General features: G+C 44.4%; 1 long non-coding RNA gene across 1 annotated transcript; it reads right to left on the reverse strand.

The window, feature by feature from the left end:
- Positions 1-19,435: 19,435 nt before the first annotated feature.
- LOC147971120 (uncharacterized) lies at positions 19,436-24,443 on the reverse strand. Its single transcript, XR_015604549.1, has 2 exons — positions 23,489-24,443; positions 19,436-22,709 (listed from the first exon to the last, which is right to left on the reverse strand). It is a non-coding gene; the product is annotated as an uncharacterized LOC147971120 (long non-coding RNA).
- Positions 24,444-72,089: the final 47,646 nt, after the last annotated feature.

Below are 72,089 nucleotides of genomic sequence, written 5' to 3' on the forward strand. Positions count from 1 at the left end.
TGTCTTTGGTCAAATGTTGGGTTTGCCTGGCTCCTATGTTTTGGTACCTTACGTTCCGCTCTATCGGCTAAGGTAGCGCTAGGAGAACTACTGCGATTGTGCCCTGGTTCTGCCGGGCTTAGCACCTCACTAGAGAAAGCTAAAACTGACTGTCATGATAAGGCGAGAGACTGGTCGCTGTTCAGCGAGGTTTTCGAGTCCCTAAAGACTTATGCCGCTTAGAGCGAGGGGTCGGCCCTGTCCGGCTTAAAGACGTGTATCGCGCCCCGAATTCGGCCTTCCGAATACCCGGGGCTTCGCCGAAATTTAAAATTACAGAATTCTATGGCTAAGTGAGAGTGATAAAGCATTATTAGTCTGGTTGCCTTGTTCGCTATGCTGAGCACCTCCCTCGAAGGACCCAAACATGGGAACAAGAGTGCTCAGGTTTATCTCGAACACCCCAGCACTCGTGGCATGGGGGGCAGAAGCCGAGGACTAGCCATCTCTCAGATTGGATAAACAGGCAAACAGAAGGCAATATTTTAAATTCAAACAAGCGTTGCATAGCGCCTATGAAACAAGTTTTCATAAATACAGGATAAAACGAGCAAGTCTCACTCAAACATTACATCTTTTGAACACTCGTCCGCTATAAGACGGGCACCCGGCAGAACACCCTCGTAGTACATCTCGGGGTGGCGGTCCTCCTTGCCCTCCGGTGGCCCTTCCTTGATCAACTTCAAGGTGTCAAGCTTGACCCACTGCAATGTCACACGGGTGAAAGCCTGGCGTGCACCTTCAAAGCAGACGGATCGCTTGACGACCTCCAGCCACGGGCAGGCATCCACAAGCTGCCTCACCAGGCTGAAGAAGCTGTTCCGAAGGGCGTCGCCAGGCCACAGCCGGACTATAAAGCCCTTCATGGCCTGTTCGGCCGCCTTATGTAGCTCGACCATCTGCTTCAGCTAGTCGCTCATGGGCACCGGGTGTTCGGCCTTAGTATACTAAGACCAGAATAGCTTCTCCATGGAGCTTCCATCCTCGGCCTGGTAAAATTGTGCGGCATCGAACACGCTGCGGGCAAATCTATGAATGCTCCTGGAGAGCTCCGGATTCGGGTAAGTACTCGGTAATTTACTTTTACATGCTTGCTTTGCATATAGAAAGCCTTACCCGCCGCTATCTTCTTCATTGCGTCGATCTCCTGGAGGGCCTTTTGGGCTTCGGCCTTGGCACTGTTTGCACTCTCGAGGGTCATGGCAAGCTCAGACTCTCGCGTCTTTGAGTCAAGCTCCAACGCCTCGTGCTTCGCCACGAGAGCCTGGAGCTCTTGCTGCACCTCGCCCACCCGAGCCTCGTGCTTCCCTCGCTCAGTGCGATCCTTGGCCGCTTTATCTTCGGCCTCGGACAGCGCTTGCTTTAGGGTCACCACTTCGGTCGCGGCCCCTGGCAAATTCATGATTTTCGCGCGGTGGGCGGGGAGAGTTTGGCGCATGGTCGGTTTCTCCGAGTGCAGTCCCACGTGTCAGTGAAGAGGCAAGCCGAAGCGCGTTCCGTTTGCGTGAGCCGTGTGCAGGACCGAACGTGTGTGGGGTGCAATGCGACCGCAACAGGAGTGCTTTGAGTGTATCGCATTTTTTGCTTTTAAACTAGGTGCTTCGCCCCCTCAAAAACATATGTTGCTTCGCGTGATCCATCGATACTACTAGTAGTAATCCGGTAATCCCGACTAAAACGGCACGGCCGGGTCTTTTCCCGCGCGATATGCTGGGAGGTTGGCTTAGTTGGGTTTTTTAGGACGAGTAATGCTATACCTATGTAATCCCGGTTACGTAATTAACGTAATGTGAAACGTGTGAGCTGTTGATTGTAGATTGGGGGGAGGGAGGGGCCCACCACCATGAAAATTAGGGGAGGAGAGAGAGAGGCAATTTACGTTAACCCTTTCGTAGGTTCCCGTAGATGTAGAAAGATGTGTCCAATCCTGCAATATAGGCCGTCTGATCTATATCTAACGGATAGGAAGGAAACTATGACAATTTACCCGCACTCCTCTCCACATTTGCAGATAAGGCTTTCCCTCGTTCATCCTTTTCTCCCACAAGATCTTGATCTTCCGTGCAACGCACGGGCATCTTGCTAGTACTCCTACAATATGTATATTATTGTGAAAGTTCATATACACCGGCCGAGATTAATGCAAACACGGCAGATTTTCATTACATTTCGAACTTTTATAGGACAAAAATTAAAAGAAACCCGACCCTAAACCTATTCTACGGTGGAGACCAACGTCCTCCATCTGTGATCTCCATGTACGGGGGCAGGGTTCAAGACCCGTGAAGTGAAGGTGTGGTCTCCGGTGAGGAAAAGTAGAACACAGGAGACGGACCGGCCAGTTGGCACATCATGCCCTGCCGCCTCCCATGCCCTACTCATCCTCGGAGGAGTCCCCGACCTCGGCGGTGCCGGACGTTGGACGGCGGCAAGTAGGATGCGTGGTTGATGGTGCTCCCGTCGTCGGCCGCCAGCGTGGCCACCGCTTGTGCGGCGACTTGAGCGAGGGCGGCGACCTCGAGCTCCATTCCCGAAGACAAGCTCTCCCGCAGAGCGTTCGCGCTTGCGGTCATGGCGGATGTGGTTCCAGGTAGGAGGACGATGCGCTATGGTGTGGAGGTTAGCTGGGTGTTGCCGCTTTAAGTAGCGCATTCCAGTGAGGCCAAGCGTTCGGGTGCGTCATTAAGTCGCCGGAGTTGGTTCCGCAGGCACCGAGCCTCTTAATGACGACATACGAACGGACGACATGAATGCGGGCAGTTGGCGCCGGCTGGGAACGCACCGCGCGACGGTGCGAGGGACGAGGGTTTTGGTGTGCCAGGGTAGTCAGCTGCGGTCGTGGCAACGTTGGAGATGCCCTTTGCTCACATGCGATCCCCGCATGTCATTGGAAAAGCAAGACGACCCGGCATGGTCTCAGGTCTAGAGGATGCAGTTGGCTGCGCTACACCACTTCGCGGACGCGTTACGGCGCCCCGTGCATCCTCGACGAGCCAGGTGTTGGGGTGTGTTTGGATTGTGGCCAAAGTGCACCTTGCCAAAATTTTGGTCATGACCAAAAGATTGGTCTTTGTTTGGATGGTTGCCATTTTTTTGGCATGCCAATGAACTCTAGCCAACTCTAGTTCATGTTTCTTGCCAATGTCAGCCAAATCATGGGCAACCAATACCTCAACCAAAATTTTGGTCATGACCCAAAGATTGGTCTTTGTTTGGATGGTTGCCATTTCTTTGGCATGCCAATGAACTCTAGCCAACTCAAGTTCATTTTTCTTGCCAATGTCGGCCAAATCATGGGCAACCAATACCTCAACCAAAATTTTGGCTACCCAATGCTTTGATAGGGCAACCTTGGGCACAAACCAAACATACCGTTGGTCGTGCCACAGCACTAACGCCACCCTCGTCAAACTGAAACCGACCGTGTCTAGCGACGATATGAGCGTGTCACTCACCGCGGTCGCCGTGTCCAGAGGCGGTGCTAGAGCTGCGCCCCATTGTTGGCCACAACGACCCACATGAACGGTTGTCGGTGGCGAGGAGGTCGTGGGCCAGCTCCTCCATTGAACTAGTCTGCGCTACATCGTCCCAACGGGTGTGCCCCCCATGTCTGTTTCCCTGTTTTCCCGGCCATATTTGAGCGTCAGTGCTCCGACGCATTAGGCCTTTCACTATGTAGGCCAAGCAAGACAACTTATTGTTTATTTGAGCCGTTCAAGTATAATCATGTGGCGTTTGCTTATTTCTCATTCCTCTCCAACCCTCTTCTCCATTGATCATGTCGCCCTCCAGTCGAGTCCATCCTCCCGCATGCCTCATTTGAACATCCCGCCGAGTATCATTCGCATGTACCCACCCTAGTCCTCTTTCAATAGATCTCCAGACCCCGAGATGAAATCGAGAGGGAACGAGTGGGGGCACGTGATACCTAAGGCAGATTCAAAATTTTGAACCGGTGATCATAGCATCCACAAATCATATATAAAGGGTATTCAATGTTCGTTTCGTTTTTGAATGTACAATATACTCCCTCCTATCCTTTCTAGTTTACATATAAGTTTTATGTGTAGTCAAAGTATATCTACTTTGATCAAAAAGGTATCAACATTCAACAACGCCAATCAATATTGTTAGATTCGTACGTACTCCTAGGTTTGTACTCGAGATGGTTTCCAATTTGACTATTGATAAGATTAATAGTACATGAGATGTATAATGTGAAAATTATATCATTGGAAACTCCTTTCACATACGAATTTGACTGTATGCTTTGAGTAAGTTGCATGTCATATATTATTACTCTAACATTTGGTCAAAGTTAGCCTCAAAAAATGCATTAGACCCTATATGCTTTGTGTAAGTTGCATGTCATATATTATTACTCTAACATTTGTGTAAGTTGCATGTCATATATTATTACTCTAACATTTGGTCAAAGTGGTATAGTGGAAGTGGATCCTCTGACGTAGGTATCCCTGCCTTACCCTCCCTTTCGGTCACTTACTGGTGGACCCCATGCTTGCTACGCCCCGCATGTCAGTTACTCAATGGGTTCGGCCACGTCAGGGGATCCTCATCCGTAGTATACTCCCTCTGTTTTTATTTACTCTGCATAAAATGGAGGGAGTGGTAGTATAATAAATGACGCGGGTAGGGGAGGGGGAGGGACGTCGGTTTGCTCTCAACTGCGGTCCCACAAGCAAGCGAAAACGCAAGACGAAGCGCGTTCCATTTGGTGAGTGACGTGGAGGGTCCAGCGTGCCGGGCTGCAATGCGAACGCGACAAGAGCGATGTACAGTCAAAACCGATTGACCGGTCGTCACCGGAACCACTATTCACACCAGAACCTTCGCTGCTCGGCCTACGCCAGCCACTACCCTAAAACCACACCAAATCTCCAGCCCATTCCCCCACCTTTCGATCCCCTAACCCGCATCAAGCGTCCCCTAGTTTGCCGGAAAGCCATGGTGTGCCGCAAGATCACTTACTACAAGATGCTGACGCCGGAGCGCCGCACAAAAATTGCGGCGGCGGTCGGCGCCACAGACCTCCGTTCCCAAGCTCGCTTTGCGGCGGGCCAATCCCCGAGTTCTCTGGAGCCAAGCTACAAGGAGGAGGAAGCCGATCCAATGTTCATGGCGGAGGTCGCGGCGCAGAAGGCCCCCGATGGGTATGAGGCGATGGACGTCGACTTCGTGACGGTGTCCGAGTCCCCCATGGTGCAGGCGGACTAGCGGTTCAACATGGCGATACTAAAGGAGGACCAGGAGGCAGAGGCTCAACTCGATGCAGAGCGCACGCATGCCGCTGCCATCAAGGCTCTCCTGCAGGCGGAACCGGACGTCGTGGATGTGAACCGGGCGGCGGAGGCTCAACTTGAGGCAGAGCGCGCGGATGCCGCTGCCATCGAGGCCCTCCTGCATGCGGAACCGGATGTCCTGGACTTGAACCGGGCGGCAGAGGCTCGACTCGACGCAGAGCGCGCGGATGCCGCTCTCATCGACGCCCTCCTGCAGGCGGAACCGGATGTCCTGGACTTGAACCGAGCGGCGGAGGCTCGACTCGACGCGGAGCGCGCGGATGCCGCTGCCATCGAGGCCCTCCTGCAGTCGGAACCGGACATCCTCGACTTGAACCGGGCTGTGCTCTTGTCCATGCAGAGCGCCCGCACGCTCCGCTTGAACGAGTAGCTGGAGGCCGAGGACAACCACGGTGTGGAGACACACGACGGCAGCGACGGCTGGTTCGCGCTGGCAGCCAAAGACGACGATGTCGTCTCTTTCCGCGAGCAGTGATAGTTTTTCTTTATGTTGTTGTTTTTATGGATCTTTTGCTGTGTAAAAACATATATTTGTTATGCAAGTCGCCTGACTTGGGTCAGTCTACCATTTCAGGCGGTTGGATGAATATCCTACGTCTCCTAACCCTTCTTTCCTTCTTCCTCACCTCTTCTTCTTCCCCAACAGACCACCGCACGGGCCGTACGGATACTCCCCAACATGCGGTTGGATAAACATACTCTATGAACGAAAATTATGTGACAGCAATAGGATGGCTGAGTTTGGTGTGTTCACATGCGACAGCACGTGTCAGTGAGGGTGCGTTCCCTTGGTTGGGTTTGCGGCATGCAGGAGCGACCGTGTGAGGGTGCGGTACGACCGCGGCGTGCAGGAGCGACCGTGTGAGGGTGCGGTGCGACCGCGATAGCCGTGCGCAAGTGTACCTCCTTCTCATTTTGAAAACTTTAGGCAAGCTTGGAAAAAATGTGTGGCGAAGTTTGGCAATGCAAGGCCTATACCCAAACAGGATAAGTACGTACGTACTAGGAGTACTAGTGTTAAAAAAGAAAGGCTGGGTTTTCCTTCGCGGGATTTAATCCATACAAATCCTCATTTCACGTGTCAATTAATGCGTATTTTTTTCTCCAAAGACCAAAGAGCTAACCATCTCACTCCTCATCGCTTGATTAATGCAGCGCCATGCAAACCAACCTTCTCACTTCCGCATGCATGCAGGGGATATTAATGTCCTTGGTTGCTAACCCCATCAATTTTGCCTCGATTAGTGTTAGTGGCCCTTTGCAAATTGTAATTTTGATATAATGGCCTTGTGTACAAAAAAATGGAGGTAGTAACTATATTTGACTTCCTTCCCCATTGCGGTGACGTCGACGATATTTTTTGGGTGGTTTGGCGAAGTGCGTTCGACGGAGAACACCATTGAGGGAGACCACGGTAAGTCGTTCGCAAGTGCCGCTTGCAAGCCGAGACAACCTCCTTATTTGCATCCAAGAAGTCCTTTACTAGTACTACTATAACTAATGCGGTGAGATGGCTTCTCGAAGAAGACGATGGAGAAGTGGAGTCAGCGAAGAGTGAAATGATGGTTCCTTCGTCCGTGCTTTTGTGATTTGACGCCTCACTTCTTTGTGATTTGTGATAGAAGGGACAGGGGAGTAGACTCTGTGCTCTATATTGTACTACATGCGTCCAAGCATGGGAGAAAGAGGAGATACGTTGCATTTTTCTATTCCTTCAATCAATCAATCAGGGAGCTTCGGTTCCATCTTTTCGGCTTTGGAAACACCGTCCACAATGGTTCCCACGATGCCAAAAGCTATTTTCACATTTGGCTACACATTGTGGATGCCCTTAACCGTACCACTTGGTTTTTCTCCTGTGTGCTATCTATACAAATCTCAATTATATTGATCTAAAAAATTATAGAATCGAGATTAGTAAAAAGGAGGTGATTTTGCCGCGCGGATGGTGGGGGAGGTTTCTTATTTGAGCAATGCTACATCCACGTAATGGTTTACGTAAAGTTACAAACTGATGTGATGTGGGACTATTTGATTGGATTAAAGGAGAGGATTAGGCCCACCCCACCTAAAAATTAGGGGGGCATATATAGATTAGATGGAAAGTATACGTAGCAGCTACGTAGCCATTTGTAAGTCTAGGATTAGGCTTCTTATTTTCGGAGGAAGTTGTCCTGGCGGCTTGCTAACATGCGGTCCCACGTGTCAGTGCTTTACCAAGCCGATCCGCGTCCCACATGAGGCAGAACAACGGCAGATACAACACGTGGTTAAGTTGAAGAAGATGAGGGAGAAGCGGATTCAGCAACGAGTGAAATGATGGTTGCTTCGTCCCTCCAACTTAACTGCGGGAAAGGTGCAGCTTTGTGATTTGACGCCTCATTGCTCATTACTACGCCGACGCCATGACTGGGGTGCTTCACCCCGGCTGCTCTGCACTGTATTCCGGTATGGCACGTGGACCCGGTAGCTTGATGTCCCACATGTCGGCAAAAGGGACTAGAAGATTTATGAAAGCGAGCGCTCCACTCTTACGACAGAGGAGTAGACGACATGACGGCCCAGTGAACTGTCACTTGTACTGTATAGTACTATAGTTTTGCTGTTTCGCATGATCCATCGATACAAACCCGATTAAACAGGAAAGGGCAGGATTTTTCCCGCGCGGTATATGATATTGGCCATACATTTCAAAGGCAATTTTAATGTATGCAAACTGAATAATTATAAGTAACAATATGATATCTAGTAAAACTAAAAACACATATGATTTATTGTGTTAGAGTATAGTAGTAGTGATGTATTGCATAGTTATTAGATGTAACATGCGAGAACGTGTAGAGATGTAGTTTTGGAGGGCCTACATAGAGAAAAGTGTAATACGGTCACCGAACTTCAGAATAAGCTGATTACGGTCACTATATACATTTTGTGGTGATTATATGGTCACTTGCTCATAGCTCAGCATCGGATTGCACTCTGTTGACCGGCCAAATAGTCTGCGTGGCGCCATGTTAACTAGTTAAATTGACCACGTTCGTTGTGGGTCCCACCTGTCAGTTCGCATAGGCAAAAGGTTAGATAAACACAAATTTACGCAGGCGCAACAAGGCTCCAACCCGTGCGCGGGAATCACCTGGTTGTGTATGTGTCTGTCAGGGCCTGATGTGTGCGCATGCACGTGTAGGTTGAGAACTTGAGCGCGAGAGTGTGATGGTCGTGTGGTGTACTGGTGTGTGCATGCATGCGTGCGTGCGTGCGTGTGTGCGTGTGAGTGTTGCGTGTGTGGCTGCGTGTGTACGTGTGAGTGTTGCGTGCGTGCGTGGGTGCATGTGTTTGTGTGAGTGTTGCGTGGATGCAGTTCGTGTGCATGCATACGTGTGTGTATAATCACCACACCAGCTCATGTGTGTTAAAACAGACGGCTCAGCATACCAATACAAGGCCACCTTGTCCGTTGTGCCCGCGGTCATGACTTCGAACCACCCTCCAAATATTTTTTTGTCATTTGTTTTCATTCTTACTAGCAAGATGCCCGTGCGTTGCATGTAACATCAAGATGCATTTGTATGACTTGTTTATCTTGTGAGAGAAAAGGATGAACGAGGGAAGGCCTTATTTGCAAATGTGGAGAGGTGTGTGGGTACCTTTTTGCAAAATCGCCATAGTTTCTTTCCTATCCGTCAGATATAAATCGGACGGCCTATATTGCAGGATGGCAGGCACACCATCATCACCAACTCTGTTTTTTATAAGAGTGTATTTTATGTATTTTATAAGAGTGTAGATGTAGAGTAGATACAAGTCGACAGGTGGGCACAATGGTAGTGAGATAATGTGATGCAACACTAGAGGTGCCACATGGAGCGTTTAACTGGTCAACTAGTCATGTCATGAGCAAATATAGAGTTGTACGGTGAGCCCGTGACTGCATAATAACCACTAAACATAAATGGTGACCGTAATGAGTGGATTCTGAAGTCCAATGTACGTATCGTGCTTTCACTTCAAATACAATGATCGTCATTGCATATATCACGAGAGAAAGATGAAACATGCGTGAATTTTCTGGGGGCTTACTTTTAGAGGACCTGGAGATAGTTTTGTGTGCATACGTGAAAGGGGCGTACAGGGGGGTATGCGATGGAGAGAGAGATGCTCTTCGTTTCTCTTTATTATGACTAACTTTGTATATAGTATAAAAATATACAAATTCACTGTGCGGAATAAATATCATTGTGGGCACCATGCAATGCAAATTAGCGTCCGTACTCCTCCATATAACTTTGTAATATTGTATATATGTAGAAACTCTAAAATAATTTTTTGGCCACACTTTATTCAAAAGGAATGTTGTATGCGAAATAAACATGAAGAGAGGGCTTTTTAGATCAATGGGGTGCGTGATGTAACATGTGTGAATGTGTAGTTGATGCATTTGGCGGGGCCTAGAGAGGTATGTGTGTGTATTACGTATTCGAGAGAGGCATGGATAGAGGGGCTGACGGGGGGCGTGGGAGAGATAGCACGAGAAATGTGAGTGGTCTGGAGAGAGAGAGAGACGAATATGACGTCACAACAAGAGATTCCATTCCCTTGAGTGTGTATATGCAAGGGGGGAGGGAATAGAGGCACGAGGAGAAATTTTCTGTGTGTGTGGTGTTTGTGTTGGTATGTGTGGGTGTGAGAAGATAATGAGACATGGGGGCAGAGGGTGTGTCACCGCGTGAGGACCGGTGGGTCGAGGTGAGGCCGTTCGTTCTGTTCCGTCCTGCGCCACATTGGTCGGCCCGTGATGCATTTAGGAAGACCCATGGATGACTAGTCGTACAAGACAAAGATAGCAGAATTGTGAAGGACTCTGTATCCACTGACAAACCCGACTAGGATTTGTAACCCTAGGTTCTCGGACTAAGGTAACCCCTTTATCTCTGATATTACTATTCATCCAACCTAACTTTAAGGGGCATCCTACAGAATGCTCTGCTAGAATCATACTCGTCGATTAGGAAGAGAGGTGTGAGACAATGTGTGAGAGATAGGTGTAAAGATAATGTGCGTACATGAGACACGTAGGCAGGTCCATGTATATAGAAAGGGTCGATGAGGATTGTGCGTGTGTATGTTTGCGAGAGGAAGAGTGCTTGTGATAAAGGTTAGTGAAAATAGTTGTAAATGGTTACGAGAGGGAGGGAGGGTTATATCTAGAGCATGTGTGCAAGAAAGAAACCTCAGGAGAGAGTGTGTGAGCATGTGTGAGAGACCACCGATGGAGAGTGAAACTACACGTAAAAGACTGCTCTACACATTGATTAAAGATATAAATTGTATCCAAATATTAGGATGGGATCATGATATTTGCAATTCGCGTAAGGAGCGATCATTGATCCATCAGACATCTAGATTCTATCGAATTTGAGCATGTCGATGTTATTATTCGACACAATTGATCCACATAGTTAGTATTTTGAACTCCAGACAATGCATCGCTTTAGCAATCGAATATAAACGTGAGTATAGTTCATGTTGTGTGTGTAAAGCACATTATACATACGAAAGTTACACAATGGACATTATAAATAGCTACTACCTATGAACTAGCATACATTTGAATTCAACTTAAGGTGGTTTAAAAATCGAATTCAACATGAAGTCCATTCAATTATTTTAATTTGATATCATGGCATTTGTAAACCATACCTAAAATATGGGGGCACCAATCTTTGCTCTGATTTTGTACATAATAGCATATGTAGTCGTGTACAAAATAGATTCAAATTTAGCTCCTCCATTCCAAAATAATCATAGTTATAGGATTTTCAAGTGTCAAAATTTCAAAAAGAAGCGGATAATTTAATGAGGTTTTCAAACATACAAGGTCAAATATAACGTTGTCTATTTAGGTCAATCCTCATAGTTCAAGAGTACTCTAAACGTGAATGCTTGTGTTTCAAAATTTTGAACGAAGCGCCAAAAGAGCCTCTACTCGCCTGAAACCACGTGAGACCAATGTTTGGTAGTACAAGGAAATTACTTTTCTAATAACTCCGACCCGTGAAACCTACCGGCCTGACGTCCAAAGGTCTAAATCGGGGTAGGTTTGTAGCTTCATCTAGACGCCACGCAAAAGCATCCGAAAAACATTCATACACAATGGCCGCCTAAGCACACATGCGCGCAGCCGAAATCGCTCCCGCCCACTATTTGGGACACCTGGGATTACCATCCTACCCCCGACCCGCAGTAGGTCCTAAATTTAAGAGGGGGCAAAGTTTGTACTTTCCCCAAATTTCAAACAAGCGCGTCCCATTTCTGTTCAAAAAAGCCAAAAACAAGCGCGTCCCAGACTGAAACATGGTTCCCCCCACCCGTCCGATTCCCCATTCGTACTCTGTGGGCGCCAAAACTACCTCTCAACCAGGCGCGAAACCCCGGCGTCCTCTGACCGCCACCCCATCCCACCCATCAACCGCTGCCCTCCTCCATCACGCCGGAGCCGATACCCCGACGTCGTCGTCCACCGCAACCTCAACCGCAACGCCCTCCACGGCTAGTAGTTGAAGTTGAGGCCGAGCCGTCCGTACCTGAGCCAGTTGAACCACGCCGTCCTGCGCCTCACCGCTGCCGCTCCAACTTCGCCACCCTCCACCGCACCGGAGCTGTTCCTGCTACGCTGTCCTTTGCCGCTTCGAATCTGCTTCCCCTCCGCCGACATACGGCCACGGCAACACAGTCAACAATTTGGCCATGGGTTCGTCCAAGCCTGCACCCTCCATAACATCGGTTTCCCCAGTAAAAAGAAGAAAATTGGCGCGACTTGTGGAGGTGACCACACCGGCAACCGAAAAAGGTACTCCTCTTCCCTTATTCGTGCAAATCTTACGTCTCTGCTTGCACGGTATTCATCCCACAGAAGACACTAGTTGACCGCTTCTTCTTGATACTAGATGTTCCTAGTAACTCGCGATGCATAAGGTTTCTCCTCATATACTATTTCACCTTAGCTAGAGGTCCGTCGCCCCCCTGAATTTCAATTTCTGGCCACTTGATTCCCAATTAACGGAAGCATTCCCCAGCATAACAGGCGCTAGTACGCCTATTACGCCGGGGAAGCAGTGCCTTGGTGTTTATCTTAGGGGCGTGTGTGGCCTAGAGCTACTGGCGCCCGATCTGGAGGTCGGCCGGGATTAAAAGGATGGCCTGGGGGTGCTGCCAAGCACGGCGGTGGTGTGAGGTCGATGGGAGGGCGGGGCGGCGGAGGCAGGGGTCTGGGCCGGTGGTCGCTGGCGGTTCGAGAAAGATCGTCAACAGTGACTGGCGGGAGGTAAACGAAGGCCATCTACCCATTCCTTATAGATCGGACGGTTCATTAAAAAAATCGACTGGCCTATTTATTTTCAGTCGACTGTTATCTTAGATATGACCACATGTGGTGGTGTGCTGGAGGAGTACCTGCATTTCCTGTGCTCATATATTACAAAATCATACAGAGTAGAATCTAATTTTGTTTGCCATGCAATGTTGTAGAGCTATCATATGTCTCCTGTCATTTATTTTTCAGCCACCTGCTATCTGCTACTTTTACAGTGCACTAGTTCTGCACACACTTCACCCTTACTCTCACTGTTGTGTTTTTATGCAAGGGTATTTCAGACTCTGCTGCCATGAGAGAAGCCAAAAAGAAAAGAGATAAGTCGCTCCAGCTTGTTGTGCGGCTAGGCAAGACACGTTTCAACGCTTTAATGGGTGCAGTGTCAGTAGATGGAGACGGGGAACGTAGCTCTGGAGTTGATGACCTCGCTCGCAATGAACCACCATCCCAGGTGCTTGCTTTAACTTCGCGGTGTCATATGTGGTTGCATGTCCCATATGGTGTCTAGCTTGTATACGAAAGGCCGAAGTCGGTAAGATAAGGAAAGATATTTTTTTACATGAACCACCATCCCGTGAGCACCAGAATACAAATAGCTAGTCAGGGCACTGGCCGAGCCAGTGACAAGCCCAGCAAAGATAGGCATCACCTGGAAGCCAACTAAAAAGCTGTGATGGTGGCGAAGCAGCCCGCCTCCCACCAGGCTCTCAGGTCCTAGATGATCATGCTCACCACTCCAGCCGGATGTCTAGCTTGTATTGCTTCCAATTTGGTTAAATTGCATCTGCTTAGCTTACACATTATACCTTTGAATATGACATGTCTTTCTGTTTTTGGTACATACTAGTACATCTATGTATTAACCATGTTCTTACATCAAACTAATGTTCTTGTGTATCCCTCATCAATCACTTATGACGAGGCAGGCAGGCAAGGGGACTACTCCTCATTTAAAGAATGCAGCGTTAGCCTCCCGACATGATTCTCAAGAAACAGAAATGCTAGATGAAGATAGTGAACGTAGCTCTGTAGTTGATTACAGCATTTCCCCTACACTAGCATCGCACGTGCTTGCTCTAACTTGGCAGCGTGATATGTGGTTGCATGTTGCATATGGTGTCTAGATTGTAATTCTTCCAATCTGGTTAAACTGCATGTGCTAGTCTGCTTAGCTTATACATTATACCTGTTAATGTGACATGCCTTCCTGTATTTAGTACATAGTACATATGTCTATTAAGCATGTCCTTACATAAAACTATTGTTTTTTTGTATCCCGCATGAATCAACATGATGAGACACCTTTAGTATATGCGGTGCGATATTAGTTGCATCTTTCATATGATTTATAGCATGCGCTGCTTCTAATTTGTTGAAATTCCATTTATGATGGGACGCTTTTAACTTGGCAGAGTCATATTGGTTGCATCTTTCATGTGGTGTCTAGCTTGCATTGCTTCTTATTTGCTGGAATGGTTTCTGCTTAGTTTACACAAACAGTTGTGAACATGCCATGTCGTCCTGTTTTTCTTACATATTCCATCCTGGTATCATGTGTTTGCCTTACATCAAAGTAGTGATTGTCAGTATCATGCATGAATGAGTTCTGAAGAGAGAATTTTATTGCTTTTTCTTGTCGGTTTTACTTGACAATTCAAAATCAATAAAGCGGAAGGAAGTTGGCAAGGCAGCGGATAAAAGTGCTCCTTCCGAACGGAGGGCCTATACAGTTTCTACTCCTCCACACCCCCAAGATGATTTCCAAGACAACACATGCATAGACACTCAACAAAGTTGTGTTTATGATGAGCACATCTCCCCTAGTGCAGCATCACCGGTGCTCCCTCTAACTTGGCACTGTTATATGTGGTTGCATGTTATGTGTGATGTCTAGCTTGTATTGCTTCTAATTTTGTTGAATTCCATCTGCTTACTTTACACATTATACTTGAATAAGACACGTGTTTATGTTTCTAGAACATACAATATCTGTCTATCACACCATGTTCTTACATCAAATTACTACTGTTGTGTAACCTGCAACAATCACTTATCATAAGACACGTTTGACTTCGGAGTGTGATATAGGTTACATCTCACATTCTTTTCTAGCTTGTATTACTAATTTGTTGAAATGGCACTTATGACGAGACAGTTTTAACTTGGTAGAGTGATATTCGTTGCATATTTCATATGGTGTCTAGCTTTCATTGCTTCTAATTTGTTGAAATGCCTTCTCCTTAGTTTACACATCATAAGCTGTGAATATGCAATGCTGTGAATATGCAATGGCACTAATGACGAGAGACCTCTAACATGGTAGTGTGATGTTGTTTGCATCTTGCATATGATTTATTTCTTGTACTGCTTCACATTTGTTTAAACGCCATTTATGATGAGACACTGTTAACTTGGCAGAGCGATATTTGTAGCATCTTTCATATGGTGTCTACCTTCCATTGCATTGCTTCTAATTTGGTGAAATGTCTTCTTCTTAGTTTACACATCATAGTTCTGGTTGTCTCTTCCGTCCTATTTTTCATACATATTACATCCTCCTATCATGTGGTTGTCTAACATTAAAGTTCAGTTCGTCTGCATCACGCATCAATTTGTTCTGAAGAACTAAATTGTTATTCGTTTTTCTTGTCGGCTTGACTTAACATGGCACAGAGAAAGACGAAGAAACACAGAATGGCAGGGAATGAGAAGCGGATGAATCCTGCAGATTCTGCTGGTACTGATGGTGCAATAGAAGGTCAAAGTCCAGCAGAAAATTCTACAAACACGGCATCCCATGCTACACGAGTTGCAAAAGAAAGACAAACAGAAACAAATAGCTGGCACCAAACAAGCAGAGACAGCCCTAGTTCTTGCAACACCTACCACAGTACTACCAGCTGCACGACGTACTCGTGCGTCAACTGAGCTAGCAGCACGTTCTCAAGATCCCTTGCCACCTGACACTACTTCTCAAGCACTCTTGACACAAGACGAGTTGGCAATATCAGATGAACCTTGTGAGCTTCAACAGCAAGAAGGTAGTTGCTGGAGTCAAGTTACAGTTGCATGCTTCTTTATATGTAGTCTCACAGTTTGATGTACACTAACACTTCCTATGTTTGTTGTTGGACTAGAACCTAGGTGCAAGAGCAAATAAACATCAGGGATAATGCTCGATAGGTTAACTAAATCTAGAGGAGGAAGAATGTAGATTCGTTTTCAGGCAGGTTTAAAAAGGCCACATGATGCTACAGAGTCAGCCAAGTTAGTGTCAGAGGCAGCGGTTGCTGTTAGGTGTAATGTACGTATCCTCCCAACATGGATTCAGTACAGGAATGACAAATACTAAACCCAGTTCAACATCTTCCTCGACCATTTATCTGTAAGTATGGTTATGTATGGAAACTAGTAATATCGCCTTGCTCTATCCAATACTTTCTAGGTTGCTGATAATGAGACTCCCATAATTTTCAACAGATGAGGTTCAAGTTGGATAGCCAAGATGATGCAACCAGACAAGCTTGCACCCATGTTTTCAAGTCTACTCTGCGATAGTATCGGTATAACTTGAGGAAAACTCACTTTGAAGGCAAGGCTAACAGTGAAATTGCCCAAACATCTCCAGTGGAAAATATATCTGATGAAGACTGGAGAGGCCTCGTTAAACACTGGTCCGATCCGAAGTATCAGGTACATTATATATATATATATGTCAATAGATCACATGTTGAAGTCCTATTTGCGCATGTGCCACACAAATCTATCTTCTTGTAGGTGAACTGTTCAAAGAACAAGGCCAACCATATGAAAGTGAAATTCCAACAGACGACAGGATCTCGTAGCTATATTGCACACTGCGAGGCTCTTGTAATTAGCTGCTGTTTCACTCTTTTCGTTGTACCATATTATCAGATCTATATTGACTTGTTCCAAATGCAGAAGAAAGCCCGCAAGGACCAAAAAGTACCTGAACCAAATGCTATGGAAATCTTCAAGGACTGTCACACCAGCAAGAAGAAGGGCATGACTACACCAGTCAAAGCCGCTGTTGTAAGTCCTTAATCCTCATGCCTTTTAACTACTACTTACTCTGACTTGTGCCTTGAACTGCATGGTTTGCAGCCAATGTCTATTACTCTTTTCAATTTTATACACAATTGTCTTAGCGTATCATTGCACCTTACAAGGTTTAAAAGAGAGGAGTGATGTTCCTTTGATCTTGACCCGTAATCTAGTTCCGTGCTGGACTTGCCCACACAACGTTACGATTGCATGTTTGTATATTCTCAATTGTTTTGTGATATGAATGACGTCATACTATGCTTACCATATTATAAACTTCGTCTCTTTATCCTTAGCCCTCAATACAATGTGAAGAAATAGACAATACATAAGCGATGGTACATGGTCATATGTTTGGAACCTAGTTTTATTATGTACTTTGCAATAAAATACAACTAATATTTTACATGGGTTCACCAGAATAAGTTCTGTATATAGACCAAAGCTATTTTGTTTGGATTTTCTGCCTCCTTAATATCTTCTGTTCTGGTACTACTAATGTAAAACCTCAACTTTTCAGTGAGCTATGGAAAAAATGGTGGAACCGCCACCTTCTGAAGGTGGCGAGGCAACTATAACCGCAATGTCAGCTCTTGCTACAGTGGGTCAGTACCTGTCCACTAACATTGCCAAAAGCATGTTCTTGCGTAATAATGGGTTGGCTATTAAGGCAATATCGTCCAAACTGCCTCATGATCAAGATATGCAAGCTCAAAGCAATGTTGTATCTGCGCTCCAGACACAAGTCCATTCCCTAACAGAGACCCTTTGTGAAACAAGGAGAAACATTGCTCAATGTCGTCAAGATATGCATGGTTTTGAAACCAGACTATCAGGCATTTGCTATGTTGTTCAGGAGCCTAGGGGAAATGAAGGCGAGGGTTATGGTGCTCCATCGGACAATACAGCATGAAAACGTAACAGTCAGGTCAAATGAACTGAGCTTCTGAACTTCTGGTGGTGCATTTATCTGCTAGACTATTAATTTTTATGCCAACCTTCCTTTTGTTATATAGTTGTAATTTATTTTGGTGCGATACAAAATTTATTCTTAACATGCAGCCACCGCCTGAAGAAAATAGCAAGTCATTTTTGTATAGTGTGGGGTGTTCCCTATATTTGCATTGGTGGCGATCTTTGATGCCGAGTGGATGTAATCTGTGCAATCGCCTTAATAGCCTAGCATTAGTTTCGGCCTTATTTACTTCCTAGTCTTCTTTTTCCCTGGTTTGCTAGTGGCCGCAACTACCATGGGCCATATACGGGCCGTAGGATCCATGGCTCTCCTACAGGCCGTCGATAAATGGGCCTGTAATTGGTGGGCCTCGGGCCGTCGGATAAATGGGTCTACATGGGCCATAATCAGGCATAATTGGTATCGGCCCAGCATGGTAACAGGCCATTAATAGGCCGTAGGACAGCAAAGGCTTAATTCTGTCACAGGCATAACGGGTCGTTAATGGGCCAGAATATAGGACGGGCTGGAAACGGCGCAACGGGTTAACAGGCCAGAAACGGGCCGACTCTTGCCATGGGCCGAATTTGGCCCATTAGGGTAATAGGCCAGTAACGGGCCGACTCTTGCCATGGGCCGAATTTGGCCCATTAGTGGAACAGGCTAGTAACGGGCTGACTCTTGCCATGGGCCGAATTTGTCCCATTAGGGGAACAGTCCAGTAACGGGCCGGAAGTAATCGAGGGCCGAAAAGGATCCCAAGAACGTATGGGGCATCAATAGGCCGAAAGCTAACACGGGCTGGAAACGGCCCATGTAAATCATGGGCCGTTAACGGGTATAAAGAAAATTACTGTTCATTATGGACTAGAGTCACCGTGGGCCTTTACTTGGGCCGGCCTATTATGGCACACGAAAATCTTGTGGGCCTTTACCTGGGCCGGCCCATTATGGCCCGCGAAATCTTGTGGGCCTTTAGCTGGGCCGGCCCATTATGGTCCGCAAAATCTTGTGGGCCTTTAGTTGGACTGGCCCATTTAAACTTGTTGGGTTGTGCCCCGTGTCGACGTATCATAGGCGCCTTCTGTCCAGTGAGTGGATGACATCTGTCCCGACGATGAGCCGACACGTGTTTCCTCTAGCCAATGATGATTTTACACATGGAAAATCCCCATTGGTCGGGGCTGTTAACGGGTTATCGGATCCAAAACTCGACCCGATAGCTTAAGGTGTTCCGTTACGGTGGATGCCACGTGTCGGTCACCCTTGACGAAAGCACTTCTGTGAAGCGCGATTTATCGTCATGGAAGTGGACACTTCCATGATGATAATTTTGGTAATGTCATGGAACACTTCTACGACAGCACAGGTATGACTATCTTGATTCTGTCATAAATTTGTCATGGATGTACATGCATGACAAAAAAAGCGACCTACTGTGACAAACACGTATCATCACGGAAGTGTATTTTTTTTGTAGTGATCGTAACAAGAAAATAAAATTTCTATGATCTGATCACGGAGGCAAATATTTAAGTTACGAGTTTGGCCTTTGTAATGCCCACGATGCGGCTATATCTCCCACGTGCCGAGGCATGACTTAGAGGCATAACCACATGGTGGTTTTGTCGCAAGAAGGGTCATATTCACACAATCCCATGTAATGAACAAGAAAGGGATAAATAGAGGGTTGGCTTACAATCGCCACTTCACACAATACTTAAATAAATCATACACCATCCAAAATACACACATAGACCGACTATGGCCAAATCCAAATAAAAGAAGATAAAGCCAACTGCTAGATCCCCGATCGTCCCAACTAGGCTCCACTACTGATAATCAGGAAACGAAACATAGTAACGACCAAGGTCCTCGTCGAACTCCCACTTGAGTTCGGTAGCATCACCTGCACTGGTATCATCGGCACCTGCAACTGTTTGGGAGTATCCGTGAGTCACGAGGACTCAGCAATCTCACACCCACGAGATCAAGACTATTTAAGCTTATGGGTAGGATGTGGTAATGAGGTGGAGTTGCAGCAAGAGCTAAGAAAATATGGTGGCTAACATACGCAAATAAGACTAGGATAAGAAGCTACGCAACGGTCGTGAAGCTAGAAGTGATCAAGAAGTGATTCTGAAACTGCTTACGATCAAACATAACTCAAACCGTGTTCACTTCCCGGACTCCGCCGAAAAGAGACCATTGATGTCTACTACACAACCTTCTTCTTGTAGACGTTGTTGGGCATCCAAGTTCAGAGGTTTGTAGGACAGTAGAAAATTTCCCTCAAGTGGCTGACCTAAGGTTTATCAATCCGTGGGAAGCGTAGGATGAAGATGGTCTCTCTCAAACAACCCTGCAACCAAATAACAAAGAGTCTCTTGTGTCTCCAACACACACAATACAATGGTAAATTGTATAGGTGCACTAGTTCGGCGAAGAGATGGTGATACAAGTGCAATATGGATGATAGATATAGGTTTTTGTAATCTAAAAATATAAAAACAACAAGGTAACTAATGATATAAGTGAGCGAAAACGATATTGCAATGCGTTGAAACAAGGCCTAGGGTTCATACTTTCACTAGTGCAAGTTCTCTCAACAATAATAACATAATTGGATCATATAACTATCCCTCAACATGCAACAAAGAGTCACTCCAAAGTCACTAATAGCGGAGAACAAACGAAGAGATTATTGTAGGGTACGAAACCACCTCAAAGTTATCCTTTCTGATTGATCTATTCAAGAGTCCGTAGTAAAATAACACGAAGTTATTCTTTCCGTTCAATCTATCATACAGTTCATACTAGAATAACACCTTAAGACACAAATCAACCAAAACCCTAATGTCACCTAGATACTCCAATGTCACCTCAAGTATCCGTGGGTATGATTATACGATATGCATCATACAATCTCAGATTCATCTATGAAACCAACACAAAGAACTTCAAAGAGTGCCCCGAAGTTTCTACCGGAGAGTCAAGACGAAAACGTGTGCCAACCCCTATGCATAAGTTCACGAGGTCACGGAACTCGCAAGTTGATCACCAAAACATACATCAAGTGGATCACGTGATATCCCATTGTCACCACAGATAAGCACATGCAAGACATACATCAAGTGTTCTCAAATCCTTAAAGACTCAATCCGATAAGATAACTTCAAAGGGAAAACTCAATTCATCACAAGAGAGTAGAGGGGGAGAAACATCATAAGATCCAACTATAATAACAAAGCTCGCGATACATCAAGATCGGGTGAATCAAGAACACAAGAGAGAGAGAGAGAGATCAAACACATAGCTACTGGTACGTATCCTCAGCCCCGAGGGTGAACTACTCCATCCTCATCATGGAGAGCGCCGGGATGATGAAGATGGCCACCGGAGAGGGATTCCCCCCTCCAGCAAGGTGTCGGAACGGGTCTAGATTGGTTTTCGGTGGCTACAGAGGTTTGCGGCGGCGGAACTCCCGATCTAGGTTCCTTTCTGGAAGTTTGGGGTTATATAAGAGGTGTTGGCGTCGGGGACAAGTCAGGGGGGTCTCTGAGGCGGCCACAAGGTAGGGGACGCGCCCAGGGGGGTAGGGCGCGCCCCCACCCTCGTGGTGGCCTCGGGACTCTTCTATCCCATCTCCGGTACTCCGTGGGCTTCTTTTGGTCCAAAACTGATCTCTGTGAAATTTCAGGTCAATTGGACTCCGTTTGATTTTCCTTTTCTGTGATACTCAAAAACAAGGAAAAACAAAAACTGGCAATGGGCTCTAGGTTAATAGGTTAGTCCCAAAAATCATATAAAACAGCATATAAATGCATATAAAACATCCAAGGTTGATAATACAATAGCACGAAACAATCAAAAAATATAGATACGTTGGAGACGTATCAACCATCACGGCTACACACATGGTTGATTCATTTTAATTAAGTCAAGTGTCAAGTTCTCTACAACCGGATATTAACAAATTCCCATTTGCCACATAACCACGGGAACGGCTCTCAAAAGTTTATACCCTGCAGGGGTGTCCCAACTTAGCCCATCACAAGCTCTCACGATCAACGAAGGATATTCCTTCTCCCGGAAAGACCCGATCAGGCTCGGAATCCCGGTTACAAGACTTTTTGACAATGGTAAACAAGACCAGCAAAACTGCCCGATGTGCCGACAAATCCCGATAGGATTCGCATGTATCTCGTTCTTAGGGCACACCAGATGGGACAAGCTACGAGTAAAACCAGCCCTCAAGTTTCCCCAAGGTGGCCCCGCGGGTTACCCGGTTCAGACAAATACTCAGAGGGGCACTGGCCCGAGGGGGTTTAAAATAAAGATGACCCTTGAGTCTGCAAAACCAAAGGGAAAGGTATAGGTGGTAGGTAGGCAAATGGTAAAACCAAGGTTGGGCCTTGTTAGAGGAGTTTTATTCAAAGCGAACTGTCAAGGGGGTCTCATAACCCCAACCACGTAAGGAATGCAAAATCAAGGAACATAACACCGGTATGACGGAAACTAAGGCGGCAAGAGTGGAACAAAACACCAGGCATAAGGCCAAGCCTTCCACCCTTTACCAAGTATATAGATGCATTAATTAAAATAAGAGATATTGTGATATACCAACATAAACATGTTCCAACATGGAGCAATCTTCAACTTCATCTGCAACTAACAACGCTATAAGAGGGGCTGAGCAAAAGCGATAACATAGCCAAACAACGGTTTGCTAGGAACGTGGATTAGAGGCTTGACATGGCAATATGGAAGGCATGATATAACAAGTGGTAGGTAGCGCGACATAGCGATAGAATGAACAACTAGCAAGCAAAGATAGAAGTGATATCGGGGGTATGGTCATCTTGCCTGAGATCCCGCAAGGAAGAAGAACGAGTCCATGAAGAAGACAAACGGACGAAGTTGAACGAATCCTCACAACTCCGGAACAAAACCGAAGCTAACGAGAGAAGCAAACCGGAAAGAAGCAAGCAACATGATAAAGACACAAGCATAAACATGGCATGATGCACAACCAAGGATGATGCATGTTCGGTTTAAATATGCATGGCATGGCAAAGTGCACAAGCAAAACTACAAGTTAAGTGGAGCTCAACATGTAACAAGATGCATGTTGACGAAACACCACATTCGATTATTTAGTTCACTCCCGGTTAGGTACTCAAAAATATTAAATGTTGGTTAACATGGAAAGAGGTGAGGCATAAGTAAACTAACTATTTAGGCAAGCTTAAATGAGGCCGGAAACATCAAACAACACTTCCGGAAAATCCCCATATGCATATTATGAATTTGGTACTGTTCTGCCCTCAACCATATTTTAGAGTTGTTAAACATGCAAGATGAGTGCACCATGTTAAACTAGGCATTTTATACCCCATTTGCATATAAAGTTTATTTAAAATGGAGCTACGGTTATTTAGTTATTAAATAAATCATTTTAACATGGCATTTCAGCAACTTTAATCAAACAGTATTTTTTAACATTTTAAACATAGATGAAAGTTGGATATTATTAATCTACACATAATTCTAAGAATTTTACATATACAATGTTTTTACATATGATGCACGGATGATTGATTATTATATGCATGAACATGAGGGACTATTCTGTAAAACTGGCACTCTCTGGAAAATTGCTAAAATCATACAGAACGGAAAAAAAAAGATGCGGGCCGAAATTGAACAGTGCATTGAGGCAGTTGGGCTGCTCACCATGGGCCATTGGCCCGTTCGATGGAGGAGGTAGGCCGATTGAGAAGGCCCTGGCTGGACCTTGGAGGCGCTGCAGCCGACCCACATGCACGAAGCAGGGGAGGCGAGCGAGACAAGCGGAAGCAGAGGAGCAGTCAACGCGAGCGGGAAGCAGGGCGAGCTCGATCCTCCTGGATCGGCGCGACGAGGAGGAAGACGGGGAGCGGCACGAGGAGGGACTTGGCGCGGGATGCAGTCAACAGGCGTAGGCGATCGAAGGCATAGGACACTTGGCGCTCGGGTCGTCCTCGACCTCGCGTGGGCTACCCCACGCAGAAGTAGGGGAGGCAGAGGCGACATGCAGAGGAGCGCCGGGGACAGCGGAGCTCGGCGCGGATCCATGGCGTCGAGGCGCGGGGGTTCCCGGACGGAGTGGACCTGGCTGACCCCATCCTGATCAGGTGGTGGAGCGGCTCCCAGTTGAAGCTCGAGGTTGGGTGTTCATGGCGGGACTTGGAGCGTTGTTGAAGGCTCCAGCGACGGGGACGGTGGGAGGCGTCAGATCCGGGCTTGGGGAATCCATTCCTGGTGACGAGGTGACCTGGCGCAGCACGGGAGTGGAGATCCGAGCGGCGATGACGAGGCCCAAGGCGGCAGGGGCTGGTTCCCTGAACACAACAGAGAGAGGGAGTTAGGTGAGAGAGATGAGTTCGAGAAGAAGCGAAGGAAGAAGGATAGGGATGCGATGGGGAGTCTGGCCTGGCCTGCTGGTGGCTGCTGGCAACGGCGCCGGTCGTCGAACAGCGGGGCGAGAGGGACGCCAGGGACGAAGCAGGGCACGGGCAGGAGAAAGAGGGGCGTTGTGCTATGGTGGTTGGTTCGCTGGGGAATTCAGGGGAGAGGGTGGAGGCTTGGCTGGTGGTTTGAAACGGGAGGGATCCCGAGGAGGATTTGGAAGATGGCGGCGCGAGGGGGAAGGATGGGACAGCTCTCCTAGATTTTAGGGTTGCCCCATTTATATATGTTAGTGGATTAGGTAAGGGGGGTATTTGGTCTGTCCGACCGTAATCGGGCGGTCGAGAATAAATAAGTTAGGGAGTCCAAATAAGAAAACGAAGATGTTTTAGGGATGTTTGGAGATGATCCGGATCCAACGGTGACGATAGTCTGGTTTGGGTTCGGGGCAGTTGCGGACGCGCACGCGAGGGGATCTGTGCACTATGCAGAGAAGCTTGACATTTAGCGAGAGTGGAAAACAAAGACAACGGGGGATGACAAAAGACCACGGAGAAGACAAGAGAGAAGAGAGCGGTCCGAGAGAAGGTGATGAAGGCAAAGGGAGAAACGACAACGACGACTGATGCAGGTTTTGTAAAATGACGGTGATGAAGTGCCGATGCAATGCAAACGATGACATGATGAATGCAACAAACAAATGAAACACATGGCAACAAAGAAAAACAAGGAAGGCTTCTGAAGAGTCGGTCTCGGGGCATCACAGCCATCATTTAAGACAATGTGGAATAGTTTCACAACTCACGCCACCTGGAACACCACAACGTAATGGTGTGTCCAAACGGTGTAACCGTACTTTATTAGATATGGTGTGATCTATGATATCTCTTACCGATTTACCAGCACATTTTGGGGTTATGCATTAGAGATAGTTGCATTCACGTTAAATAGGGCACCGTCTAAATCCGTTGAGACGACACCGTATGAACTATGGTTTGACAAGAAACCAAAGCTTTCGTTTCTTAAAGTTTGGGGTTGCGATGCTTATGTGAAAAAGTTTCAAACTGATAAGCTCGAAGCCAAATCGGAGAAGTGCGTCTCCATACGATACCCAAAAGAAACTGTTGGGTACACCTTCTATCACAGACCCGAAAGCAAGATTTTTTGTTGCTAAGAATGGATCCTTTCTAGAGAAGGAGTTTCTCTCGAAAGAAGTGAGTGGGGGGAAAGTAGAACTTGATGAGGTAATTGTACCTTCTCTCGAATTCGAAAGTAGCTCATCACAGAAATTAGTTTCAGTGATGCCTACACCAACTAGAGAGGAAGCTAATGATAATGATCATGAAACTTCAGATCAAGTTACTACCGAACCTCATAGGTCAACCAGATCACGTTCCGCACCAAAGTGGTATGGTAATCCTATTCTGGAAGTCATGTTACTAGACCATGACGAACCTACGAACTATGAGGAAGCGATGATGAGCCCAGATTCTAATAAATGGCTTGAGGCCATGAAATCTGAGATAGGATCCATGTATGAGAACAAAGTGTGGACTTTGGTTGACTTGCCCAATGATCGGTGAGCCATAGAGAATAAATGGATCTTCAAGAAGAAGACTAACGCTAATGGTAATGTTACTGTCTACAAAGCTCCACTTGTTGTGAAAGGTTTTTGACAAGTTCAAGGAGTTGACTATGATGAGATGTAGGATCTAGAAGAAGGAGTGTCTAGAGGGGGGTGATTAGACACTTAATGCTAAAGTTGCACTTTTTAAGCTTTTTCGGTTTAAGTGGAGTTTGGGCACAATTTAACATACACAATACATATCAAGCAAGCATGCAAAGAGTGTATAGGCAGCGGAAAGTAAAGCATGCAACTTGCAAGAATGTAAAGGGAAGGGTTTGGAGAGTTCAAACGCAATTGGAGACACGGATGTTTTTCCCGTGGTTCGGATAGGTGGTGCTATCCTACATCTGGAGACTTCAACCCACGAAGGGTAACGGTTGCGCGAGTCCACGGAGGGCTCCACCCACGAAGGGTCCACGAAGAAGCAACCTTGTCTATCCCACCATGGCCATCGCCCATGAAGGACTTGCCTCACTAGCGGTATATCTTCACGAAGTAGGTGATCTCCTTGCCCTTACAAACTCCTTGGTTCAACTCCACAATCTTGTCGGAGGCTCCCAAGTGACACCTAGCCAATCTAGGAGACACCACTCTCCAAGAAGTAACAAATGGTGTGTTGATGATGAACTCCTTGCTCTTGTGCTTCAAATGATAGTCTCCCCAACACTCAACTCTCTCTCATAGGATTTGGATCTGGTGGAAAGAAGATTTGAGTGGAAAGCAACTTGGGGAAGGCTAGAGATCAAGATTCATATGGTAGGAATGGAATATCTTGGTCTCAACACATGAGTAGGTGGTTCTCTCTCAGAACATATGAGTTGGAATGATGTATGTGTTCTGATGGCTCTCTCCACGAATGAAGAGGAGGTGGAGGGGTATTTATAGCCTCCACACAAAATCCAACCGTTACACACAATCTACCAATCTCGGTGGGACCGAATCAGAAAACTCGGTCTGACCGAAATAGTAAACCTAGTGACCGTTAGTGATTCTCGGTGGGACCGACTGGAACAACTCGGTGAGACCGATGTGCTAGGGTTAGGGAAAATCCAAAACTCGGTTTGACCGATTACTCAAACTCGGTGGGACCGATTTGGGTAATAAGTGAAACAGAGAGTTGGCCAAGCAAACTCGGTGGGACCGATTGCATATCTCGGTGGGACCGAAGATATTGCAACAGGTAACAGAGAGTTTGCAAGCCCATCTCGGTGAGACCGAGATCCTTATCAGTAGGACCGAATTGCTAGGGTTTGGCAGTGGCAAATGACAAGTGAAACTCGGTGGCGCCGGATAGAAAGAATCGGTATGACCGAGTTTGGCTTTGGGTTTAGGTCATATGTGGAAGTGGGAAAGTAGCTGAGGATTTTGGAGCATATCATTAAGCACTTTGAGCAAGAGGCTCATTATCAACACCTCATCCCTCCTTGATAGTATTGGCTTTTCCTATGGACTCAATGTGATCTTGGATCACTAAAAGTGTAAAATGAAGAGTCCTGAGGTTGAAGCTTTTAGCCAATCCTTTGTCCTTAGCATCTTGAAGAGGTTCCCACAACCTTTAGTCCATGCCACTCCATTGTTGAACTTATCTGAAATATACTAGGTAAAAGTATTAGTCCAACAAGAGATATGTTGTCATCAATTATCAAAACCACCTGGGGAGCACTTGTGCTTTCAATCTCCCCCTTTTTGGTAATTGATGGCAACATACATCAAAGCTTTAGATAAAGATATAAAGAACAGCAAGTAAAGCTTTGGAAGGACTTGTAACAAATATAGGCTCCCCCTACATGTATGCACTCATATGAATATAAAATATAGAAGCATGTGAGAGCATAATCATGACAGAGTAGGCAGTGTGTTACATGTATCTTGGCCATATGCATCAGAGCAAAATATTGTTAAGGAAAATACCTTCATGCTCATGAATCTTTCTTGCAAATAGTATGTACATAAACAAGAACTCCTCATACTCATGATTTTGATGCATACATTTACCTTGTAGTCTTTGAGTTGGCTTAGGATGGAATGAACCTGCACAAACACGGTTAGATAACACAGGTACATCCACTAGCCAGAGCAAGCAACAAAAACCACAAGAATACCAAGACTGGGATGACATGTAGAGAGTAAGTACTAGGTACTACATTGAATTCAACATGTCCCCAAGAGTAAAGATATGCAATGAATTCGACTGGTTTCTTTCCCATGGGTGTCTTGCTCCCCCTGAATCTTATATGGGATATTGGGAGAAGATAGGGAATAGAAAGTCAGAGCTGAAAGAAACAAATGAACATGTCTTTCCCCCTAAAAAGACTTGTGACATCTCTCCTCTTGAACATCAAGCATCTGGGATCCTTGAGTATTGTCTCTCCCCCTAGAGATCTCTTTCTCCCCCTTAATACATTATCTGGGACATCTGGGATCCTTGAGACTTTCTCTCCCCCCTTTAGTGCTTTGATGTGATCTCTCTCTCCCCGAAGATAAGCTTTGATGTGATCTCTCTCTCCCCCTTTGACATCAATTTCCAAGAAGGGTCTTCTGGAATCCGTCCAAAAGGTTTGGTCCTTGAGACTCAGCATAAAGCAATGGATAAAATTGGGATGCTTTTAGAGGAAAAGATTCAATGAGTGGAGCTGGATCAGAATATAGATTATGTGACAAACTGTTTTTTTTTGTTGCAAAATCGGTGGCACCGAGTGGTATGTTTCGGTGGTACCGAAGGGATTCGGTTGGACCGAAAATTATAGATCGGTGAAACCGAGTTCATTACAGAGAAAACACTTGTCAGCTCAGCTCACTAGTCAAATAAGATCTCACAAAGATTTGCAATGAAATACCTGAAGGATTTGCAAGGAATTGAATGCAGAAAATGCAGAACAAAAAGAAAAGAGAAGAAACTGAAGGATCTAGATGAAGTTTTTTTTGTTTTTGAAAAAGAGGAGGAAACAAATGAACAAGCATGAGACAAATGCAATAACACAGAAAAGGACACAACAGAACTTCATCTAGAGTTGGGCGGTGACATAGTCACCTATGTTAGAGTATATTGACTTAGGAGTCAAGTGAGAACACTTGATCATAGGTCATACTCATCGTTTAAGCTCATAATGGGGTTACCATTTTTCGTTTAAGCATCTTGATGTATTCACATCTTGTTGAGTTGCTTTGACTCATGTCTTGGAGTAAAGCTTCTCTAAGATGGAATAACGTACCTTGGGTGGTGGAGTGGTTCTTGCTCATGTAGTTGAACTTGTGTGGGTGCTCAAGGTTGATGTAGTCCATCATTTGGAGCACCACTTGGAGTTTGAGTTCATCTACCTACATGGGTTAGTTCTTGCAAGGAAGAGCACTTGTGTATCCAAAAAAATGACAATCATGAAGCTCAGCATAAAATTTGTCAAAGGATATGTTTGAATGGTTTTGTGCTTCCTTGTCTTCAACCACCATTGTGTAGAGACTTGGTGATGTAAAGATTGCTCAAGATGTGAGGGAGTCGCAATCTCATGGAATTAGTTTCAGCCAAGCACCTAAATGGGTTAGACAACATGCAAGGTACAAATATATCCAAGACATAAGATAGTCATCATAAGAGATATATCATGGATTAGTCATAAGCTCATGTCTTGCATGTATCCAATGGAGTTCCTACTCCACGTTTGAAGCATCAATAATGTTCAATTCTCCTCTTAACCTGCAAAATACTTTCTCATCAAGTGGTTTAGTGAATATATCCGCTAATTGCTTGTCAGTGCGAACATGCTTAAGATTAATGTCACCCTTAGCAACATGATCTCGAATGAAATGATGACGAACTTCAATATGCTTAGTTCGAGAATGTTGTACGGGATTATGACCAATTTTGATAGCACTTTCATTGTCACAAAGCAGTGGAACATGTTTCACATAAATTCCATAATATTTAAGAGTTTGGGTCATCCAAAGTAATTGAGCACAACATGAACCAGCGGCAATGTATTCTGCTTCGGCTGTGGATAAGGATACCGAGTTTTGTTTCTTGGAGGACCAAGACACAAGAGATCTACCAAGAAATTGGCAAGTACCCGAAGTGGACTTCCTATCAAGCTTGTCTTCGGCATAATCCGAGTCGGAATAGCCAACAAGATCAAAAGAAGACCTCTTAGGATACCAAATGCCAAAGTTTGGTGTATGAATTAAGTATCTCACTATCCTTTTCACAGCCTTAAGATGACATTCTTTAGGAGCAGCTTGATATCATGCACACATGCAAACACTTAGCATAATATCGGGACGTGAAGCACATAGGTATAGTAATGAACCAATCATATAACAAAAAACCTTTTGATCAACCGGTTCACCACCTTTGGTCAAATCATTATGTCCACTAGTGGGCATGGGTGTAGACATACCTTTGCACTCTTGCATATTGAACTTCTTGAATAAGTCCTTGGTGTACTTCGTTTGAGAGACAAATGTACCTTCCTTAGTTTGCTTGATTTGCAAACCAAGAAAGAATTTGAGTTCACTCATCATAGACATCTCATACTTCTCTGACATTAGCTTTCCAAACTTTTCACTAAAGAGAGGGTTAGTTGAACCAAATATGATATCATCAACATAAATTTGGCATACAAATAGTTCTCCATTAACCCTTTTTGTAAAAGGAGTAGAATCAATTTTACCAATTTCAAAACCACTTGCAATAAGGAACTTGGTCAAGCATTTATACCATGCTCTAGGAGCTTGTTTAAGACCATAGAGAGCTTTGTGAAGTTTGTAAACATGATTAGGTTTCTTAGGATTGACAAAGCCGGGAGGTTGTTTGACATAAACTTCCTCCTCTATTTCACCATTTAGAAAAGCACTTTTAATGTCCATTTGGTACAAGGTGATATTATGGTGATTAGCATAGGCAAGTAAGATGCGAATGGACTCAAGTCTAGCAACGGGAGCATATGTCTCACCATAGTCCATACCTTCGACTTGTGTGTACCCTTGGGCGACGAGACGTGCTTTGTTGCGAACCACTTGTCCATCTTCATCTTGCTTGTTGCGAAACACCCATTTGGTACCAATGATGTTGTGATTGTTGTCGGGCTTCTCAACCAATGTCCAAACTTGGTTTCTCTCAAAATTGTGTAGCTCTTCATGCATAGCGTTTATCCAATCCGGATCTTCCAATGCTTCTTCAACCTTCATAGGTTCAATGCTAGAGATGAATGAATAGTTTTCACAAAAGTTAGCTAAACGAGTTTTTGAGCGAGTGATTCTCCCGGTTTGTATATCATTGAGAATTTGCTCGACGGGATGATCTTTGGCAATTCTTGCTCGAACTCGTGAGAGTTTTTTCTTGGGTCTTCGTTGAGCATCTTCTTCATCTTGTTCTTCTTCTTGTCCTTCTTCATTGTTGAAGTTGTCATTCTCTTGTCGTCGTGGAGAAGGAGGTTGTTGATGTTCGTCTTGATGTACTTCCTCGTCTTCTTCATCTTGGCGTGTCCCACTTGTGGATGCTTCCATGTCAATTCTTGGTTCACCTTGTTGTGAAGTAGAAGCTTCCACTTGGACGGATGAGGTACTCTCCTTCACCTCCGTTGGACGAATTTTGCCAATGGACAAGTCTTGGATTGCTTCCGAAGGGTCTTTGTCTCCTACATCAATTGGCAATTGCTCTACTTGCGAGCCATTAGATTCATCAAACTTCACATCTACCGTCTCTTCAACCTTTCGGGTGAAATTGTTGTAGACACGGTAAGTGTGAGAGTTTGAGCCATAACCAAGTAGAAAACCTTCATGAGATTTAGAAGCAAACTTTGAACGACGATGCTTATCAAGAATGTAGCACTTTGAGCCGAATACTCGAAAGTATCCAACTTGGGGTTTGTTACCGGTGAGGAGCTCGTATGCCGTCTTGCCGAGTAGCTTGTGAAGATACAAGTGATTTGTTGCGTGACAAGCTGTCTCAACCGCTTCTGCCCAAAAGTGCTTCAGCGTCTTGTATTCATCAAGCATCGTTCTTGCCATTTCGATGAGCGTCCGGTTCTTCCTCTCAACAACTCCATTTTGTTGAGGTGTGTACGTAGCCGAGAACTCGTGTGAAATCCCTTCTTCGTCAAGAAAGGTGTCCACATTTGCGTTCTTGAACTCCGTTCCGTTGTCACTCCGAACCTTCTTGATCTTCACTTCAAACTGATTTTGGGCTTTCCTAGCGAAGTTTTTGAAGATCTTCTGGACCTGCGACTTGTCATTAAGAAAGAACACCCACGTAAATCTTGAAAAATCATCAACTATAACTAGACCAAAAGAATTTCCACCGAGACTCTTGTAGGCGTTGGGACCAAAAAGATCCATATGAAGTAGCTCGAGTGGCCTCCTTGTGGTCATGATGTTCTTCACGGGATGCCTTCCTCCAACCTGTTTACCTGCTTGACAAGCACTGCAAAGTCTATCCTTATCAAATATGACATCGTTAACTCCAAGGATATGATTTCCTTTAATAAGCTTGTCAAGGTTTCTCATGCCAACGTGACCTAGTCGTCTATGCCACAACCAACCTTTTGAGGATTTAGCAATAAAGCAAGTTTTAGGTTGTGCCTTTTTAGAGAAATCGACAATGTAAAGATCACCTCTACGCATACCGGTAAAGACCATTTTATGATTGTCTCGACGAAAAATTTGGCAATCTATCTCAGTAAATAGAACATTCAAACCAAAATCAGCAAGTCTAGATACTGAAAGTAAATTGTAGCCGAGAGATTCAACGAGCATGACATTTTGAATGGAACTATCATGTGAGATGGCCACCTTACCAAGGCCAACCACTTTACCCTTTGAATTATCACTAAAGGTGACATATTTTCGAGGGCCGTCATTTTCAGCAAGCTCACGGAACATCTCTTCATCTCCGGTCATGTGATCAGTACATCCACTATCAAGAACCCATTCCTTTCCACCTGACGCATATCCCCGAAGATTTGCCGTAAGACCAAAATGTCTCATTGCATCATCAAGATCGAAGTCACTATCATCATCATCATAGTATCCATGTTCATCATGATCTTGTGACTCATCATTTCCTAGAGAGGGTAATTCATTAGATAAATGGTCATCAAAGTGGTCACTTTTATGAATTCTTATAGCTTCGAATATGATATCACTAATGATTCCAACATCTCCTTTAGCATGCTTAAGATTGGTAAGCTCAAATAGACAATTACCAAAACTAGGATCACTAGAGTTCATCTTACTCAAGGCAATAGATTTATGGAGAATTTCATCCAAAGTTTTAAAGGAATGATCGGGAAATTGTTCCTCAAGAAATTTCCATATAGTATAGGCACAATTAAGAGTAGGCAAACTAGCAATCAAATTTTTGGGCAATCCTCTAATGATGAGCTCAATGGTTCTGAGATTGCGAATCATGTCAATATCTTCATCTAGGGTAGGATGCAAAGGATCAATATGAGGTGCACAAGGGCTAGCAATATACTTGTTTAAATGATATTGATTGAAGATTACAAGCATCTCATTTTTCCACTCATGAAAGTACTCTCCATCAAGAATAGGCACTCTATGTCTAAGACTCCCTAAAGTAGACACATCCATCTTCCTCCAATGGTGATTAAACCAAGGCAATGGAGACCAAAGCTCTGATACCACTTGTAGGATCTAGAAGAAGGAGTGTCTAGAGGGGGGTGATTAGACACTTAATGCTAAAGTTGCACTTTTTAAGCTTTTTCGGTTTAAGTGGAGTTTGGGCACAATTTAACATACACAATACATATCAAGCAAGCATGCAAAGAGTGTATAGGCAGCGGAAAGTAAAGCATGCAACTTTCAAGAATGTAAAGGGAAGGGTTTGGAGAGTTCAAACGCAATTGGAGACACGGATGTTTTTCCCGTGGTTCGGATAGGTGGTGCTATCCTACATCCACGTTGATGGAGACTTCAACCCACGAAGGGTAACGGTTGTGCGAGTCCACGGAGGGCTCCACCCACGAAGGGTCCACGAAGAAGCAACCTTGTCTATCCCACCATGGCCATCGCCCACGAAGGACTTGCCTCACTAGTGGTAGATCTTCACGAAGTAGGCGATCTCCTTGCCCTTACAAACTCCTTGGTTCAACTCCACAATCTTGTCGGAGGCTCCCAAGTGACACCTAGCCAATCTAGGAGACACCACTCTCCAAGAAGTAACAAATGGTGTGTTGATGATGAAATCCTTGCTCTTGTGCTTCAAATGGTAGTCTCCCCAACACTCAACTCTCTCTCATAGGATTTGGATCTGGTGGAAAGAAGATTTGAGTGGAAAGCAACTTGGGGAAGGCTAGAGATCAAGATTCATATGGTAGGAATGGAATATCTTGGTCTCAACACATGAGTAGGTGGTTCTCTCTCAGAACATATGAGTTGGAATGATGTATGTGTTCTGATGGCTCTCTCCACGAATGAAGAGGAGGTGGAGGGGTATTTATAGCCTCCACACAAAATCCAACCGTTACACACAATCTACCAATCTCGGTGGGACCGAATCAGAAAACTCGGTCTGACCAAAATAGTAAACCTAGTGACCGTTAGTGATTCTCAGTGGGACCGACTGGAACAACTCGGTGAGACCGATGTGCTAGGGTTAGGGAAAATCCAAAACTCGGTTTGACCGATTACTCAAACTCGGTGGGACCGATTTGGGTAATAAGTGAAACAGAGAGTTGGCCAAGCAAACTCGGTGGGACCGATTGCATATCTCGGTGGGACCGAAGATATTGCAACAGGTAACAGAGAGTTTGCAAGCCCATCTCGGTGAGACCGAGATCCTTATCGGTAGGACCGAATTGCTAGGGTTTGGCAGTGGCAAATGACAAGTGAAACTCGGTGGCGCCGGATAGAAAGAATCGGTATGACCGAGTTTGGCTTTGGGTTTAGGTCATATGTGGAAGTGGGAAAGTAGCTGAGGATTTTGGAGCATATCATTAAGCACTTTGAGCAAGAGGCTCATTATCAACACCTCATCCCTCCTTGATAGTATTGGCTTTTCCTATGGACTCAATGTGATCTTGGATCACGAAAAGTGTAAAATGAAGAGTCCTAAGCTTGAAGCTTTTAGCCAATCCTTTGTCCTTAGCATCTTGAAGAGGTTCCCACAACCTTTAGTCCATGCCACTCCATTGTTGAACTTATCTGAAATATACTAGGTAAAAGTATTAGTCCAACAAGAGATATGTTGTCATCAATTATCAAAACCACCTGGGGAGCACTTGTGCTTTCATGAGACCTTCTCACTCGTAGCGATGCTTAAGTCTGTCTGAATCATGTCAGCATTGCTGCATTTTATAATTATGAAATCTGGCAAATGGACGTCAACACCGCATTCCTTAATGGATTTCTCAAAGAAGAGTTGTATATGATGCAACCAAAAGCTTTTGTCGATCCTAAAGGTGCTAACAAAGTGTGCAAGCTCTAGCGATCCATTTATGGACTGGTGCAAGCATCTCGGAGTTGGAATATACGCTTTGATAATGTGATCAAAGCATATGGTTTTATACAGACTTTCGGAGAGCCTGTATTTACAAGAAAGTGAGTGGGATCTCTGTAGCATTTCTAATATTATATGTGGATGACATATTGTTGATTGTAAACGATGTAGAATTTCTGGAAAGCATAAAAGGATACTTGAACAAAAGTTTTTCAATGGAAGGCCACGGTGAAGCTGCTTATATATTAGGCATCAAGATCTATAGAGATAGATCAAGACGCTTAATTGGAATTTCACAAAGCACATACCTTGATAAAGTTTTTGAAGAAGTTCAAAATGGATCAGTCAAAGAAAGGGTTCTTGCCTGTATTACAAGGTGTGAAGCTGAGTAAGACTCAAAGCCCGACCACGGCAGAAGATAGAGAGAGAATGGAAGTCATCCCCTATGCTTCAGCCATAGGTTCTATACGATATGCCATGCTATGTACCAGACCTATTGTGTACCTTGCCATGAGTTTGGCAAGGGGGTACAATAGTGATCACGTAGTAGATCACTGGACAACGGTCAAAATTATCCTTAGAGGACTAAGGAAATATTTCTTGATTATGGAGGTGATAAAGAGTTCGTCGTAAAGAGTTACATCGATGCAAGCTTTTACACCGATCCAGATGACTCTGAGTCTCAATCTGGATACATATTGAAAGTGGGAGCAATTAGCTAGAGTATCTCCATGCAAAGCATTGTTGACATAGAAATTTGCAAAATAAATATGGATCTAAATGTGACAGACTCATTGACTAGACCTCTCTCACAAGCAAAACATGATCACACCTTAGCACTCTTTGGGTGTTAATCACATAGCGATGTGAACTAGATTATTGACTCTAGTGAACCCTTTTGGGTGTTGGTCACACGGTGATGTGAAGTATGGGTGTTAATCACATAAAGATATGAACTATTGGTGTTAAATCACATGGCGATGTGAACTAGATTATTGACTCTAGTGCAGGTGGGAGACTGAAGGAAATATGCCCTAGAGGCAATAATAAAGTTGTTATTTATATTTCCTTATATCATGATAAATGTTTATTATTCATGCTAGAATTGTATTAATTGGAAACATGATACATGTGTGGATACATAGACAAAACACCGTGTCCTAGTAAGCCTCTACTAGACTAGCTCGTTGATCAAAGATGGTTAAGTTTCCTAGCCATAGACATATGTTGTCATTTGATTAACGGGATCACATCATTAGGAGAATGATGTGATGGACAAGACCCATCCATTAGCTTAGTATAATGATCGTTAAGTTTTATTGATATTGCTTTCTTCATGACTTATACATATTCCTTTGACTATGAGATTATGCAACTCCCGGATACCAGAGGAATACCTTGTGTGCTATCAAACATCACAACGTAACTTGGTGATTATAAAGATGCTCTACAGGTATCTCCGAAGGTGTTCGTTGGGTTGGCATAGATTGAGATTAGGATTTGTCACTCCGAGTATCAAAGAGGTATCTCTGGGCCCTCTCGGCAATGCACATCATAATAAGCCTTGCAAGCAATGTGACTAATGAGTTAGTTGCATGATGATGCATTATGGAATGAGTAAAGAGACTTGCCAGTAATGAGATTGAACTAGGTATGGAGATACCAACGATCGAATCTCGGGCAAGTAACATACCGATGACAAAAGGAATAACGTATGTTGTCGTAACGGTTTGACCGATAAAGATCTTCGTAGAATATGTGGGAGCCAATATGAGCATCCAGGTTCTGCTATTGGTTATTGACCGGAGAGGTGTCTCGGTCATGTCTACATAGTTCTCGAACCCGTAGGGTCCGCACGCTTAACGTTCGATGACGATTTTGTATTATATGAGTTATGTGATTTGATGACTGAATGTTGTTCGGAGTCCCGGATGAGATCATGGACTTGATGAGGAGTCTCGAAATGGTCGAGAGGTAAAGATTCATATATTGGACGATGATATTCGGACACCGAAAGTGTTCTGGGGGTACTGGCTGCATATCGGGTCACTGGAAGGGGTTCCGGGCATCCCCCCGGCAACTACATGGGCCTTAATGGGCCAAGAGGGGGACAGACCAGCCCCTAAGGGTCTGGTGCACCCCTCCCATATGGGCTGGCCAAATTGGAGTAGAAAAGGGGAAGGAGGAAAGGAAAAAAGGGAATAGGATTTCCCCTTCCCCATCTTCCCTTCCTACTCCAAATAGGAATAGGAAAGGGGGAGGCCGAATTGGGAGGACCCCAAGTAGGATTCCTCCTACTTGGGGCACCCCCTTGGCAGCCTCTCCACCCCTCCAACCTATATATCAAGGGGGGGAACCGCTAGAACACACACCAACAATTGTTAGCCGTGTGCGGCGCCCCCCTCCATAGTTTATGCCTCCGGTCATATTCACGTAGTGCTTAGGCGAAGCCCTGCGTGGATCACTTCACTATCACCGTCACCACGCCGTCGTTGTTGGATTTTGGGTTCCGGCAAAACCCTTGAGGTTCGAACACTGCGGTGCGCACAAAGATCTCTACCCCTCCCTAGCTCACACACTCTACGATCTCACGGCCTAGCTCGACGAACCCAAAGAACACGAGACACAAAATTTATACTGGTTCGGGCCATCGTCATGGTGTAATACCCTACTCCAGTGTGGTGTGGTGGATTGCCTCTTTGGTTGAGGATGAATAGTTACAAGGGAAGAACAGCCTCGCGAGGAGAGGTGTTCTTGTGTTTGGTGAACTTGTGCGAGGTTGTGGATGGAATGGCTCCTCTCCCTCTCTATGGTGGTGGCTAGTCCTACTTATAGAGGCCCTGGTCCTCTTCCCAAATATTGAGCGGGAAGGTATCCCACAACGGCCAAATTCGAAGGGAGACAACTAGTACAAGCTATCCTGACAAAAGTGGTATTTGCCTGCCAAAGGCTCTGGTGGTGACGCCGTCTTGGGCTCCACGATGACCTCCATCTTGTCGTCCTGCTGGTCTTGGTCATGTTGCACCGTGCTACCTCTTGAGCACTGCGTTGGTTTTGCCTTGAAGAGGAAAGGGTGATGCAGCAAAGTAGCGTAAGTATTTCCCTAAGTTTTTGAGAACCAATGTATCAATCCAGTAGGAGATCACGCTCAAGTCCCACGCACCTACACAAACAAATAAGAACCTCGCAACCAACGCGATAAAGAGGTTGTCAATCCCTTCACGGTCACTTACGAGAGTGAGATCTGATAGATATGATAAGATAATATTTTTGGTATTTTATGATAAAGAGAAATAAAGATGCAAAGTAAAATAAACGGCAATACAAATAACTAAGTGTTGGAAGATTAATATGATGGAAGATAGACCCAGGGGCCATAGGTTTCACTAGTGGCTTCTCTCAAGAGCATAAGTATTACGGTGGGTAAATGAATTACTGTCGAGCAATTGATAGAATTGAGCATAGTTATGAGAATATCTAGGTATGATCATGTATGTAGGCATCACGTCTGTGACAAGTAGACCGAAATGATTCTGCATCTACTACTATTACTCCACACATCGACCGCTATCCAGCATGCATCTAGAGTATTAAGTTCATAAGAACAAAGTAATGCTTTAAGTATGAAGACATGATGTAGAGGGATAAACTCATGCAATATGATATAAAACCCATCTTTTTATCCTCGATGGCAACAATACAATACGTGTCGGTTCCCTTTCTGTCACTGGGATCGAGCACCGCAAGATTGAACCCAAAGCTAAGCACTTCTCCCATTGCAAGAAAGATCAATCTAGTAGGCCAAACCAAACTGATAATTCAAAGAGACTTGCAAAGATAAACCAATCATACATAAAAGAATTTAGAGGAGAATCAAATATTGTTCATAGATAATCTGGATCATAAACCCACAATTCATCGGATCTCGACAAACACACCGCAAAAGAAGATTACATCGAATAGATCTCCAAGAAGATCGAGGAGAACTTTGTATTGAGATCCAAAGAGAGAGAAGAAGCCATCTAGCTAATAACTATGGACCTGAAGGTCTGAAATAAACTACTCACACATCACCGGAGAGGCCATGGAGTTGATGTAGAGGCCCTCCGTGATCAATGCCCCCTCCGGCGGAGCTCCGGAAAAGGCCCAAGATGGGATCTCTCGGGTACAGAAGGTTGCGGTGGTGGAATTAGGTTTTTGTGGTGCTCCTGGATGTTTGGGGGGTACGTGGATATATATAGGAGGAAGAAGTACGTCGGTGGAGCAACGAGGGGCCCACGAGGGTGGAGGGCGCGCCCCCTGCCTCGTGGTCGCCTCGTTTGTTTCTTGACGCACACTCCAAGTCTCCTGGATCACGTTCGTTGAGAAAATCACATTCCCGAAGGTTTCATTCCATTTGGACTCCGTTTGATATTCCTTTTCGGCGAAACTCTAAAATAGGCAAAAAAACAGCAATTTGGGCTGGGCCTCCAATTAGTAGGTTAGTCCCAAAAATGATATAAAACTGTAAAATAAAGCCCATTAACATCCAAAATAGATAATATAATAGCATGGAGCAATCAAAAATTATAGATACGTTGGAGACGTATCACGCATCCCCAAGCTTAATTCCTGCTCGTCCTTGAGTAGGTAAATGGTAAAAAAGAATTTTTGATGTGGAATGATTTCTAACATATTTCTCAATGTAATTTTTCTTTATTGTGGCATGAATGTTCAGATCCATAAGATTCAAGACATAAGTTTAATATTGACATAAAAACAATAATACTTCAAGCATAATAACTAAGCAATCATGTCTTCTCAAAATAACATGGCCAAAGAAAGTTATCCCTAAAAAATCATATAGTCTAGCTATGCTCTATCTTCACCACACAAAATATTTAAATCATGCACAACCCCAATGACAAGCCAAGCAATTGTTTCATACTTTTGATGTTCTCAAACTTTTTCAATCTTCACGCAATATATGAGCGTGAGCCATGGATATAGCACTATATGTGGAATAGAATGGTGGTTGTGGAGAAGACAAAAAGGAGAAGATAGTCTCACATCAACTAGGCGTATCAACGGGCTATGGAGATGCCCATTAATAGATAACAATGTGAGTGAGTAGGGATTGCCATGCAACGGATGCACTAGAGCTATAAGTATATGAAAGCTCAACAAAAGAACTAAGTGGGTGTGCATCCAACTTGCTTGCTCATGAAGACCTAGGGCAATTTGAGGAAGCCCATCATTGGAATATACAAGCCAAGTTCTATAATGAAAAATTCCCACTAGTATATGAAAGTGATATCATAGGAGACTCTCTATCATGAAGATCATGGTGCTACTTTGAAGCACAAGTGTGGAAAAAGGATAGTAACATTGTCCCTTCTCTCTTTTTCTCATTTTTTTTCTTTGGGCCTTCTTTCTTTTTTTTATTTTTGGCCTCTTTTCTTTTTTTTTTTCATCCGGAGTCTCACCCCGACTTGTGGGGGAAACATAGTCTCCATCATCCTTTCCTCACTGGGACAATGCTCTAATAATGATGATCATCACACTTTATTTACTTATAACTCAAAAATTACAACTCGATACTTAGAACAAAATATGACTCTATGTGAATGCCTCCAGCGGTGTACCGGGATGTGAAATGATGCATGAGTGACATGTATGAAAATTATGAACGGTGGCTTTGCCACAAATACGACGTCAACTACATGATCATGCAAGCAATATGACAATGATGAAGCGTGCCATAATAACGGAATGGTGAAAAGTTGCATGGCAATATATCTTGGAATGGCTATGGAAATGCCATAATAGGTAGGTATGGTGGCTGTTTTGAGGAAGGTGTATGGTGGGTTTATGGTACCGGCGAAAGTTGCGCGATACTAGAGAGGCTAGCAATGGTGGAAGGGTGAGAGTGCGTATAATCCATGGACTCAACATTAGTCATAAAGAACTCACATACTTATTGCAAAAATCTATTAGTTATCAAAGCAAACTATTACGTGCATGCTCCTAGGGGGCTAGATTGGTAGGAAAAGACCATCGCTCGTCCCCGACCGCCACTCATAAGGAAGACAATCAATAAATAAATCATGCTCCGACTTCATCACCTAACGGTTCAGCATGCGTGCATGCTACGGGAATCACAAAATTTAACACAAGTATTTCTCAAATTCACAACTACTCAACTAGCATGACTCTAATATCACCATCTCCATATCTCAAAACAATTATCAAGTATCAAACTTCTCATAGTATTCAATGCACTTGTATGAAAGTTTTTATTATTGCCATGTTGTTCTAAACGACTCTCAAAATAATATAAGTGAAGCATGAGAGATCAATTATTTCTATAAAATAAAATCACCGCCGTGCTCTAAAAGATATAAGTGAAGAACTAGAGCAAAAACTATATAGCTCAAAAGATATAAGTGAAGCACTAGAGCAAAAATTATATAGCTCAAAAGATATAAGTGAAGCACATAGAGTATTCTAATAAATTTCAAATCATGTGAGTCTCTCTCAAAAGGTGTGTACAGAAAGGATGATTGTTGTAAACTAAAAAGCAAAGACTCAAATCATACAAGACGCTCCAAGAAAAACACATATCATGTGGTGAATAAAAATATAGCTCCAAGTAAAGTTACCGATAGACGAAGACGAAAGAGGGGATGCCTTCCGGGGCATCCCCAAGCTTAGGCTTTTTGGTGTCCTTGAATTTTACCTTGGGGTGCCATCGGCATCCCCAAGCTTAGGCTCTTGCCACTCCTTGTTCCATAATCCATCAAATATTTACCCAAAACTTGAAAACTTCACAACACAAAACTTAAATAGAAAATCTCATGAGCTCCGTTAGCGAAAGAAAACAAAACACCACTTCAAGGTACTGTAATGAACTCATTCTTGATTTATATTGGTGTTAAACCTACTATATTCCAACTTCTCTATGGTTAATAAACTCTTTTACTAGCCATAGATTCATCAAAATAAGCAAACAACACACGAAAAACAGAATCTGTCAAAAACAGAGCAGTCTGTAGTAATCTGTAGCTAACGCAACTTCTGGAACCCCAAAATTCTAAAATAAATTGCTGGACGTGAAGAATTTATCTATTAATCATCTGAAAAATAATTAACTAAATAGCACTTTCCAAATAAAAATGGCAGCAATTATCGTGAGCGCTAAAGTTTCTGTTTTTTACAGCAAGATCAAAAAGACTTTCCCCAAGTCTTCCCAACGGTTCTACTTGGCACAAACACTAATTAAACACAAAAAACACAACCAAAACAGAGGCTAGATAAATTATTTATTACTAAACAGGAACAAAAAGCAAGGAATGAAAATAAAATTGGGTTGCCTCCCAACAAGCGCTATCGTTTAACGCCCCTAGCTAGGCATAAAAGCGCAGATAGATCTACGTATTGCCATCTTTGGTAGGCAATCCATAAGTGGCTGTCATAATAGATTCATATGGTAATTTAATTTTCTTTCTAGGGAAGTGTTCCATGCCTTTCCTTCATGGAAATTGGAATCTAATATTCCCGTCCTTCATATCAATAATTGCACCAATCATTGTAAGGAAAGGTCTACCAAGAATAATAGGACATGAAGGATTGCAATCTATGTCAAGAACAATGAAATCTATGGGCACATAGTTCCTATTTACAACAATAAGAACATCATTAATTCTTCCCATAGGTTTCTTAATAGTGGAATCCTCATGGTGCAAGTTTAAAGAACAATCATCAAAATCACGGAAACCTAGCAAATCACACAAAGTTCTCATGATCTTTAATTTTAATTTTAATTGTAGGTTCCCACTCATCATAAAGTTTTCTAGGGATAGAAACTTCCAACTCAAGTTTTTCTTCATAAGATTGCATCAACGCATCAACGATATGTTTAGTAAAAGCTTTATTTTGACTATAAGCATGAGGAGAATTTAGCACGGATTGCAACAAGGAAATACAATATATCAAAGCGAAATTATCATAATTAAATTCCTTGAAATCCAAAATAGTGGGTTCACTGATATCTAAAGTTTTAACCTCTTCAATCCCCCTTTTAACAATTTTTGCATCAAGATTTAAAGACTCCAAATTTTTAGAACGCCTTATAGGTAAAGGTGGATCATCTTCAGCCCCATCATTATCAATATTCATATTGCAAAACAAAGATTTAATAGGAGACACATCAATAACTTTTAGATCTTCATCCTTATTATCATGAAAACTAGAAGAACACGCTTTCACAAAGCAATCTTTCTTAGCACGCATCCTAGCGGTTCTTTCTTTGCACTCATCAATGGAAATTCTCATGGCTTTGAGAGACTCATTGATATCATGCTTAGGTGGAATAGATCTAAGTTTCAAAGAATCAACATCAAGACAAATTCTATCAATGTTCCTAGCCAACTCATCAATCTTAAGCAATTTTTCTTCAATCAAAGCATTGAAACTCTTTTGTGAAGTGATAAATTCTTTAATATTAGATTCAAAATCAGAGGGCATCTTATTAAACTTTCCATAAGAATTGTTGTAGGAATTACCATAATTATTAGAGGAATTACTAGGAAACGGCCTAGAATTAAAATTACCTCTATACGCGTTATTACCAAAATTGTTCCTACCAACAAAATCCACATCCATAGATTCATTATTATTCTCAATCAAAGTAGACAAAGGCATATCATTAGGATCAATAGGAGCACTCTTATTAGCAAACAATTTCATAAGTTCATCCATCTTTCCACTCAAAACATTAATCTCTTCAATTGCATGAACTTTTTTACTAGTAGATCTTTCAGTGTGCCATTGAGAATAATTAACCATAATATTATCTAGGAGTTTGGTAGCTTCTCCTAAAGTGATTTCCATAAAAGTGCCTCCCGCGGTCGAATCTAAAAGATTTCTAGAAGCAAAATTCAATCCGGCATAAAAAATCTGTATAATCATCCATAAATTTAAACCATGTGTAGGGCAATTACGTATCATTAATTTCATCCTCTCCCAAGCTTGTGCGACATGTTCATGATCAAGTTGCTTAAAATTCATAATATCGTTTCTAAGAGAGATGATCTTAGTAGGAGGAAAATACTTAGAGATAAAAGCATCTTTGCACTTATTCCGTGAATCAATACTATGTTTAGGCAAAGACGAAAACCAAGCATTAGCATGATCTCTAAGCGAAAACGGAAATAGCTTCAGTTTAACAATATCATTATCCACATCTTTCTTCTTTTGCATATCACACAAATCAACAAAGCTATTTAGATGGGTAGTAGCATCTTCACTAGGAAGGCCGGAAAACGGATCTTTCATGACATGATTCAACAAAGCAGCATTAATTCCACAAGATTCAGCATCGGTAAGAGGAGCAATCGGAGTGCTATAAAATATTGTTGTTGGTATTGGTAAAGTCACACAATTTAGTATTATCTTGAGCCATCGTGACAAGCAAGCAATCCAACACACAAGCAAACAAGAAACAGGCAAAAAGGCAAATAGAAAAAGAGAAGGGGAACGGAAAGAGAGGGAGAGAAGAAAAGAGGGCGAATAAAACGGCAAGGGTGAAGTGGGGGAGAGGAAAATGAGAGGCAAATGGCAAATACTGTAATGCGAGGGATAAGAGTTTGTGATGGGTACTTGGTATGTCTTGACTTGTGCGTAGACTCCGGCAATGGTGCCAGTAATGGCTCGTTGTTGGGAGTCAAATCTTGACTTGACTTGGCGCGAATCTCCCCAGCAACGGCGCCAGAAATCCTTCTTGCTACCTCTTGAGCACTGCGTTGGTTTTTCCTTGAAGAGGAAAGGGTGATGCAACAAAGTAGCGTAAGTATTTCCCTCAGTTTTTGAGAACCAAGGTATCAATCTAGTAGGAGATTACGCTCAAGTCCCACGCACCTACACAAACAAATAAGAACCTCGCAACCAACGCGGTAAAGGGGTTGTCAATCCCTTCAAGGTCACTTACGAGGGTGAGATCGGATAGATATGATAAGATAATATTTGTGGTATTTTTATGATAAAGAGAAATAAATATGCAAAGTAAAATAAACGGAAATAGAAATAACTAAGTGTTGGAAGATTAATATGATGGAAGATAGACCCGGGGGCCATAGGTTTCACTAGTGGCTTCTCTCAAGAGCATAAGTATTACACTGGGTAAATGAATTACTGTCGAGCAATTGATAGAATTGAGCATAGTTATGAGAATATCTAGGTATGATCATGTCTATAGGCATCACGTCCGTGACAAGTAGACCGAAACGATTCTGCATCTACTACTATTACTCCACACATCAACCGCTATCCAGCATGCATCTAGAGTATTAAGTTCATAAGAACAGAGTAATGCTTTAAGTAAGATGACATGATGTAGAGGGATAAACTCATGCAATATGATATAAACCCCATCTTTTTATCCTTGATGGCAACAATACAATACGTTTCGGTTCCCTTTCTGTCACTGGGATCGAGCACCGCAAAATTGAACCCAAAGCTAAGCACTTCTCCCATTGCAAGAAAGATCAATCTAGTAGGCCAAACCAAACTGATAATTCGAAGAGACTTGCAAAGATAAACCAATCATACATAAAAGAATTTAGAGGAGAATCAAATATTGTTCATAGATAATCTGGATCATAAACCCACAATTCATCGGATCTCGACAAACACACCGCAAAAGAAGATTACATCGAATAGATCTCCAAGAAGATCGAGGAGAACTTTGTATTGAGATCCAAAGAGAGAGAAGAAGCCATCTAGCTAATAACTATGGACCTGAAGGTCTGAAATAAACTACTCACACATCACCGGAGAGGCCATGGAGTTGATGTAGAGGCCCTCCGTGATCAATGCCCCCTCCGGCGGAGCTCTAGAAAAGGCCCCAAGATGGGATCTCTCAGGTACAGAAGGTTGCGGAGGTGGAATTAGGTTTTCATGGTGCTCCTGGATGTTTGGGGGTTACGTGGATATATATAGGAGGAAGAAGTACGTCGGTGGAGCAACGAGGGGCCCACGAGGGTGGAGGGCGCGCCCAGGGGGTAGGCGCGCCCCCTACCTCGTGGCCGCCTCATTTGTTTCTTGACGCACACTCCAGGTCTCCTGGATCACGTTCATTGAGAAAATCACGTTCCCGAAGGTTTCATTCCGTTTGGACTCCGTTTGATATTCATTTTCGGTGAAACTCTAAAATAGGCAAAAAAAACAGCAATTTGGGTTGGGCCTCCGATTAGTAGGTTAGTCCCAAAAATGATATAGAAGTGTAAAATAAAGCCCATTAACATCCAAAATAGATAATATAATAGCATGGAGCAATCAAAAAATATAGATACGTTGGAGACGTATCACACCAATATGGAAACCATTGCCTGCTGCCTCAGGACTCCTCGCCTACGCTTGCCCCTTTAGCACCAAAGAGGAAACAAGGACACTATGCATGCAGGCGCCCGCCTGGTGACCGCCTGGTACCAGTCATCATGGCTTGCGTCACAAGAACCTCGCGAGGTGTCCCTTGCCTTGATCTCTTCACAACTGGCGAGCCAGCCTGGTGAGGCCGGCCCTGAGGAGGTCTTGCGTCGTCCTCCTCGCGAGGCTTGGCCCCTCGCGAGGGTCTTGAATGTTTGCTGGTGAAGATGGTCCGTACGGGGCCACTGGTGGAGCCACGCCATAGGGCCGCAGGCAAGCAAGTCTGGGGATCCCGTTCCCAGAACACCGATAGTAGCCACTGGGCCCAAGGTGCGCTCGGGCTTGGTTTCGAGGCGAAGCCAAAGGGCAAGCGCGGAGCGCCGCATGCCCCATCAGCCTGCGGCCACGGTTGGCGTGTGGCGACTGATTGGACGTGGGCGTCTCTGCTTCCCCACGCAGCCTCGGCAACTGCCCGACTTGACGGGTCCTTGTTGCATGCAGAATAAGATCATTATTGCCTTGGATCATGGAGGCCGGTGGTTGGCCTCCCTTTGGCTATAAATGGGTAGAGGGGCGGAGCCCCCGTCACCCGTCTCTCCCTTGGTTCTCCTTCTTCTTCTCCTTCCTTGCTCCACTGCTCGCTGGTGTAGTCATGGTGCCGATACAGAGGTTCTCGGCCGCGGAGAAGGGCAAGACTCCCCTCAATGAGCCCGAGCTGCTCCTGCCGAAGAAGAGGAGGTCCCATCGTCGCGAGATGGTCGTGAGACCGGTAGTCTCGCGGCCGTGGTACGAGAGGCCACCTCCTGGGTACCTATTTCCCTTGTGCGCTCACGCCGAGGGTTCCGGAGGGAGGAGCGATGAGCGCTGCCGCCCGCGCCAGGGCCGTGGCCGCTGTGCCGCGAAGGCGCATGCCGTCGCCCCAGGGGTCCATGCTACGGACTCCTCACGCGAGTTCGTGCTATGGGCGGCGATGCCTCCAAGCACTTGGATTCGCCTTCCGCGGTTCTTCACCGCTGAGATGCCGCCGAGGGGCCTTCTCAAGCTTAGGCTACAGCATGTCGACTGCGACGCCCTGGCGATTGGGGCGGAAGTTGAAGTCGTCGCCTCCGGGAGCCTGCCGCGCTTACGGCGCCCTTGCCATCCACTTCGAGTATGATGGCGTCTCCATGTTGTTCTTCTAGGTCTTCGACGAGGAAGGTCGCCGCTTGGAGTGCTGCCCTGAAGGGGATCGCCGGGACAGCGCAGCGGCGGGCGCCAGGCCTGCCGCTGGCCTCGCCCGCAGCTCCTCCAGCGACAGCGGTGACTCCTGGTGGTACAGCGACTCTCTCGAGCTCGTGGAGTCTCCAGAGATGAGCGACGACAGCTACGTGCCCCCAAGCTCTCGTCGGGCCCGGAGCAAGCTGTCGCGTCTGGCCGCCGTCGTCGTTGATCTGGATGGGTTGGCGCTGGCCTTCCGTGGCCCACTGTTGATGATGGCATCGGCGATGTCCGGCGCATGTAGATAGAGCTCCTAGGAATTCCCTTCCTTTTGTACCCTGTGAGGAATCGAAACAGACCCCGCGGGGGTGTGTAAAGCGTTTGTAATGCCTTTTGTTGATATTATCCTTATTGTGAAAATTTGCGAGCACATGTCCTGTTGACGCTCGGTCTCCCCTTTCCAATCTCGCAGCACCTTGGTGCTCTACACTGACAGGTCCCGGTCCCCAGGCACGTTGCAGCCGTCGCCGGTATGATAGGTCGCGATGCCGTGGTCAAGGCCAGGAGGTGAGCGGCCCGAGGTCCAGTAAGAGCTCCTGAGGCGCGATGCTCAAGAGGTCCCCTTTAGCGTGCAAGCAGCTACCTGGGGATGGGAAAGGGAGGCGATGTTGCCGCAGCAGGGCAGCGAAAAGGCGAGAATCTTATGTCGTAGCGCTGGGTCGGTCCAGGTACAAGACTTATCTTGGCGTTCCGGTGCCGCACCAGACATGGGCATCGGCCGCTGCTGGGTAGCTAGGTTAGGCCCGTGCGGGCCTCCCCCTCTTCTCCATGTTCTTCCTGGTGCTCTACGTCCTCAAGTCCCGGCCCTCGAGCGAGCTCAGCCGCCGCTGGTATGCCAGGTCGCGATGCCGTGGTCAAGGCCAGGGGTGAGGGTTGGAGAGCCAGTAAGAGCTCCTGAGTCGCGATGCTCAGGAGCCCCCCTTTTAATGCACAAGCGAATTGTATGGGAGAAGAGAGAGAGTCCGCGGTACCGCCTGTTGTAGTCCTCAGGAAGTTCCTGCAGGTTAACACGAGGAGGGGCGCAAATCACCGCGGTGATCACCGGTTCGTCGCTGGCTCATGGGGGGACTCCCTACTGCGGGGAGCACACGGGGCGTGTACAGCCCCGCCCCAACAAGTGGCTTGCACGGGAGGGCTAGGCGAGGTGTATCTGGGCACTCATGAGCCAACGTGGGACTCACGAGGCCCTTCCTCAAGGCGGGTTGTGCCTGGTCTTGATTCTTGATGGCTGTGGCACTCCTGCGAGATGGTTAGACAACCCGTGCCGAGTGGATTTCCTGAGGCTATCACACGAGAAGGCCAAGAACCAACGACCCCAGGAGGTGACGTGAACGGGGCCGCCCCGCTAGACAGAGCTCAGCCGTTGGATTTATCGACGCTGCAGGGACGGGCCTGAGCACAGACGTCGTGCCTAGCCTTATAATGTGAAGGATCCTAAAGAAAGACAATCGGCGTGCGGCTCCCATGGTAGGTGACAATCGAGCAGGTGACATCCATAGAAAGATTACGCATGAAAAGCAACTAGCTTAGGTAAATGTGAGAACGATACATGCCACTGGGTTGGACTCGAGCGGCCTGGGGTTAATGCAGCCTGAGGGGCGCTCCCAGCAGTGTGAACTGAAGATGCAAGCGGGTACATGCCGCAGAGATGGACCCATGCAGCCTGGGGATGATGCAGCCCAGGGGGCGCTCCCAGCTGAATGAACTTAGAAAAGTGTCACCTGGTTTGGTTGCCGAAGGAGTGTTGGGATGGCTGAAGACACGTAGCGAAGAAGTTGCTTCTCACGAGCCGCTGGGGCCCTGAGCCTCGGGAGGCTCTGGAGGCTCAGGTGGCCTCCGGAGGATCGTCTCCATCTCCTCCAAGACCGCATGATGTCTGGCCTCCTGGCCTGCAAGGATGCTCCGCAGATCACGCTGGAAGGCGGCAACCACGCTCGGCAGGCCGAACGGCATGCGAACATAGCTGTGAGGCGGGCCCTCACACCAACCAGCACGCGAAGGCTAGAAGCGCTCCTGAGATGCGGCCCTGTTGAGCCCTGGGATGTCGATGCAGACGCGCAGCTCACCACCCTCGCCTGGGTGGGGAGCAGCGCCAGGTGGGCGGCGGTCGCCGCGTATTGCTCTTGCTTCCTGAAGCTCCTGAGATGCCTTGGTGATGAACTCCTGAGTGACGGGTGCTGCTCGGCCGGTGTCCTCCTAAGGAAAATGTGCCGCGAAGCACGCTTCCACGAGGTGCCCGAGCATCTCCCTCATGATGTTGGCCAGGTCCGAGGCCCTCCAGAAGAGAGCCCCTGAGCCCTGCCCGATGAGGGCGCCGGGCGCGCCTCCCTATGCGAGGGAGGGAGGAGCACCAGGCGCTAGCGTGGATCCTGAAGTGGTGCCGCTGGAGGTGCCGCTCCCTTGAGGCCCAGCGCAGAGAAACTACTTCTTCTTCTTGGGGTTGGCCTCAGGAGGGTACTGCGCACCCGCGCTGTTAGGGTCTTAGATTGATGCAGCTTGGAAGGTGCGCTCGAGGGAGCACACCACATCTCTTTCTTCGCAAGGGACCGTGATGATTCCGCCGCTTCCTAGCATCTTGAGGACGGTGTAGCCATGGTGGGTGACTGCCATGAATTTGGCCAGTGCTGGGTACCCTAGGATGGCATTGTATGGCAGGCGGATGTGGGCGACATCGAAGTCGATGAGCTCGGTGTGGTAGTTGTCACGCTGACCGAAGGTGGCAGGGAGGCGAACTTGCCCTATTGGGGTGGTGGAGCCCTTTGTCACTCCTGAGAAAGGCTTGGTGGGCTGGAGCTGATCATATGGCACTTCAAGGCTGTCAAACATTTCGACGGACAGGACACTGAGTCCTGCGCCGCCGTTGATGAGGGTCTTGGTGACTTAGACATTGCTGATGACGGGTGAGCAGAGCATCGGGAGGACGCCGGCGGTTGCCGCGCATTTGAGCTGGTCCGCCGAGCTAAAGGTGATGGCGTACTTGGACCACGTGAGCGGGCATGTAGCCTCAAGCTTGGGGAGGGCTGCATTCACTTCTCGGAGAACTGCTTGAAGATGCGCTGGGAGGCTGGGGCCTGAGCACCACCAAAGATGCAAGCGATGGCGCGCGGCTCCTGAAAGCCCCTAGCCCCTTCGTCTTGCTGATGGTCGTCGTTCCTTCTTGGCGGCGGCAGTGTAGGGAGACCAGGGTTGCCCTGAGGGCGGTCCTCACGAGGCTGGTCCCTCCAGGCGCCCTCACGAGGCTGGTCCTGCCAACGATCCTCGCGAGCCTGGTCGCGCCACTCTTGGCGGGGCCCATGGTCGTCCCAACGTCCTCCACCTCGTCCACCTCCTCGGTCGTAGCCCCGGTCCTTGCGCTCGGGGCATCGACCGAAGCGTCCATCTCGAATGGCCCTGAGCTCTTGACAGTCGTTGGTGTTGTGCATGCGCATGCTGTGGAAGGTGTAGAACGTACGGCTGCCCTTGGACGACTCGGGAAGATCTCGGCCGCGCTTGGTGTCCGGTTCTGCTGCGAGTACGGCCACCCCATTGCGCTTCATGTCCTTGACCTTGGCCTTCTTCTCCTCTGGATCCGCGGCTGGGAGCTCGAGGAGGGAGACGCCCCTCCTCAGCCCTTTCACACTTGGTTGCTATGTTGAACAGCTCCAAGGTCGTGCACAGCTCCTCATGGATGGCGAGCTCCTCCTTCATCTTGACGTCGCGGACATCGGAAAACGTCGAGGTGATGGCCTCATCCATCACCTTGGGGATCTTGATATGCGCGTTGTTGAAGCGATGGATTTATTTCTGCAGGGTTTCTCCTGGCAACTTATTTCTTCGTGTGCGAGCACATGGCGCGGAGGATCACGCCGTTGTGTCGCGCATCTTGGATCGAGGACGCCATCTTGACGCGGGGGAGGCTGAGGCGCTCCCTGAGCCACGCGCCTCGGCGTGAGGGCGCTGTCTTGGTGCTGAGGGGGTGGAGGCACTCCGTGAGCCACATCGCCCGTAGCCGGGGGCGGGCGAGGCAGCGAGAGGGATGGCGCTGGAGAGCCCCGCGCGGCGATGCGGTCCAACCAGTACTCGTAGAGGTCATCGACCGGGTGATACGTCTCCGTCATATCTACTTTTCCAAACACTTTTGCCCTTGTTTTGGACTCTAACTTGCATGATTTGAATGGAACTAACCCGGACTGACGTTGTTTTCAGCAGAATTGCCATGGTGTTATTTTTGTGCAGAAATAAAAGTTCTCGGAATGACCTGAATATCAAGAGAGATTATTTTTGAAATATATAAAAAATACTGGCGGAAAGATCCACGTCAGGGGGCCCACACCCTGTCCTTGAGGGTGGGGGCGCGCCCCCCTGCCTCGTGGGCCCCCTGACGCTCCACCACATCCATCTTGACTCCATATATTCACTTTCGGGGAGAAAAAAATCAGAGAGAAGGATTCATCGTGTTTTACTATACGGAGCCGCCGCCAAGCCCTCAACTCTCTCGGGAGGGCTGATCTGGAGTCCTTTCTAGGCTTCGGAGAGGGGAATCCGTCACCATCATCATCATCATCAACCTTCCTCCATCACCAATTTCATGATGCTCACTGGCGTGCGTGAGTAATTCCATCGTAGGCTTGTTGGACGGTGATGGGTTGGATGAGATTTATCATGTAATCGAGTTAGTTTTGTTAGGGTTTGATCACTAGTATCCACTATGTTCTGAGATTGATGTTGCTATGACTTTGCTATGCTTAATGCTTGTCACTAGGGCCCGTGTGCCATGATTTCAGATCTGAACCTATTATGTTTTCATGAATATATGTGAGTTCTTGATCCTATCTTACAAGTCTATAGTCACCTATTATGTGTTATGATCCGTTAACCCCGAAGTGACAATAATCGGGATACTTACCGGTGATGACCATAGTTTGAGGAGTTCATGTATTCACTATGTGTTAATGCTTTGGTCTGGTACTCTATTAAAAGGAGGCCTTAATATCCCTTAGTTTCCAATAGGACCCCGCTGCCACGGGAGGGTAGGACAAAAGATGGCATGCAAGTTCTTTTCCTAAGCATGTATTACTATATTCGGAATACATGCCTACATTACATTGATGAACTAGAGCTAGTTCTGTGTCACCTTGTGTTATAACTGTTGCATGATTGATCGCATCCGACATAATTCTCCATCACCGATCCAATGCCTACGAGCTTTTCATATATTGTTCTTCGCTTATTTACTTTTCCGTTGCTACTGTTACAATCACTATAAAATCAAAAATATTACTTTTGCTACCGTTACCATTACTATCATATTACTTTGCTACTAAGCACTTTGCTGCAGATATTAAGTTTCCAGGTGTGGTTGAATTGACAGCTCAGCTGCTAATACTTGATAATATTCTTTGGCTCCCCTTGTGTCAAATCAATAAATTTGGGTTGAATACTCTACCCTCGAAAACGGTTGCGATCCCCTATACTTGTGGGTTATCAAGACTATTTTCCAGCGCCGTTGCCGAGGTGCATAGCTCTATTCTTTGAGTCACTTGGGATTTATATCTTTTGGTCACTATGAAGAACTTGAAAGATCAAAGAACCAAGATTTTTCCCTCAACTATGAGGGGGGGTAAGGAACTGCCATCTAGCTCTGCACTTGATTCACCTTCTGTTTTGAGTAAACTTGCGACACCTACACCTGCTATTCATTCTGATATGTCGCATGTTATTGATGATGCCACTTCTGCTTTGCATGATACTTATGATGAAACTACTTCTATGCTTGATAATAATGTGCCACTAGTGAATTTCTTGATGAACAACTTGCTAGGGCTAGAGAGAATGAAATTATTGAAACTGGTAATATTAATGAAAGTGATGATGAAGATTCTCCCCTAGATATGAATTTCCTGTTGTGCCTGAGGGTTATGTTATGGATGAAGAAACTGCTAGAGACTTTCTTGCTTGCAATGATAGATCTGATCTTAAGAAATTATTAGCTAAGCTTAAAGAAAAGTCTTTGAATGCTAGAATGAAATATGACCCTGCTTTTGCTACTTCACCTATCTTTATTACTGATAAGGATTATGATTTCTTTGTTGATCCTGAGTTAATTACTTTGGTTGAATCTGATCCTTTTTATGGCTATGAATCTGAAACTGTTGTGGCACATCTTACTAAATTAAATGATATAGCCACCCTGTTCACTCATGATGAGAAAACTCGTTATTACTTTATCCTTAAGTTGTTTCCATTCTCATTAAAGGGTGATGCTAAAACATGGTTTAATTCTCTTGATCCTGGTTGTGTGCGTAGTCCCTAGGATATGATTTATTACTTCTCTGCTAAATATTTCCCCGCTCATAAGAAACAAGTTGCCTTAAGGGAAATATATAATTTTGTGCAAATTGGAGAGAGTCTCCCACAAGCTTGGGGAGGCTTCTCCAATTACTTAATGCTTTGCCTGATCATCCTCTCAAGAAAAATGAAATACTTGATATCTTTTATAATGGACTAACAGATGCTTCCAGAGATTACCTGGATAGTTGTGTTGGATGTCTTTTCAGGGAAAGAATTGTTGATCAAGCTGAATTGCTATTGAATAATATGTTGACAAATGAAAATAATTGGACACTTCCTGAACCAACTCCTAAGCCAACTCCGAAGAAAAGGGGTATTCTATTTCTCAGTCCTAAAGATATGCAAGAGGCAAAGAAATGTATGAAAGAAAAAGGTATTAAAGTTGAAGATGTTAAGAATTTACCACCTATTGAAGAAATACATGATCTTGATAACCCGACACAGGTAGTAAAGGTAAATTCTCTCTATAGGTTTGATGAAGGTGATATTCCTCATTATAAGTGGATCGCAACAGTTTTCAATAAGTAAGAGTGTCGAACCCAACGAGGAGCTAAAGGCGGAACAAATATTCCCTCAAGTTCTATCGACCACCGATACAACTCTACGCACGCTTGATGTTCGCTTTACCTAGAACAAGTATGAAACTAGAAGTACTTTGTAGGTGTTGTTGGATAGGTTTGCAAGATAATAAAGATTACGTAAATAAAAAGTAGGGGCTGTTTAGATAAAGAAACAATAAAGTAAATATAGCGAGTGTGGAAAAGTGGTGGTAGGAGTTGTGAAACTACCCCTAAGCAATTGACTACTTTACTAGACCGATAGCAAGTATTATGTGGGAGAGGCCACTGCTAGCATGTCATCCCTGACTTGGAATTCTATGCACTTATGATTGGAACTATTAGCAAGCATCCGCAACTACTAACGTTCATTAAGGTAAAACCCAACCATAGCATTAAGATATATTGGTCCCCCTTCAATCCCATATGCATCAATTTCTATGCTAGGTTGAAGCTTCTGTCACTCTTGCCCTCCAATACATAGTCCTATCAACATACAACTAACCCTAGGGTGTGATCCACACGCACACTCATATGATGGGCACCAAAGGACAGCAACATAACCACAAGCAAATTATATCAATCATAGCAATTCATGAACCACCGATAGGACAACGAAAATCTACTCAGACATCATAGGATGGCAACACATCATTGGATAATAATATGAAGCATAAAGCACCATGTTCAAGTAAAGGGTATAGCGGGTTGCGGGAGAGTGGACCGCTGTAGATAGAGGGGGGAAGGTGATGGAGATGTTGGTGAAGATGGCGGAGGTGTTGGTGTAGATCGCGGTGATGATGATGATGGCCACGGCAGCGTTCCGGCGCCACCGGAAGAGAAGGGGAGAGGGGGCCCCTTTGTCTTCTTCTTCCTTGACCTCCTCCCTAGATGGGAGAAGGGTTTCCCCTCTGGTCCTTGGCCTCCATGGCATGTAAGGGGCAAGAGCCCCTCCGAGATTGGATCTGTCTCTCTGTCTGTCTCTATTTCTGTGTTCTGTTTTGCTGCCCTTTCACTGTTTTGTATATATATGGAGATCCGTAACTCCGATTGGACCGAAACCTTCGCCGTGATTTTTTTACCAAAAATTAGCTTTCTTGCGGCCGAAGAAGGGCATCAACCGCCTTACGGGTGGACTACGAGGGTTAGGGGCGCGCCCCCTACCTCGTGCCCACCTCGGACACCGTTTCGCGTTGATCTTTCTCCCAGATTTTCCAAATATTCCAAAAATAAGCTCCGTCCGTTTGCATTCCATTTGATATGGATATTTTGCAAAACATAAAACATGCAACAGACAGGAACTGGCACTGGGCACTGGATCAATATGTTAGTCCCAAAAATAATATAAAAAGTTGCCAAAAGTATATGAAAGTTGTAGAATATTGGCATGGAACAATCAAAAATTATAGATACGACGGAGACGTATCAGCATCCCCAAGCTTAATTCTTGCTCGTCCTTGAGTAGGTAAATGATAAAAAGGATAATTTTTTATGTGGAATGCTACCTATCATAATCTTGATCACATATCTAATCATGGCATGAATATTAAGACACGAGTGATTCAAAGCAATAGTCTATCATTTGACATAAAAACAATAATACTTCAAGCCCACTAATAAAGCAATCATGTCTTTTCGAAATAACAAGGCCAAAGAAAGCTATCCCTATAAAATCATATAGTCTGGCTATGCTCCATCTTCACCACACAAAATATTCACATCATGCACAACCCCGATGATAAGCCGAGCAATTGGTTCATACTTTTTAACGCACTTCAGCATTTTCAACCCTCACGCAATACATGAGCGTGAGCCATGGATATAGCACTATAGGTGGAATAGAATGGTGGTTGTGGAGAAGACAAAAAGGAGAAGATAGTCTCACATCGACTAGGCGTATCAACGGGCTATGGAGATGCCCATCAATAGATATCAATGTGAGTGAGTAGGGATTGCCATGCAACGGATGCACTAGAGCTATAAGTATATGAAAGCTCAAACTGAAACTAAGTGGGTGTGCATCCAACTTGCTTGCTCATGAAGACCTAGGGCATTTGAGGAAGCCCATCATTGGAATATACAAGCCAAGTTCTATAATGAGAATTCCCACTAGTATATGAAAGTGATAGCTCAAGAGACTCTCTATATGGAGAACATGGTGCTACTTTGAAGCACAAGTGTGGTAAAAGGATAGTAACATTGCCCCCTTTTCTTTTCTCTTTTTATTTATTTATTTAGGCTTCTTTGGCCTCTCTTTTTTTGGTTGGGGGGCAATGCTCTAATAATGATGATCATCACACTTTTATTTACTTACAACTCAATATTACAACTTGATATCTAGAACAAAGATATGACTCTATATGAATGCCTCCGGCAGTGTACCGGGATGTGCAATGATCTAGCATAGCAATGACATCAAAAAAATGGACAAGCCATGAAAACATCATGCTAGCTATCTTACGATTATGCAAAGCAATATGACAATGAATGCTCAAGTCATGTATATGATGATGATGGAAGTTGCATGGCAATATATCTCAGAATGGCTATGGAAATGCCATGATAGGTAGGTATGGTGGCTGTTTTGAGGAGAAGGTATATGGTGGGTTTATGGTACCGGCGAAAGTTGCGCGATACTAGAGAGGCTAGCAATGATGGAAGGGTGAGAGTGCGTATAATCCATGGACTCAACATTAGTCATAAAGAACTCACATACTTATTGCAAAATTTTATTAGCCCTCGAAGCAAAGTACTACTACGCATGCCCCTAGGGGGATAGATTGGTAGGAAAAGACCATCGCTCGTCCCCGACCGCCACTCATAAGGAAGACAATTAATAAATACCTCATGCTCCGACTTCGTTACATAACGGTTCACCATACGTGCATGCTACGGGAATCACAAACCTCAACACAAGTATTTCTACTAATCCACAACTACCCACTAGCATGACTCTAATATCACCATCTTTATATCGCAAAACTATTGCAAGGAATCAAACATATCATATTCAGTGATCTATAAGTTTTATGTAGGATTTATGACTAACCATGTAAACGACCAATTCCTGTCATCTCTCTAAACAGATATAAGTGAAGCAAGAGAGTTTAATTCTTTCTACAAAAGATATGCCCGAGCTCTAACAAATCTAAGTGAAGTAAAAGAGCATTCTACAAATGGCGGTTGTCTAAGTGAAGAGAAACAGGCAATCCAAACTTTAAATGATATAAGTGAAGCACATGAAGCATTCTATAAAGCCATACTCAAAAGATATAAGTGAAGTGCATAGAGCATTCTATAAATCAACCAAATACTATCTCATACCAGCATGGTGCATAAAAGAAAGATGAAAACTAAATGCAAAAGACGCTCCAAGATTGCACATATCGCATGAACGAAACGAATCCGAAAACATACCGATACTTATTGAAGAAAGAGGGGATGCCTTCCGGGGCATACCTAAGCTTAGACGCTTGAGTCTCCTTGAATATTTACTTGGGGTGCCTCGGGCATCCCCAAGCTTGAGCTCTTGCCTCTCTTCCTTCTTCTCATATCGAGACCTTCTCGATCATCGAACACTTCATCCACACAAAACTTCAACAGAAAACTCGGTAAGATCCGTTAGTATAATAAAGCAAATCGCTACTCTAAGTACTGTTGCAAACCAATTCATATTTTGTTTTTGCATTGTGCCTACTGTAATATAGCTTTTCCATGGCTTAATCCACTGATACAAATCGATAGTTTCATCAAAACAAGTAAACTATGCATCAAAAACAGAATCTGTCTAAAACAGAACAGTCTGTAATAATATGAACATTCACCATACTTATGGTACTTTAAAAATTCTGCCAAAATTACGAAAAATAAAAAAATTGTATAGAAAGACAGTTCAAAAATAATCAGAACCATTTGATGTTCCAGATAAAAATGTAAAATCGCGCACTACAGCCAAAGTTTCTGTCTTGCACCGTACAAACCATCAAGCAAATGTAAACATCCTAAAGGCAAACCTTGGCACATTATTTTTATAATACAATGGAATTGTACAAGGGGATAATTATTTTTATTGAAAAGTTTTTGTAATCAAGATTCACAAAGTTTCCGTGAGCATGAACAAAGTTCAAGGAGCTCTCCCACTTCAACAATGCTTGTCTTTCTTACTTTCACTTTCCTTTTTGAAAAAGTTTTGGGTTCCCCTCTTTATTTTTGTTGTTTTTAAACTATATGAAAGCACTCAACATAAATAAATGACTCTCTAAAACTTCCGGGTTGTCTCCCTGGCAATGCTTTCTTTAAAGCTATTAAGCTAGGCATATAGTGCTCAAGTAATGAATCCACCCGGATCCCAAGGTATATCAAAGCCAATTTTAATTAACAATGATTTGTAATTTAGTAGTGAGCACAAAGTAACATATATCATGCAATAGCAAAGTCTAACTCTCTTCCTATGCATCGGCATGTCATAAAAGAACAATTCATGCACACATAGTAAAGGCCAATGCATAGTATAAACAGTTTTTTGCAATTTTATCGTATTGGAAACATAGAGAGGTGGAGATATAGTTCCTCTCTCATAATAATTGCAAGTAGGAGCAGCAAGCACATGCATATTATATTCATCAAAACCATCATGTGTAATAGTAAGATGCAACCCATCAATATAATCCTTAATAAGTGCAAACTTCTTCGATATAGTGTAGTCGGGAGAATTCAAAAAGATAATAGGACTATCATGCGTGGATGCAATAGCAAAAATTTCATGTTTAACATAAGGAACTATAGCAAGTTCATCTCCATAAGCATAATTCATATTGGCATCTTGGCCACAAGCATAGCAAGCATCATCAAAAAGGGATATTTCAAGAGAATCAAAGGGATCATAACAATCATCATAGCAATCATCCTTCGGTAAGCACGAAGGGAAATTAAACAATGTATGAGTTGAAGAGTTACTCTCATTAGAAGGTGGGAACGGGTAGCTATTCCGCTCTTCCTCGTGTTGTTCTTCGCTCTCCTCCTCATCTTTTTCATCCAATGAGCTCGCAGTTTCATCAATTTCTTCTTCCATAGACTCCTGCAAAATATTAGTCTCTTCTTGGACAGCGGGGTAGTCCTCAATATATGGTTCACCATAGGCATTAGAAGCATAATTATCATAGCAATATTTAAGTATGTCAAATTTTTCAGATTTGTAAAGAGTAGCATCATACGTTTCAATCAATGAAGCAATTTCATAAGCACCCTTAAAAGCAACAAATTCTTCAATTTGTTGAGCATCATAGTAACTATAAACACCCTTAGCATACGAAGATACGATTCCATTATCACTAAACTCACATTGATAGGGAAGGTGTTTCTTAGGGTTTTCAGAACAACAAGTGATATCATATATTTCGCATAAATTCCAGGCATAGCATTGCAAACGATGAATTTGACCCAGTAAAATTTCCCCTTTTTCAGATATTCGGTGTCGCGCATAACAAGCATGATCATCTAAAGATTTGCCCTCAACTAAGCTAGTTGGGGTTTCAGCACGAGCACATAGGGATTGAAGATGATCCAAGTAATAAGCTTCAGCAGTGTGATAGATTTTGAGTGGTTCTTCAACCATTGGTTTAGTAGGTACAACTAATTTTTTTTTGGTATTTTGCGTTTCCTACCCATAACTAAAGATAGAAAACAACTAAGAATAGCAAATAAAAATTACTTAGTGATAAAGCAAACAAGCACACACGAGAATATACACCCCACGCTATTGCTCCCCGGCAACGGCGCCAGAAAAAGGTCTTGATAACCCACAAGTATAGGGGATCGCAACAGTTTTCGATAAGTAAGAGTGTCGAACCCATTGAGGAGCTAAAGGCAGAACAAATATTTCCTCAAGTTTTATCGACCACCGATACAACTCTACGCACGCTTGATGTTCGCTTTACCTAGAACAAGTATGAAACTAGAAGTACTTTGTAGGTGTTGTTGGATAGGTTTGGAAGATAATAAAGATTACGTAAATAAAAAGTAGGGGCTGTTTAGATAAAGAAACAATAAAGTAAATATAGAGAGTGTGGAAAAGTGGTGGTAGGAGTTGTTAAATTGCACCTAAGCAATTGACTACTTTACTAGACCGATGGCAAGTATTATGTGGGAGAGGCCACTGCTAGCATGTCATCCCTGACTTGGAATTCTATGCACTTATGATTGGAACTATTAGCAAGCATCCGCAACTACTAACGTTCATTAAGGTAAAATCCAACCATAGCATCAAGATATATTGGCCCCCCCTTCAATCTCGTATGCATCAATTTCTATGCTAGGTTGAAGCTTCTGTCACTCTTGCCCTCCAATACATAGTCCTATCAACATACAACTAACCCTAGGGTGTGATCCACGCGCGCACTCATATGATGGGCACCAAAGGACAGCAACATAACCACAAGCAAATTAAATTAATCATAGCAATTCATCAACCACCGATAGGACAACGAAAATCTACTCAGACATCATAGGATGGCAACACATCATTGGATAATAATATGAAGCATAAAGCACCATGTTCAAGTAGAGGGTACAGCAGGTTGCGGGAGAGTGGACCGCTGTAGATAGAGGGGGAAGGTGATGGAGATGTTGGTGAAGATGGCGGAGGTGTTGGTGTAGATCGCGGTGATGATGATGATGATGATGATGATGATGATGGCCACGGCAGCGTTCCGGCGCCACCGGAAGAGAAGGGGAGAGGGGGGCCCTTCGCCTTCTTCTTCCTTGACCTCCTCCATAGATGGGAGAAGGTTTTCCCCTGTGGTCCTTGGCCTCCATGGCATGGGATGGGCAAGAGCCCCTCCGAGATTGGATTTGTCTCTCTGTCTCTCTATTTCTGCGTTCTGTTCTGCTGCCCTTTCACCGTTTCATATATATATGGAGATCCGTAACTCCGATTGGACCGAAACCTTCGCCGTGATTTTTTTTTACCAAAAATTAGCTTTCTTGAGGCTGAAGAAGGGCATCAACCGCCTTACGGTTGGACCACGAGGGTCAGGAGCGTGCCCAGGGGGTGGGGCGCGCCCCCCTACCTCGTGCCCACCTCGGACACCGTTTCACGTTGATCTTTCTCCCAGATTTTCCAAATAATCCAAAAATAAGCTCTGTCTGTTTTTATCCCGTTTGGATTCCGTTTGATATGGATATTGTGCGAAACATAAAACATGCAACATACGGGAACTGGCACTGGGCACTAGATCAATATGTTAGTCCCAAAAATAATATAAAAAGTTGCCAAAATATATGAAAGTTGTAGAATATTGGCATGGAACAATCAAAAATTATAGATACGACGGAGACGTATCATAAATCTGCTAGCCAGTGCTTAGATGAGTTTGATAATTTTATTGTTAAACAAGAAAACTTCAATGCTTATGTTGGTAGACAATTGAAACATAATGCTGATATGCTTGAACACTTGAGTGATTATATGGCTAGTGTTAAAGGTGAACTTCAACTTATTAGTAAACATGCTTCTATTGTTACCACTCAATTAGAACAAGTACTTAAGGCTCAGCATGATTTGCTCAATGAATTAAATAATAAGAAGAATGATAATGCAGTTAGAGTTATGACTAGAGGGGGTAAAATGACTCAGGAACCTTTGTATCCTGAAGGCCACCCTAAGATAATTGAGCAAGATTCTCAGAGAACTACTGTTGATGCACCCAGTTCTTCTAAGAAGAAGAAGAAAAATGATAGGACTTTGCATGCTTCTAGTGAACTTGTTGTTGACACACCTGAGAATCCCAATGATATTTCTTTTTTTGATGATGAAACACAATCTTGTAATGAACATGAACCTAGTGATAATTTTAATGATGATGTTCATGTTGATGCTCAACCTAGCTATAACAATGATATAGAGATTGAACCTGATGTTGATCTTGATAAACCACAATCAAAGAATCAACGTTATGATAAGAGAGACTTTGTTGCTAGGAAGCACGGTAAAGAAAGAGAACCATGGGTTCAGAAACCCATGCCTTTTCCTCCTAAACCATCCAAGAAAAAGGATGATGAGGATTTTGAGCGCTTTGCTGAAATGATTAGACCTATCTTTTTGCGTATGCGTTTGTCTGATATGCTTAAAATGAACCCTTATGCTAAATACATGAAGGATATTGTTACAAATAAAAGAAAGATACCAAAAGCTGAATTTTTCACCATGCTTGCTAATTACACTTTTAAGGGTGGAATACCAAAGAAACTTGGAGATCCAGGAGTACCAACTGTACCATGCTCCATTAAAAGAAACTATGTTAAAACTGCTTTATGTGATCTTGGAGTCGGTGTTAGTGTTATGCCTCTCTCTTTATATCATAGACTTGATTTGAATAAGTTGACACCTACTGAAATATCTTTGCAAATGGCTGATAAATCAACCGCTATACCTGTCGGTATTTGTGAGGATGTGCCTGTTGTGGTTGCAAACGTTACTATTTTAATAGACTTTGTTATTCTTGATATTCCCGAGGACGATATTATGTCCATTATTCTCGGAAGACCCTTTTTGAATACTGCAGGGGCTGTTATTAATTGCAACAAAGGCAATGTCACTTTTCATGTTAATGGTAATGAGAATACGGTACACTCTCCGAGGAAACAACCTCAAGTCCACAGTATCAATTCTATTTGAAAAATTTCAACAATCACTATTGGAGGTTTTGAATTTCCTCTTCCTACTATTAAGAAGAAATATGATATTCTTATAGTTGGGGATGTGCATATCCCCATTGAGGTAACCTAGTGTTATTCGAAAATTCTCCGGTTTCATGTTATTCGAAATGAGTTTGCTAACAAGACCTGATCAACCTTGTTAGTGGATTCCTTTTGATGAACATGAGATGGATGAAGTTACAAAACACAACTCTTTGTACCCCTTTTTACATCCTGTTATTTATATTAAATAAATGAAAAATAGTATTTTTTTGTCCGTTTTCTGAATTATCCATGCAATAAAAAATACCCCAAAAATAAAAGTTCTCCAAATGCCCTGAAAATGAAATATGATTTTTTTCTAGAACATTTGAGGATTTTAGGCACTGAGAACATAGCAGGGGGAGCAGCCACGTGCCCACGAGGGTGGAGGTCGCGCCCCCTGCCTCGTGGACCCCACATGGGTCCCCTCCACTTATCCTTGCACCCACACACTTCGTCTTGCTCCAGAAAAAATCACTAGCCAGCTCAAACCCGAGTTCTAGCTCATCTTGCTGCCATTTTCGATCTCCTTGCTCAAAGCTCCATTCACAAAACTGCTTTGGGGGGTTGTTCTTTGGTATGTGACTCCTCCAATGGTCCAATTAGTTTTTGTTCTAGTGCTTTATTCATTACAAATTTTTGCTACTTAGGTGACCCTGTTCTTGAGCTTGCATGTCAAATTTATGTGGTCAAAAGTAGTTTTAATGCATGATATAGCCTCTAGGCACTTGTAGGAGTAGTTGCTATCAATCTTGTTGAGTTTGGTTCACTTTTATTTTAAGTTACTAAAAATTTCAGAAATTTTCATAAAAATATGAAGAGATTTTTGAGGGGCTCATCGAGCCGAAGCTCGAAGGATAAGCAAGGTGAAGAGAACAAGAAGCCCAAGTATAATCTCCCTCGTACTGCGGAGGTTCGGCCATGTGAATGGCCTTGTGATGAGTTCTTGAGAGAAGCCGGGATTCATGAAGATTTTTATCATTTGGCTGAGAATGCAAGCCTCACCGCCTTCCTCCACGACCAGCGTGAACAGTATCTCTTACTCACCAATATCTTTGTGCAAAATTTTCATTTCCATGCTAGGAGATCACCACCTTCGGTGGAATTTTATTTATATGATGAGCATAAGGAGATGTCACTGTATGATTTTTGCCGGGTTTGTTTGATACCCTTTGAGGGAAGCATAGAGGAACCACACCGTAATGATATGGAGGTTTTTATTGATATGATTGTTGTAGGGGAAACGAGGAAAGTTTTCGATGCAATAATCACTATCATACATTTTCCTGTTCTACGTTACTTTGCAATATTTGCTAGTAAATGCTTAATTGGTCGCGGGTACTGTGAAAACCTTAGTGCTCCTGATATTGTTAGTTTGCGCCATGCCTTGTTTCATGATACTACTTTTAGTTTAGGCGCTATTGTTGCTAAACGGTTAAATCTGAACCGTACTAAGGGCCCCATCCTCAGAGGCATCTTTGCCTCGCGCCTTGCTGCACACTTTAATATACCTATCAGACATCACCTCGGTCCAATGCATGTGCACTGTTATTATTATCCACGCCGTTTGGTCGTGCAAGTGGAAGGCAATAATAACGATATATGATGGATCGATTCAGATGAGAGAAGCTGGTATGACATCGACCTATCTTGTTTTTGTTAATATGATTAGTTCATCGTGCCTGATTCAGCCTATTATGAATGAAACATGTTTGCAATGACAATTAGAGATTATAGTTGCTCATGCCATGCTTAATTAGCTAGGAGTTTATGATGGATTACCTTGCATGCCAACATGGTATTAAAATAGTTGTGATGTGGTATGATAGGGTGGTATCCTCCTTTGAACGATTCAAGTGGCTTGACTTGGCACATGTTCACGCATGTAGTTGAAACAAAATCAACATAGCATCCATGATATTTATGTTCATGGTGAATTATATCCTACTCATGCTTGCACTCATTGTTGATTAATCTTAATGCATGCTCATGACTGTTATCGCTCTCTAGTTGGTCGCTTCCCAGTCTCTTTCTAGCCTTCACTTGTACTAAGCGGGAATACTGCTTGCGCATCCACTTCCATAAACCCCAAAGTTATTCCATATGAGTCCACCATAACTTCCTATATACGGTATCTACCTACCGTTCCAAGTAAATTTGTATGTGCCAAACTCTAAACCTTCAAATAAACATTCTGTTTTGTATGATCGAATAGATCATGTATCAACTAGGGCTGTCTGTATCCTCCATGCTAGGCGGGTTATTCTCAAGACGAGTGGACTCCACTCCTCATTCACGAGAAAATGGCTGGTCACCGGGATGCCCAGTCCCATGCTCAAATCAAATCAAATAATTGCAAACAAAACTCCCCCAGGATTGTTGTTAGTTGGAGGCACCTGTTGTTTCGGGCAAGCCATGGGTTGATGCTTGTTGGTGGTGGGGGAGTATAAACTTTACCATTCTGCTTGGGAACCGCCTATAATGTGTGTAGCATGGAAGATATCGAGATCTCTTGGTTGTTATGTTGACAATGAAAGTATACTGCTCAAAATATTATTCATCTCTATTTCAAAATCGATCTCTGGCACCTCTACAAATCCCTGCTTCCCTCTGCGAAGAGCTTATCCATTTAGTTTTATGTTGAGTCATCATCCTCTTATTAAAAAGCACCAGTTGGAGAGCACCATTGTCATTTGCATGTATTACTGTTAGTTTACATTGAGTATGACTTGACTGGATCTCTTTTACCATGAATTACAATGTCTAGTCAGTCCTTGAGCTTTAAAGGTGCTCTGCATTTATGTTTTGCGGTCTCAGAAAGGGCTAGCGAGATACCATCTTGTTATATCATATTATGATTGTTTTGAGAAAGTGTTGTCATCCAAGATTTATTATTATTGCTCGCTAGTTGATTATGCCATTGATATGAGTAAACATGAGACCTAAGTGTTATTGTGAATATGGTTAGTTCATAATCTTTGCTGAAAACTTGAGTGCTGGCTTTACATATTTACAACAACAAGAGCAAACATAGTTTGTAAAAGTTTTTCTTTATCACTTTCAGTTTATCAACTGAATTGCTTGAGGACAAGCAAAGGTTTAAGCTTGGGGGAGTTGATACGTCTCCGTCGTTTCTACTTTTCCAAACACTTTTGCCCTTGTTTTGGACTCTAACTTGCATGATTTGAATGGAACTAACCCGGACTGACGCTGTTTTCAGCAGAATTGCCATGGTGTTATTTTTGTGCAGAAATAAAAGTTTTCGGAATGACCTAAAAATCAATGGAGATTATTTTTGGAATATATAAAAAATAATGGCGGAAAGATCCACGTCAGGGGGCCCACACCCTGTCCACGAGGCGCGCCTACCCCCCTGGGCGTGCCCCCTGCCTCGTGGGCCCTCTGACGCTCCACCGACGTCCATCTTGACTCCATATATTCACTTCCAGGGAGAAAAAAATCAGAGAGAAGGATTCATTGCGTTTTATGATACGGAGCCGCCGCCAAGCCCTAAACTCTCTCGGGAGAGCTGATCTGGAGTCCGTTCGGGGCTCCGGAGAGGGGAATCCGTCGCCATCATCATCATCATAAACCTTCCTCCATCACCAATTTCATGATGCTCACCGCCGTGCGTGAGTAATTCCATCGTAGGCTTGCTGGACGGTGATGGGTTGGATGAGATTTATCATGTAATCGAGTTAGTTTTGTTTGGGTTTGATCCCCAGTATCCACTATGTTCTGAGATTGATGTTGCTATGACTTTGCTATGCTTAATGGTTGTCACTAGGGACGGAGTGCCATGATTTCAGATCTGAACCTATTATGTTTTCATAAATATATGTGAGTTCTTGATCCTATCTTGCAAGTCTATAGTCACCTATTATGTGTTATGATCCATTAACCCCGAAGTGACAATAATCTGGATACTTACCGGTGATGACCGTAGTTTGAGGAGTTCATGTATTCACTGTGTGTTAATGCTTTGGTCTGGTACTCTATTAAAGGGAGGCCTAAATGTCTCTTGGTTTCCAATAGGACCCCGCTGCCACGGGAGGGTAGGACAAAAGATGTCATGCAAGTTCTTTTCCATAAGCACGTATGACTATATTCGGAATACATGCCTACATTACATTGATGAACTGGAGCTAGTTATGTGTCACCTTATGTTATAACTATTGCATGATTGATCGCATCCGACATAATTCTCCATCACCAATCCAATGCCTACGAGCTTTTCATATATTGTTCTTCGCTTATTTACTTTTCCGTTGCTACTGTTACAATCACTATAAAACCAAAAATATTACTTTTGCTACCGTTACCATTACTATCATATTACTTTGCTACTAAACACTTTGCTGCAGATATTAAGTTTCCAGGTATGGTCGAATTGACAACTCAGCTGCTAATACTTGAGAATATTCTTTGGCTCCCCTTGTGTCGAATCAATAAATTTGGGTTGAATACTCTACCCTCGAAAACTGTTGCGATCCCCTATACCTGTGGGTTATCACCGAGCGGTAGTGCGGGAGCTTGTGTGCCATGAGCAGCGTGGCCTGCGCGTCCGTGGGGGTGCGGCGAGCGTGTGACGATGAGATGGCCAGAGTCAGCGACGGGGTGGTGGTGCGACCATCCTGCCGCACAGAAGGGTGCAGTGAAGAGGCTTGCTGCTCGTTTGCCGCCGGGTCGGTGGAGGCGTTGGCGGCGGGTGACAGAGAACGGCGGGGAGGTCCGCCGACAGGGCGATCTGAGCGACACGGGTGGCGAGAGCGGCCCGGTGCTCACTGCGGGCCCGGCGAGCATCGGCCATGAACTTGGCGAAGCGGTGAAGCGCGGATCAATGAAGAGGAAAGCTTCGGCGCACCCCTACCTAGTGCGCCAAATGTCGGATTTCGGGTTCCCGGCAAAACCCTTGAGGTTCGAACACTGGGGTGCGCACAAAGATCTCTCCCCCTCTCTAGCTCAAGCACTCTACGATCTTATGGCCTAGCTCGACGAACCCAAAGAACATGAGACACAAGATTTATATTGGTTCGGGCCACCATTGTGTGTAATACCCTACTCCAGTGTGGTGTGGTGGATTGCCTCTTGGGCTGAGGATGAACAGTTACAAGGGAAGAACATCCTTGCGAGGAAAGGTGTTATTGTGTTTGGTGAACTTGTGCGAGGCTGTGGATGGAATGGCTCCTCTCCCTCTCTATGGTGGTGGCTAGTCCTACTTATAGAGGCCCTGGTCCTCTTCCCAAATATTGAGCGGGAATGGATCCCACAACAGCCAAATTCGAAGGGAGACAACTAGTATAAGCTATCCTGACAAAAGTGGTCTTCACCTGCCAAAGGCTCTGGTGGTGATGCCGTCTTGGGCTCCACGATGACCTCCGTCCTGCCGTCCTGCTGGTCCTGGTTTTGTTGCCCGATATGGAAACCTTTGCCTGCTGCCTCGGGACTCCTCGCCTGCGCTTGCCCCTTTAGCACCAAAGAGGAAACGAGGACACTGTGCGCGCAGGCGCTCGCCTGGTTCGAGTTGTCATGGCTTGCGTCATAGGAACCTCGCAAGGTGTCCCTTGCCTTGATCTCTCCGCCCCTCGCAAGCCAGCCTAGTGAGGCCGCCCCTGAGGAGGTCTTGCGTCATCCGCCTCGCGAGGCTTGGCCCCTCGCGAGGGTCTTGAATGTTTGCTGGTGAAGATGGGCCATACGGGGCAACTGCTGGAGCCACGCCACAGGGCCACAGGCAGGAAAGTCTGGGGACCTCCATTCCCAGAACACCGACGGTCGTGCTGACGGAACTCTCCCTCGACACTTTGCTGGATCAAGAGTTCGAGGGACGTCATCGAGCTGAACGTGTGCAGAACTCGGAGGTGCCGTACGTTCGGTGCTTGATCGGTCGGAACGAGAAGAAGTTCGACTACATCAACCGCGTTGTCAAACGCTTCTGCTTTCGGTCTACGAGGGTACGTGGACACCCCCCCCCCTCTCGTTGCTATGCATCTTCTAGATAGATCTTGCATGAGCATAGGAATTTTTTGAAATTGCATGCTACGTTTCCCAACAACATTAGGGTTGATTGATGTGTGTCATATGGTGTTTTTTACTATGAACTCTAGGGTTGTTTGTGACACTTATAGGGATAGTTCAATGGATTGAACGGAAAGAATAGCTTTGAGGTTGTTTCGTACCCTACAAGCAATTTCATCTTATGTTCTCCATGATAGGAACTTTGGAGTGACTTTTGCCGCACGTTGAGGGATTGCCATGATTTAATTATGTTATCATTGTTGAGAGAACTTGCACTAGTGAAAATATGAACCCTAGGCCTTGTTTCCAAGCATTGCAATATTGTTTTTGTTCACTTTTGCCACTTGCTACCTTGCTGTTTTTATGTTTTCATATTACAAAAACCTATTTCTACCATCCATATTGCACTTGTATCACCATCTCTTCCCTGAACTAGTGCACCTATACAATTTACCATTGTATTGGGTGTGTTGGGGACACAAGATGGTACCACTTGGTAGATGCGAAGGTGTCCCGATGTTTCGATGAGATGGTGGCTATCGTTTTCTATGGGAGTCAACCTTGATGATCCGACTACGAACGTGCGAGACGTCGCACCTTAGCAATCGCTAAACCAACTTCCGAGGGATTATTGACCACGCTGGAGCACGATCAACCTGACCACGAGGGTCTGTTTCCTGCGAGCAAACTAAGAACAAGCAAGAAACTAAGATTGCAATCTGGATATTGTGAATATAAGATGAAAGATTTATTGATCAAGGTGGGGTTCTGTGACGCCTTTGTCCGGTCGTTGAACACAAACGAAGTACGCGGAGTTGCAGCTATGGCGAACTTTAATCTAAACAAAACCCAGAGTCTAAATGATGCCCTAAGGGTTGTATATATGGAGGAGACAGGGGGGAATTCCGTGGCCCTTGGAGGAGGGTTCCGAAACCAACCCTAACTCTTGTTTCCCTACACATACGGACTCTAAAAACAACATATAATCAAGTATTTCAAAATTACATGGGCCTGGCCCAAAAATAAGGTGACGCAGCACCTAGGATAGCCTCTGGACGAAATTTATGAAGTGGCATATTGTATATTTCGTCCAAGGCTTCATGCACTCATTATGGTGGCTTCAAAGTCCTGGAATCATCACTTGTAACTCCGTTCTTGTTCCCCTTTGCGCACGCCATCATCTCCATGCTTGAACTTGCTCCAAGGTTCATCTTTCTTGTCCAAGCTAGGCCCTTCATTTGTAAGAAAAACAAAATGTATTCAATTTAGGCAGCATCATATTCTCATGAACATTAGATTCGTTACCAAGAAATGAAAGTACCTGGTAATTTAATTGGCGTGCACGAGCTCTAGTAATTGGTCCAGTATGTATAGTACCAGGGGTTGTGGGTGTAACAATGGTATTGATGTCCTCATCACAAGAGACTCTTTGTTATTTGGTTGCAGGGTTGTTTGAGAGAGACCATCATCATCATACGCCTCCCACGGATTGATAAACCTTAGGTCATCTACTTGAGGGAAATTTGCTACTGTCCTACAAAACTCTGCACTTGGAGGCCCAACACGAGTCTACAAGGATAAAGTTGCGTAGTAGACATCAAGCTCTTTTCTGGCGCCGTTGTTGGGGAGGTGAGTGCTTGAAGGTATGTCTTTAGATCTTGCATTTGAATCTTTTAGTCTTGTTTTATCACTAGTTTAGTCTATAAAAGAAAACTACAAAAAATGGAATTGAGGTTGCCACATATTATCCATGTTTATAATGTCTTTCATGAAAATGATGGAAAGGAAAATTGTGCCAAAGCGTTAGAAGAAGAAGTGAATAAAATGTTTGGCACTAAATATTTGAATGATGAGCATGATTGCAATGTTGTTAGTATGAATTCTTTGAATATACATGGTGCTAATGATATGCAAAGCCACAAGCTTGGGGATGCTATGTTTGATGAAGATGATATTTTTTGTCCCCTAAGTTTTGATGAGCAAATTTATTATGATGATAACATGCCTCCTATTTATGATGATTATATTTATGAAAGTGGATTTGGAGAGGTCGTGACTTTATTTAGTGATGAATCCACTATTTTGGAAGAGGTTCCAATTGATTATGAGAACAAAGTTGCTATCTATGATGATTATTGTGATGACATGTATGCTATAAAGAATAATGATAACCATGAAACTTGTCATCATGATTTTAATTTTCAATTGGATTATGCCTCATGTGATAGTTATATTGTTGAATTCATTTATGATGCTACTGAAAATTACTATGAGAGAGGAATATAGGCTTTTACATATTGCAATAATATCAAGTTTCCTCTCTATATGTTGAAAATCTTGAAGTTATGCTTGTTTTGTCTTCCTATGTAGTTGATTCTTGCTCCCATAAATTGTTTCCTCACAAAATCCCTATGCATAGGAAGTGTGTTAGACTTAAATGTGCTAGTCATATGCTTCATGATGCTCCCATTGTGTTTCAATTCTTATCTTCTATGTGAGCATCGTTGAAATCAT

Source organism: Triticum urartu, chromosome 5A (assembly GCF_056163025.1).
Source record: "Triticum urartu cultivar PI428250 chromosome 5A, HENAU_Tu73, whole genome shotgun sequence".
NCBI classification, from domain to species: domain Eukaryota; kingdom Viridiplantae; phylum Streptophyta; class Magnoliopsida; order Poales; family Poaceae; genus Triticum; species Triticum urartu.